General features: G+C 39.9%; 1 protein-coding gene across 4 annotated transcripts; it reads right to left on the bottom strand.

The window, feature by feature from the left end:
• Positions 1-17,455: 17,455 nt before the first annotated feature.
• Positions 17,456-45,568, bottom strand: CNR1 (cannabinoid receptor 1). Of its 4 annotated transcripts, none has more exons than XM_089332917.1 (2): positions 45,452-45,568; positions 17,456-22,993 (listed from the first exon to the last, which is right to left on the bottom strand). In XM_089332917.1, exon 2 carries the CDS (start codon positions 22,928-22,930, stop codon positions 21,512-21,514), a length of 1,419 nt encoding a protein of 472 aa, XP_089189043.1. In that variant the 5' UTR covers positions 22,931-22,993; positions 45,452-45,568; the 3' UTR covers positions 17,456-21,511. The 4 variants fall into 4 exon arrangements, with proteins under 4 accessions (XP_089189043.1, XP_051710441.1, XP_008261420.1 ...); XM_051854481.3 differs by lacking the exon at positions 45,452-45,568 and adding an exon at positions 44,655-44,996; XM_008263198.5 differs by lacking the exon at positions 45,452-45,568 and adding an exon at positions 43,288-43,869.
• Positions 45,569-72,089: the final 26,521 nt, after the last annotated feature.

Genomic DNA, 72,089 nt, shown 5'->3' with positions numbered 1-72,089 from the left:
TACTACTACACAGAATCCCAGAAAAGCAAATGCTTCTATGTAGAGCTCCCTTGCTTACACTGACCTAAGGTAAGAAGGTGACAAAGGCTGACTCATTAGTGTATGTTTGAAGTTATTACTCAGGAATGCCCATGCTTCTGATTTCCATTTGTAAGTATTTTCATTTTTCACTATAATGAAATGTGAAACTAACAAGAATTTTTTATTAGGTTTAAGAGGATATTTTTTGAAGAGCGTGAAAGAACAGGATTTCCCTCAACCTTGTGTGAAGAGAACATGTTTGCTATAGGATTTCTGTATACTATTGCAATATCTATATTTATTATATCAGTGTTTCATCAACGTTCAAGGGCCAAAAGAATTTGATCTCCCTTCGTATATGGAAGACTTGATCTCCCTTAATATAGAGAGCATTTTGGAGTCCAACTAACAGAGTTCTCACTAAAGGTGAAAACAAGTCTAAAGGGATTGTAGTCAGAACCAAGGAAAATAGTTGGAAGCAACTCACTAAATCCAGAAAAATGTCCAATTGAAAAGAAATCAAATCGTAAAGCCAAATGTTTCACAAACTAAGGATATACAATGAAAGAGAAGATTTGAAGTAGAGGAAGGAAATAGGTGAATTCTCTGAGTTGGGATTCTGATCCTTACTCTTGCTCTTTTAGGGTATCCATGGTCCCTGGGCTGGATGTATTGGAAGGGGCCAATTCCATGTAGACCACACCACTCTCTTCCCTATGAGGGGCTTGTTATTTTTGCATGGCATCCAGACATCTCAGAGCCCAACTGCATTGGGAGAAAGTTTCATCCCATGGAAAACCTAGAGTAAAATAATGTCAGTCAACAAAGACAGAAAAGATGCATAATTTATATGGTGGACATATAATTCTTCAGTAGACCCACAGGGCTTTAAATTATTATCTTGAAGTTTAAAGCCTGTTTTGATAGTCTGAATGCATTCCCTAAATTCAGGTACTGGAAACTCGATTCATGTTGGTAGTTGAGGGTGTGGCCTTATGATAGGTCTTAGATCATCCAGGAGTTGAGTCCTTCTCTTCTGCTCTTCTACCATGCATAGAATTTCCCTCTCTCTTGCTCTTCTGCTTCTTCCAGGTGAGGATGCAGTAAAAGGAAGGCCCACAGATGCAGGTACCCCAAGTCCAGACTTCCCAACCTTCAGAACTGTGAGAAAATAAATTCCTGTCTCCCTAAATTACCCAGTCTGTAGTATTGTTATTATAGCAAAAAAACAGATTAAGACTATTCTTTCTAATAGCCTTTAGTCACTAGGTGGGGGATGGGAATGGCAAGAATACTCAAAAGAATGGAGCTGAAACACAGAAGTGTAGTGTGGTGCTCACCCACTGTGATTAGGCAAAGGGGAATGCTTCCTATAGACAAAAAGTCTTGGGTAAATTCATGAAGCTTGATAGACAACTGAGAAGATAGTTGGTGGAAAAGATAGCTTTAGTATAGTTGAGAATGGTATGTATTCACCTAAAATATCAAGAGAGAGGATACAGAGGTGCAGAGTAAACCTTATTCCAAAAGAATAAACCTAGGTCTAGAGCCCACAAAGAGCAAGGAGGGGGCTGGCACTGTGACGTAGCAGATAAAGCAGCCAACTGCAGTGCCAGCATCCCATAAGGACAACAGTTCGAGTTCTGGCTGCTCCACTTCCAATCCAGCTCTCTGCTATGGCACGGGAAAGCAGTAGAAGATGGCTCAAGTCATTGGGCCCCTGCACCTGTGTGGGAGACCTGGAAGAATCTCCTGGCTCCTGGCTTCAGATCAGCACAGTTTCAGCTATTGAGGCCATCTGGGGAGTGAACCAATGGATGGAAAACTTCTCTCTCTCTCTGTGACTCTGCCTTTCAAATAAATAAATAAATCTTTAAAAAAAGAGCAAGGTGGTTGTCTTATTTTTAGGACTATCTGCCCAAGAGCCACTTTGCCTTAACTAGGTATTAGTTGAATCCATGGGCATCAGTTTGTACAGCATTAGGCTAAATTAGAAGACCTGAGTTTTTAAGATTGACTAGGCAATTTTTCAGAGTCCTTAGGTAAGCCACTTCAACTATTTGAACCTACAGTTACCTAAGGTAAAAGGACCTACTACCTGGCTAACCTTATGAGTTATTAGGCAGATCACATGAGAAAGCATATGAAAGTACCACAAAAATTTTAAGTGGGACTCCCATCAACATGGCTGACTGAGAAGACCAGGCCCTCACACTGTTATAAATGCAAATGCTGGTAAAGTAATTCTTCACCAACGACTTAGTATTTAGCGTCATCCAAAAAAAAAAAAAAAAAAAAAAAAAAAAAAGGAAAGGATATCCTAAATGGCAGAAACTGATACAAACCCAAACCAGAGCAGTGAGTGGGAGCTGATATCACCTGCCCCAGTGGGTTTCAGGTTAAACATGTAACAGTGCCCAGAAGCTGTGGACTAGATACATAAACTTGGATCTGTGTGAAGTTCAGAGGTTGAAAAATAATTCTGTGTATAGAGTTCTGAACCATAAAAGTCTGCAGTATTTGTGAAAGGAGATTTACAAAAATTCTTGCAGGTCCAATGTTGTAGCATAGCAAGTTAAACCACAGTCTGCAGCACTGGTACTCTACATGGGCACCGGTTCAGGTCCTGGCTGTTCCACTTCTGATCCAACCCCCTTCTAATGTGCCTGAGAAAGCAGATGATGATAGCCCAAGTCTCTGGGCTCCTGCACCTATATGGGAGACCTGGAAAAAGCTTGACTCTGGCTCATGGTTTCAGCCTGGCCTAGCCCTGGTCGTGGTGGTCATTTGGGGAGTGAACAAGCAGATTGGAGATCTCTATTTCCATCTCTCCTTCTCTCTCTATAACTCTGCCTTTCAAATAAACAAATCTTAAAAAAACAAAACAAACAAAAAAACTTTCCCTACCAACTCAGAAAAACAAACAAAGCTTCCTATCTGTCTAAGGCCTTGGGGAAAGAAGAAGGGAGAGTTGCTTTTGAGAAATTTAAAACCATATGTGGGTTACAACAAATGTAGATGTAGAGTCTGAATTTATTCTACTAGGGTGGTACTGAAAATTTAAGCCATGAAATTAGCATTAGAAGCGGTTTGCATTATCAAATGACCTGAAAGTCCCAGTGGAAGCATATCTGAAACAACTGAAAACTGTTTTTTTGTTGTCATTGCCTCACACTTTCAGAGCTATCAGGATCTCTAGGGAAAAATAGGCCTTGCAGAAGATGAGTTTACAAATTAAAAAATTACAAACCATACGAGGAAATGAATCACCATGAAGGGGAGCTGAGACATAAAAACATGAAAATTAGCTACTCAAATCCTGAACATAATAATTTGAGACTAGTTAGACTTGAACTTCTGAAAATGAAGTAAATTGAGATTAAAATCTTTACAATGTAGAATACAAATTTTAATGTGATTAGAGGTTACATATATGATGGGATTTTTAATTTTATGTCGTAATGACAAATATTTTAGAATAATGGAATTTTATGTAATATTTATTAATGCCTCACTCTGAAGATCTATATTAATTTCTGAAGATCCCAAAATCAACTAAAACCTTCCCAGTCTCTGAACTTGTAGAGTTCTTACTCTAGAATATACCAACAATAGTGCAAAAAAAAAAAAAAAGGAATAAAATGGTACAGATTGAGAGGGAACAATGAAAGTGTAAATGAGGAAGATCAAGTCCTGTACTAGGGTTGGGCAGAGCAGAGGACAGTCTAAAGGCTTTATAGAGTTGGTGATAGGTGATATGAGCCTTGAAAGTGGTCAACTGTTTTCTAGACCTATGAAGAGGGAAAGATATTAGAATAGAAGTGCATGCTAAAACAAGATGGTGTGTCTGGCCGTTGAGCGTGAGAATGAAGGAAAGAGTAGACAGAGAGGCAGGGACTGATTATGAAGAGCACACGGTAATTTTTATAGGGATGTAGAAGGGAAGCACAATAGTACAGAACTTAAGATCTTGGAGTCAGACGGCCTAGCTTAAATTTTGGTTCTGTAAAGAAACTTGCCTCAAGTTACTGAATCTCCTTGTATCTTAATATCTTACATTATAAAAAAGAGAAAATTGATACAAAATCTTCAGAAGTGAGTGTTTAGCCTAGTGGTTAAGGCACCTGCTTCCCACATAGGAGTACCTGGATTCAATTCCTGGCTTTGGCTTCTGACTTTAACTCTCCCTCAATGCAGAGACTCTGGGAGGTTGCAGGGTTTGATCTAGTAATTGGGTCCTTGCCCCCTACATGGGAGACCTGGTTTATGCTCCTGGCTCCCAGTCTCAGTCCCGTCTGCAGACCAATATATATGTTGTGGGCATTTGGGGAGTAAATCAGCGGATGGGAGCTGTCTCTCTGTCTCTCACATAAATAAAAACTTTAACAATGAGATGGTGCATTTCAACACTTGGCACAGTTTCTAGTATATGTTAAGCACTTGATGATCCTTAGTCCCTGCAATTATAACAATTAGTCTTATTAAGATGAAGAGGATTTTGAGAGAGATGGAAGCAGAGAGCAAAATAATAAACATCAAAGGATTTATTCATTCAACAAATACTTGAGACATTATACAAAGAAGTGGGGCTATTTTCATGAACAAGATGGACTCTGTTCCTGCCCTCAGGAAAATCATATTTACCTGGAAGTGGAAGACAAATATTCAATGACCAATTACCATCATAATTATAATTGTAATAAAAGTTGCCTTAAAAAAGGCAGGGGTGGTGCAGGGAATGCATTTTCTTCAGCGGCAGCACCTGGGAACTTCTTTAGACGTGCTGGTTCTAAGTTCCTATCCCAGATCTGCTGAACTGAAAACTCAGGGTGGGGTCTTAGCCATCTAAGGTCCAACAAATTCTCCAGATGATTCTAATGCATATTAATACTTGAGAATCACTGCACTAGGCTTTAATTTATTTAAGTTTAATGGAAAGAACTCTTCATTGTAGTTGAAACACTTCAACAGTACCTGGAATGGAATTATTGAAAATTACTTGGCCCCAGGTACTCTAGCATGCCTTCAGTTTTGCCTGGGTTTTCCTGAGGACTAATTTAAGTTTAAAAGACTAGCTTCTTAAATTGCATTTTGGTAAAATCTTAAGAAACAAATCAATAGCTAATTATAGTCTGTTTGATTTCCCCTCTTCACAACCCTCATGGAAATAGATTATGGGCCTGCTGTCCCTAGAATGGGGCTCCACAATCACCCAAAGGCCAAGAGAATCAAGAGTGAGGGCCAGCCACAGTACAGGCCAACTCTGCCAAAATACATCCCATGGATGTACCCTATCACATTCATGTTATTGAAGACACCTAAGTAATCAGTCATAGAATACCTCCTAAGAGAGTAGATCTGGTCAATTTCAGGACTGGGTGCACAATTGTGGGCAATACTACAGAAAGGCCTTCCTTTCTGAGTCTCCTCCAGAGTAAAATTCAACTTTTATTATAAATATATGTTAAAGAATTATTTGATGAAAGTCCATTCCAAAGTATGCCAAATGATCAGCCTGCCCAGGGCTACCATGGGTCCAGTTCAGGCCAGAGCAAATGTACAGTCCTATGTCATAGCTGATTGAAAAACTGGTGGTGTATTCTCTCGGTCCACTCTCTGGGACTTCCCACCTCAAAGGAGGGAGGGTCAAGCTGTTGATTCACTGAAGTTTAATTTCTTTGAAGATTAAGCTAATCTACAGGTACTTTTCATTCCCAAAGTTGTTGCAAGGTGGTTTTGAAGGAAGTTTTCTTAACATCTTGTTATCCATGGTCATTAGTTAATCAGGTCAACTCATACTGTGCTGGATGAATATCATCAATAATTCCTGCTTTAACTAGACATTATCACAATATAGAAAGGACAAGGAGAAATGCATTGGACAGAAGTAATATATCCCTCTCCCCTGATGATTGGGTGATCAGAAGCAGCATTTGTGACTCAGCATTGGGCTGAGAGAAGGGTAAGGTAGGAAAAAGGAAGATGGATTACTTCAATAAGGGTGCAGTGTTCTACCTTTCTGAATCTGTAGAGTGGACAAACATGCTTGATAACAAATAGAAGATCCATCTTAGTGTTCTGTACTGGAGACTGCATCCATTTTTACAGTTGGGTGTAAGTAGATGGGTGGGATGGACTCCAGAAAGTTATTGACACATGGAAAACTTGGTATGTATGTGTGGCTAGAATATGTACCAATACAAGATGCCTAATATTCTAATGTGAATTCTTAAACACTCTTGAAGTCTGTTTTAGAACCCAGCCATGATGAAAGTACCCCTAATGAAACTTTGCCATGAGAACAGGATACCATAAGTCCAAGGAATTTCGCCTGGGTATTGGCCCAAGGTCAGAGTATGTGTTGGGGGAAACACAGGTAGCGGTAGATTGCCATGGAATCAAGGAATACCCCATGACACAAGCGGAAGGTGCTCACCTAAACAGACCTTTCTGTAGAGGAACTGGTTAATTGGAAAGTAGGCATTTGAGATAGTATGGAAAAAGATGAGATTTAATTTAGAAGAATTCTATTGAAATATTTCTCTCCCCACTGTTCTTCACACACTTTTCTGACCCATCATCACAGTGTTGTTTACAGAGGATATTACAGTAGCTAGAACATTTTAATTCCCAGAACTACTATGTATTTGCACATGACCTTAAAGCTAAGAAATTCTCAGGTGGTTCTAGTATCTGCATTTGTAAATGGCAGTATCTACAGCTGTAAATGGCAGGTAATTGCTATTGTTTGATGGGTTTTTTAAAAAGCAATTTGTTTGTAAATGACTTTTGGCTTCTTGGGTCAAAGAATTATAGCAATTAAAACAGAAATGAAAAGTTCTGCTACAGCCCCCTGTTATTACTGGGAAGTAGAAGAACCTGCCTACAATAAGAATTGTAGATATCAAAGGGCAAATGCATTCAATTGAGTGAAACAAATACATTATTGGGGAACACTTTTCCAGTAGAAAAAATTCCATAGATATGAATAACAACATTATTACTAATTTTTTTGCTTCTAATTAACATGTTTTTTTTTAACTTTTATTTAATGAATATAAATTTCCAAAGTACGGCTTATGGATTACAATGGCTTCCCCCCCATATCGTCTCTCCCACCTGCATCCCTCCCCTTTCCCACTCCCTGTCCCCTTCCATTCACATGAGGATTCATTTTCGATTCTCTTTATATACAGAAGATCAGTTTAGCATACATTAAGTAAAGATTTCAACAGTTTCCTCCCACACAGAAACATAAAGTGAAAAATAATAGATGATTTTTTAAATGATGATGAAATCAGATCATACCTATTGTCATGTTTAATCCCAGTGAGAGTCAAGTTGGGAATTGATAATTTCTTCTTCTTTTTTTTTTTACAGAAGATCAGTTTAGTATACATTAAGTAAAGATTTCAACAGTTTGCACCCCCATAGAAACACAAAGTGAAATATACTGTTTGAGTACTCATTATAGCATTAAGAATGTACAGCACATTAAGGACAGAGATCCTACATGAGGAGTAAGTGCACAGTGACTCCTGTTGTTGACTTTCAGAATTTCTCACAATGTAGCCCATCAAAACCATCTTTAACCATAATTACCTGAAAAAAAATGACTTATTATAGTACTTTATTTAGGAACTGAGTTTGCAGAAGAAGTATCTATTTCACTGACAGAATTGGAAGGACAAAAGGCATCCGAATGAAGTGGTGAAAGCAACCTGCAGACTGGCTCAGAAATGAGATCGGTTTGTGCACAGGAGCATTACCAGAAGAGCCCGCTCCTGATCTGAAGGCAAGGCTAACAATAGTTCAGGACTTACATAGCAGACTCATATGATTTAAACACAGAGTATACATACATACATACACACACACACACACACATATACCACAACACAGATTATAGATTTTCTCCTAAATACTAGAACTATATTGCTTTTGGATCTGCCTAATGACATGCTTGTAGCTGATGAAGAAAAATCTTGTTTCATACCCAGACAGATTAAGACTTCTGCTACTTCCAACTCCTACCCAGATATGCTTCATTCTCCAAAACTTCCTATCCCATGCAATTGACAATATGCAATTGTCAAATATAATATAGTTTGATATACTAAATTGATCTTCTGTATATAAAGGTAAGTGAAAATGAATCTTGATGTGAATGGAATGGGAGAGGGAGCAGGAGATGGGAGGGGTGCGGATGGGAGGGAAGTTATGGGGGGGGAAGCCATTGTAATCCATAAACTGTACTTTGGAAAATTATATTTACTAAATAAAAGTTTAAAAAAATTAAAAAAGTAAAAAAAATGCATACAATTGGAACTATTATTAAAAAGAATTTACACTAAGATATTAATGACTGATACATTAATGTGCCATGAGAGTGCTTGTAGCCTGGTAGAGAATTGTGCTAATCCGAATTAATATCTTAGTGGATAAATCATAGCCTCTCTTCTCCTAGTAGCTACCCATGCCCTTCATTATGCGGTCAACTCTTGCCCACCTTGTGAACTAGTCCCATAAGGCATAAAATGCACAGATCAATAGTGTTTCACAGCAGAAAGTCCCATGTCATCTATATCTCTCTATCCTAACACTTTTACAAGTGGTTTAGTAAAAATAGGCATTTTTGGAGCAAGAAGTGAGAATTGGCAAGAACCATAATAGATATTCAAAATCAGAGAAGTACAGTTCCATGACTACAGAGGGCCACTTATGTACTATAAATTATCATATAATCATATAATCTCTGTGGGACCTTGAGTGGTTTTTCCCTGCATGAGTCATAGATTTGCACAGCAAATGTTTGTTGCATGAATAAATAAAAAAATTCTGGCTGACTCATGCCAACAATCATCAAGGGATACAGTAAAATAACCTTGTCTTTGCACAATGCTTGGTAAAAATTCATGGATAATGTAGCAATAAACAATTTCACCAAAATATCATAACATGATATTTGAGAGTTGGGAATCATTGTACAATCATGTTCTTTTTGAATAATCAAATGTACAAGCTAAGATTTTTCATCTATATTGTATTGATTTTCAAAATTAGACATTAAATCAGGATGGGAATAGAGGTTCCAGTTACATGAAGGAGTTTCCGGGCTGGTGCTGTGGCATAGTGAGTAAAGCCGCCATCTGCAATGACCCCAATTCCATATGGGAGCCGGTTCAAGTCCCAGCTGCTCCACTTTCGATCCAACTCTGTTATGACCCGGGAAAGCAGTAAAAGATGTCCTAAATCCTTGGCCCCTGCACCCATTTGGGAGACCTGGAAGAAGCTTTTGGCTCCTGGCTTCAGATAGGCCCAGCTCCAGCCATTGTGGCCGTTTGGGGAATGAACCAGTGGATGGAAGACCTCTCTCTCTCTCACCCTCTCTTTCTCTCTCTCACCCTCTCTTTCTCTCTCTCTGCCTCTCTATAATTCCACCTTCAAATAAATAAATAAATAAGCCTGAAAAAAAGAAGTTTCTAATATGCCTCTATGTCCATGGGGTGTTAATGTTTTCAATTTTTTTGTATTATATATGATCTTCGGGGAAAAATGATGTGAGTTGCAAAGATTCTGAGGCCATGTGTGGACTCCACACAGAGATTGACTGCTACTGAGTCAGGAAGCTTCAGTGAAAGTGAGGTAGCACTGAATTTGATCCTAACAGAAAGAATCATTTTTTTACAAGACTCCTCCAAGCAATCCAGCTAAGCAGGGGTTCACCACTTTTCTGCTCAAACCCTTTAGGCTGTCAGCATTCGTGCAGGGGAGGGTGAGGGAATACAAACTCCATGGCTGGAGCTTAATAAAGGTAGTGGGCTCTATTAGAGGCTCCTTGGAAGACACAGAATAGTCAACATTACTTGCATTGTTATCTCTTTTTCTAAACCCTACTGAATAAAACCCAACATTAATACAGTACTTTACAGACTCAAAGTGTGGCCCAAGAAGCAATTCCATTTAATCACATAGCTAGCCTGTTGGCCCTGTACAGCAGCCAGGAGAAGGATTACTAGGGCTTTATACAGGAGGTGGGGAAGAACTACAGCCAATATCAAACCCAGCTGCTAGTTTAGGCCTTGAACCGGGGCCTGGCATCCTCTGTGTAGCAGTACAGTAGCTTCACTGAGTCTCTGCAGCTACAGGGAGCCACTGATTAAGGAAGAGCTGGCGATAATTGTCATTCTGGGGAGACCTGGGAGAGGGTCCAACGTTCCAAGCTAGGCTGAGCTAACTAGTCTTCCTGGCATCCAATGGACATGGACAAAAACCTTGCAAAATGGATACAAAATCCCCTCTGGTTTGCATCTGCCTTGCTTATGGTCTTCTTGTTGTTTCAGAGCTAATTATGCAGCCTGCAGAATGTCTGCTCCCAGGCCTGTGCTGCCTGCTCTCTGACCATTTTGCTGCCTGTTGTTTCTGTCAGAAGGCAGGGGTCATTGAGGGGAGGCATTAGACGTTAATCAGCCTCCTCTCCCACTTGTTAGCATCAGTGGCAAAAACTCTGATAAGGACAGAACGTTTCCTACTTGGCTATCAAGCACTTGGGGATCTGGGGATTATTTATGGATTTCATTACTCACTTTATTCCCATCCACTATTATGGTGTATAGCTGAGGTCTGTTTATATCCCTAACACAATTTCAAATTTGTAGAGAGATCCTATGCCCTGGAGAGCTGAGCATGTTCAGTTCATCATATCTATCTGTGTGACAAAGAATTCTTGGTTACAGATTACAAAAAAGATGCAAGAAACAGTTGCATAAGATTAAAGAGCAGAATGCATAGAAAAGCCTCAAACATCAAAGTTTTAAATAATAGAGTTGTTTCTGAAAATAGGTTTTTCTTATAAACTACAGGTATGGATATTTAGCTACATTTTAAATCAAACAAAAGAATTCACAGCTTTAAGGCCACTATGCTCTGAACTCTCTTGTAGATGCAAAGCATTTATGTGAGAAAAGAATACCCTCCACATTTATCTTTCTTATGAATTTTAATATATCAATTTGTCTTAAAACACCTGTATACCCACATCTGCCAAGATGCTTTTCATTGACTATCTGGCAGATGGAAGGATTCACTGTCCCAAGGGAACGCTATAAACTGCTGGCTGTTTCTACTTTCAAGGCTGAGAAGTGCTTATCTTAAATTGGACATAAGGCTTTCAATGGGATACACCTGATTAGGTTTCTACACTTCGTGAACGTGTACTCTTCACATACAGGAGAAAATAAAGTGGACCAGTTCATATAGCCAGGTTTAAAAGCACCTGTTTTATGTAATGTTAAATCTATTCACTATTGTACTGATGTATATTTGGGTAATAAGGGCCTATTTGTTTTTATTTTGTTTCTAAATCTGGTATCTTTGCAAATACTTTAATTACTTATCTACAGAATTTGAATTTAGACCAGAGAGTCAGGATTAGCTCGTTTTTATTTATAAATTTCATTTTCTTTTTTGTTATGTGTCTCATCTTTGCTCTTCTATTCCTAGACAAAAGCTAGTGCTTTTAGCTCCCATTTTCCAGATGATCGCTCAGTCTCTGCTGTCATTTGTGCAGACGGCTCCAGAATTCCAGGACAAACATATAGTGTCATGAAAAATAAGCCAGACTTTAAAAAAAGTAGTTAAAGCATAGTAAATCTGCTTTTGCCTACTGTTTGAGTCTCTCTTGGCCCACTGCCTGACATCCATTAGGTACACTGAATATTCTAGCCCTGGATGAAAAGGAAACAGCTTTTTAGACTGGTTTGTACTATTTACTGTCAGAGACGATAGTCAAAAGAATGATGGAATTCAGTCGTGTTGCCAAATCTCTTGGTTCACAACTCTTCCCTGGCTTTTGGTATTGAAACCGATCTGCTTATCAATATTTCCCATATCAATAAGGGTGTGGGCTTGATATGAGAAATATTGATAAGCAGATAGGTTTCAGCATCATATTTGCATATTTGCATCTAAGATGATTTTGGTTAATGACTACTTCCCTCCTGCATGCCCAATCATCCTTGAAAGCAGATTTTTTTGCAAGCTCTTTTGGTTATCCTTTAACCTTGGGTTAGGCATGTGCCTGAATTGATTAGTAACCTATACAAGAAGGCAGGGGAAGAAAGATTAGAAACTGGTAGCCATGGAAGCTGATCTCTTTGGTGGACACCACTTCATGGTATTCTTTGCTTCTTGCTCAGGAGCACCAAGAGTATCTGTTAATAGGCACACAAAGAAGCTTCCTGTTCTACTTCAGGCATCTCCTGAGGCCACCTTGTTAAAGAATTTACAGTCATAATCACTTTCCAGAAATCAATATTTCTTTTTCCTATTTCCCTCTGCTTAGATATAATGTGATTAGGACAAAGGGTTCTCATGATTTGGGGCTAATCAGAATTGTTGTTAAAGAAAATACTGTGCAACATTCTTTCCTTCATGTATGAACTCTGCTGCTTCCTTCAACTTGGCCATCACAATGTTGGTAGAATTAGGGCCCTTGGGGAGACAAAGCCACATGTGCCCCCATCTGCATGGAGTGTTCTCTGGGAGGGGCACCTTGTGCTAAGATCTCCATTGAACCACATTTGTTGCTACCAACATGTTGTCCCATCATGCACATCTGTCATCTCTCAGGCTGTCTCTGAGAGATAGTGGCATTTTGCAGTAAGTGTAACATATTCCAGGTCAATCCAAGGGATGTTTGGATCTATTTGATCAATAATGATAAAATACACAGGGGGGTCTCCTCCTGTTAATAAATGGAAAGAGTTGTTTTCCAAGACTTTCCATCTCTAATTCCCCAATCAATGGGAAAGGATTAACACTTTAAAATATACACATTGAATGACCAGGTAAGACAAATTGCTCATAATCCCCCAGGTTAGAAAGACTTAGATCTAACAGGACAAGCAATCAGGGGCTGTATTGAATGGTTAAAGGGTCTGTGTCCCTTCCTTGAATAATCAGATTTTCAATACAGCACAAATCAGAAAAAATTGTTTTTAAATACAAGTAATAAAATCTGTTAAAATAATGGCACAGCTCCCTCTCCCTTAAAAGCTTACACAGAGAAATATGTATGATAAAAACTACAAAGACTGAAATATGCAGTTATTGTGAAAAAGAGTTAATGACAGAACATTTTAAAGCTTAACTCTGCTACCTATAGCGTAATTCAAAGATACCTTCAGGTTTCCTCCTCCCTTTGTGAACTCAAACTCCTAATTGAAAAGCAGTCTGTGTTATCCAATATGATTGAAATAATTACACTTGGGTCAGGTGTAGGGTTCGGTTGCTTTGGATAGTTTCAAAAGATTCTCCCCCTTAGTCCTTATCTATTTGTCCCCTTAAGGATTTCTATTTCCCTTCAGGCAAACTAGGCAGCAGCAGCAGCAGCAATAATCTTATTTACAAAGGGCCAGGAGGGCAGAGGTTTGGAAGCCCCAAGGGCTGGCATTCAATAAGGTCCCTGTCATCCTGAGATCAGGGGGTCTGCCCCAGCCCAGGTGAATAATGACCAAGAACACTTTGTGACTGATGACTGCTCTGTTTGGGAAGCTAATTGATGTCCCTCTGTTCCAAGTTGAATAATGCCCTTTCTTGCAGTGACAGTAATGCCATCAAGAGGGAAAATATATGGCCGGTTAACAAGGAAACAGGATGTGGAGCCCCTACTACCACCCCTGGGTGCATAGCCTACAGGGCTAAGCAGGAAGTGATACTTATACATATGTATATAATGCTTTGTAAAAAAATCCTTTTGGATTAGTGGAACTAGGGAAAAGCCTACCTAGACTTTGACTTTTTTGACTAATATAAATATACTCAGGCCTCTGTAAGTGACAATTACTAGTTGTTTGACTCTGAGCAAGATTCTGTCAATCAAATGGGGATAATAATACTCCACGGAGTAGCTGAGAAAATTAAATGAGATGATGCATCCCCTAATAAATGAGATAAATGCTAACCATTGTTATCAGTGCCAAGTACAAGATAAGTTCTCTGTAAATGTTTGCTAAATTGCATTTTACAATTTCAACAAAGTACATTTCATTGGCCATTCAAGGAATTATTTCCTAGATGTCTTATTCTATGTACAAATTAAAAATAAAATGCAAGTTGAAAACTTTATTGTAGGAAATGGCCTAAAGGAATGGAGAAAAAAAAGAAACTATTACTCTAGATGGACTGGGAATGTAATTGTAGTGCCCAGCTCTGAGAATAAAAGAAATCAAACTTCTCCTTAGCCACTCTTTCATATACCCAATGGGAGTGATGATTCATTCTAGATAAGTAATAAAGAACACAAATTTCATTTATTTGGCATACAGAATGATCTTGATATAGTTCTTGAATTGCAGCTGTCTGGAAAATGAAGGGAAGAAAATGGAAGCATCTGGTTAGAAACATGAACCTCACCATATCCCATGCTCCCTCAATGTGGTGTGATGGGAACATCTATGACTCAGAACCAGAAGATCTGGAATTGAGATCAAGAAATGCAGCTTACTACTATCTATATGAACTGCACAAGACACTTGATTTCTTTGAGCCCAATAACAAGAGTACTTCAAAAAGTTCATGGAGGGGACCAGCATTGTTGTGTAGCAATGCTGGCATCCCATACGGACGCCAGTTTATGTCCTGGCTGCTCCACTTCCAATCCAGCTCTCTGCTGATGGCCTGGGAAAAGTGGCAGAAGTGGTGGTTGAATTACTTCAGTTTCTGCCACATATGTGGGAAACTTGGATTACGTTCCTGGCTCCTGGGTTTGGCCCTGGTAAGCCCTGGTTGTTGTGGTCATTCGGGCTATGAATCAGAGGACGGAATTCTCTCTCTCCTCTCCCCCTCTCTTTCTCTCTCTGTGTCCCTATCTCTCTGCCTGCCCCCAAATTTTAAGTTTCTTTTGGTGTAAAACATTTTGAATCCATGCAAGTGTTCTTCATTAATTTTCACACATTTCCCTGAAGTTCTTGAAGACCCCTTATACATAGAAATGTACTTTAAATATATGAGAAATGGAGCATTATTTTTACTAGGCATCCTGGTAGAGAGAGGTGGAATTTTTCACCTTTAAACCTGCTAGCACATGGGAAAAGTTCCTATAAATACCTGTATTTACTAAATATAGTTTTAAAGGAACAATGGAAGGCAGACAGGCAGGCACTGCTGTTTAATAAAAAATAATATGGGGTTTGAGATCAGAAAGGCCTGGTTTCTAACCTTAGCTATGTGGTCTTTACCTCACTAAGCTTGCCTTGTATCTATAACATGAAGTTAATAATATATGAGGGGACTTTGAAAAGTTTGTGGAAAATGGTTAGTGCGAAAAAAAAATTTAAATCCATGATTAGTTTTTTCTCATAACACACATTTTCAATGAACTTTTGGAAGACTCTTCATATACAGGATTTCTGTGAAGATATATATATATATGTATATATATATGTGTATATATATGTATATATGTATATATATATGTATATATATATATATATGGTGCTGTGACAACGCCTGCCACACAGTAGCGACAACAGAACATAGCTTCTTGACTTCTGATCATTAGCTAAAGAAGTGATGCAGAGATTAATTGAATAAGATAAAGTGAAGAACTGAGTATGAATTAATCTTAACACTTTACATTGATGTAGTCCTCATCAGTTTTCAAAGCTCTTCAGAACATTTTACATCATCTGATGTTACTAACACTTTCAGAGTTGCATTTTTACAGATGAGGAAATTCAATCAGAGGTTATGGTTTGTCCAATTCCAAACGACTAGAAACTAAGTGATCCAGAACTGCATCCTGGGTCGAATAATTCCTCCTCCAGTGAATTTCCCAGCACAGCAGCTGCCTCCGTCCATCAAAGCTGGGCATCTTTGACATTTGTCGTGATTCTGATGTTAGCCAAAAAGACTGTGTTGTGTAAGGAGCAGTTGAACAGTTTCAAATGGATCAGGCTTGCTCAAAGATGTAAAGAATTCTATTATTATTATCATTATCAAAATAAACACTTAAAGTGCTGAATTAGTCCTCTGTTTCTTAGGGTTAAGAGACAAATTAATTGCTCTACAAATATTTGAGCACCCATATTAAGAGAAATGAGCAAGGGGCTACAGTTAATACTTGTGAATCTCACTTTCTCATTTTTTCTCTTACGCTAAGATTGCAACTTTGATTACTCTCCCCACTTGTCAGTTCCTCCCTGTCCTTCCCTTTGACTTTGGATATGCCATGGGGACTATGTGTCCTCTACTCTCACATATTATTTAATTGTACTCAGTCTTCAGAAGTAGCTAACACAGCAGCCCAATGACCTGGACTACTAAGATGTTCTGAGTCCTGCCCATTGCACATATCTCATCACCTCCTAAGATGATCAGACATATAACATTCCAAATCTCCCTTATCAGCATTCCAGGCACAGGGAGTTGGGGAACAATAATGATGTGTGTTGTTCACTTTCTATAGTCCCATATGGAGTCAAGGACTTCCCTTGCAGTACCTTTGATCCAGGAAAATGCTTCTCACAGAATATTCTAGAGCTGAGGGAGGGATTTTCTAGTTGGAACCAGTATGGGAGACAGAGTGGGGCATCTGGGAGTCTCAGCTTGTTGTCTGCTTCCACATAATTCTAAATGTATATTGCAATATATGTGGTCACACATATTGATTGGGAATCACTTTAGAGATTTTAAGATGCTCCTTGAAGGTATTAAAATTAAGTACTTTTCTCCCATGAAGTCTGAGTATAAAATTTAAGAGCTAAGAATAGATACAATTTACTTTTTGTTAAAAGCAGTCAATTTATGCACTTAGCCACAGTGTTTACTAAAAAAAAGGCAGAATTATCCATTTTGATTACAGGTATTAAAAACAAAGATAACCTATTTTCAAATATTCATCAATTCATTATTTTAAAAATTGACTACAGATACACTTCATTTCAGACAGTAATATTTAAACCTCATTATAATGCATTTTTAGTTCATTATAAAAATATAGGTAATTTCTCTTATTTTCAAGTAAAAATTATTTGAATTTTTAAAAATTGCTATGAAACACATATCTCTTGTACATGGTTCTGAATATATGTTTATAATTTTTTATATTTATATTTTATCATGGCTAGTAAGTCCCAATTTAATCTATGCATTGTGAATAATACATTTGTTTTAATCCACTGCAAAATTCTTAAAATCTTTAACAAAATAATGCTTTTAAATATATAGCAGCTATTTCTGCTTTATTGTATAAATTATGTTTTGTAAGTTTTTTCCAGTGTTAAAATGAATATATTAACCCAGTATGTCCCCACTTTTCAAATAAAGTCATAAGTGCTTGTTAAGGAACAAATTAGTTGTTCAGCAACCTTTGGAATATAAATACCAAGTGTTTCAGCATCAGACTGTGAAATAAGGCAGAAATCAAAGGCTGTTTATGTTCTTTCTGAAATCTAGAATTTTTATTTGATTCAGGTAACTGGACAACAGACATGATGAGATGTTTTCTCTTTGAATAAATAACAGCTTAATTACATCATTGAAATAAAATATACTATGGGCTTAATACATTGTAAATATTACAGAAGTACTACTTTGTTATAGTAATTTAATGACTGAAGCTACATTTAATAACAATCTTACCAGTACTTGTATACAAAGTATTATACAGATTACCAACGAAGATATTGCAGCAGGTGCAAAGATGTTACCAGCTCAACAAACATCTAACAATACAATATTCTTCTAAGAGGAAAAGTAATAATGTTAGATTTACAGACAATAAAGAGTTGTTGTCCACTTGAAACACTTGAAATAAGAATCCAGATAATCTGGTATCTTGAATCATATTATTACAAGAAAAGGTTTTCTTTCTTGGGGACTCCAATCCCCAGTCAGCCTAGTACAGTAAGTTTACATGAAGATATCGTTTAGGATGCCACAGCAATGTCAAGAAACACTCCTATCTGAAAATCACTGATTTGTAGGCCACTGCTTAAACATCTGACTCTTTTTAAAACCTATTTACATACATTCAGCCCAAATCAGTAGATAGAAATGTTTTGAATATATTACAATAGGCATTGTTAAACATTTCATCAGAAGGCCAGTGCAAGACAATTGTTAATAGCCTTGGTCTGGCATTGAGGAGATTTTAAAATATCATACAAATGTACAGGTAGAGTGTGAGAAATTTAGATAAGTGTGTGATGTCGGTGGTCTTTTTTACAGATATGGAATGGCAAAAATTAGTCAACAGGACAGTAACAGAGTGCTACTCATCCAGGGCCTAATTCTCATCTGGGGGCTGGGCCTATTTCCTGCAGAGTCTGTTCAGGCAGCAGAAATTCCTCATCATCTAATAGTAGATAGACCTGACTCCAAGTGACACAGAGGGTTGGAGAGCCACTCCAGTGCAGGCACACATCTGCAACACTTCTCAAGCCCCTATCTCTTCTACAGATATTTCATAGGTAATTTCAAAAGCAGAGATTCTTGGAGACAGCATTACTTGTCTACTTGAAACTGTTAGTCCAGGACTGACTCCTCATTACAGAGACTTGCACAGGTCGGGAATCTGGCCCTTTCTGAAGATGTGTGATGGAGAAAGCAGGGTCACGACAAATATGGCATCCTCAGAGGAACGCACACAACTCTGATGTCAGGCCTGACAAACGCTTAAATTTAAATCATACTTAAATTAATTTGCCTAATTAAAGGACTAATTAATTAATGATACTAATGAATTGTATTCTCCAAGGGTAATACATTGGAGGGAACATTTTACTCACTGGGGTTAGGAAATGATATGAGTGCCAAAGTGAATCCAACTAATTTTAATGTTTTTTAAATGAAGGTAGTATAACACATACATGATATTTCACAGGTATTTCTTAGAATATCAATAAGCACCAAGTTTAGTGCTGTCAGCCCCATTGTCCCTTAATTTATTATATATAATTTAGGTCTTGAAAGCACAACACACTATAAAATCTACATGGCATATGCACAGATACAGTTTCCAAAATGAATTCTGGGATTTTTCTACATAAAAGAAGAATTTTGTCTCCACCAGTTCTTCAGCGCTGAGAGAGGAGAGGAGACACAGCCTGGTGAGCTCTGACACATGTGGATTAATGTTCAGGCTGATGCAGGTCAAAACTCTGGCAATTCTGAAATGAAAACTAGACCCTGGTGAGTTTTTTAGTCAATAATCTTCTCTCCTTCTAAAGAAATCATATTTATCCTCTAGCACCTTGAACCTCATCTGCATATTGCAGAGAGGTAAAGTGAAGGAACAAGCAGGCAGATTCAAAAGGCATGGAAAACGGAAAGGGTCCACACTTGGTCCATAGACCATTTTTCCACCTTAGACTATGAATTGCATGAAAGGAGCTACTCTAGCAGGCTGCTTGGGTATCCCAAGAGTTGGAAATCACCAGATACATGCTTGCTCTCCTAGTTTACTTCATGCTGTGCCAAATCTTAGGGCCCTGGAGGAGTCGTGCTTTTATCTCTATAAGGATATTTCTTGCAAGCAAGCTTTGGGAGGGTCAGGTGGCTTCTTAAGTGATATCATTCCTTACTGGAAAAGGGCCCAATTCTGAGCGTCAATGACACCATTTAGAGTATGAGAATGGGGCTTAAGAAGAAAGCAAACCCCGCTCCTCATTATGCCTTAGCATATATTGCTAACCATGAGCAGAAGAGGAAGCAGCCCAAAGTCACCCAGAGAAACCAGGTGCTGAGCTGTCACCAATGCATCTTGGGAAGACGCTCAGATGTCACAATCCCAGGTGTGTAGCTCCGCACTGCCCTTTTCTGTTTACCTCCTGCTTATTCTGGCCTCGTTAACCATCTGGGCCAAGCCTGGTAGTCCTCCTTTAGTTCAACACATGCACAGGGCCACTTAATCCAGAACCCACAGGCACAGTTGAAAGCTGTTACCATTAGAGATCTTTAAAACCATCTTCCTTTTAATAACTTACATATCCATAGCCTAAATCAAAACACTCTCATTTCTTGACAATACCACTGTAAATAAAAACCTCCTTTTCTGAATATCTGTCATTACTTATTCCTTGCTAAACACAAGTCTTACGTAATACCTGAAGAGAATTTTGTTACTACTTGACTCAATCTCTTAAGGGATGTGTGTGTGTGTGTGTGTGTGTGTGTGTGTGCGCGTGCGTGTGTTGGGGGTTTGGTGGTTCTGTATGGTTGTGGTCAATATTGTTTATCAACAAGTTTCTGGAAGAACTCAATTTTAGAAACTGAATTCATGTGCAAGAGTGCAGCAAGTGGTAGGATTTACACTTGGTCACAGTTTTCTCACTTTATGACATTACTATAATGGTTACAGTAGAGAAACACACATACACACAGTTATATTCACATTCACACACAGTATAATTTTACTGATCCAGACAATGCTTCTTTTCAGTTAAAAAAATGAAGACTGTTGTTTGGCCACCCAGGCATGAAATCTACTTAAACCTGGGAGATAAGAATGCAATACTTGTCAAGTAAACAGCAACTGCACAGTGACAACAATATACATTAAGATTGACACATGCTGTCTTAAGAGGTCCAGTAAAAAGCTAAAGACTAAAGAAAGTTAGAAACGTCAGCCCAAAAAGTCAATATGCTTTCTCTCTTCCATTCTGATTATAACCCAGTACTTGACAGAACACTATAGTCCAGCATATAATAAATGTCCTTCTAGGAAAATGAAAGGCTAATAAAATATTAAGTGTAAATGAATTCTGGTCAATACTTTGAATAGTCTTCAAATTCTTCCTGTTATAACAGTAAAATCAACCTTTACTGTTATTTCAACATCAAATTTAAATAGAGATATTTTAAGAAGTAGTAGGATTTCTAAAGTCATATCATGGGCAATAATACAAAAAAGGGGGTACCATGGGTATATTTCTATGGCACGCATTCCATTGTTCTCATGAAAGTTGACCTGTCAGTTTTTCAGAACAAGACAAATATAAACAACACACAGTAAACACTGACACACAACTCACAGGACACAACACAGTTTATAAAATGCCTCTACTTTAGTACTATAACTTGTAAAAATGGACACCACTGATACTACAGATACACTTCACATTATAATGAAAGTTGCAGTGACAAAGGCATTACTCATTTGATAGCATTTTTCTATGGGTACTTAGACTTCAAATTGTGTAGCCAAAGATTTCCCTCCTATTTCCTTAATACTTTGATTGACTGTTCAGTCACACAGGCAACAGCCTTTCTTCACTATAAACAACCTGGTGAGGGAGTCTGAGGACCTACACTACTGAAACGTCAGCAAAAACTAATAAATGAGTGTGGTGGCAATCACCTTTCACTGAGCATGATAGACTTAAAAAAATATAACCGATGAGACCACAGACTCTTCCAGGTTTTGAACTTAAAAAAAAAAAAAAAAGAATTTCTATTCTATTCCTGTACTGCCAGGGAGGCATCAGGCTCACAGAGCCTCGGCAGACGTGTCTGTGGATACAGACATGGTCACCTTGGCAATCTTGACGGTGCTCTTGATGCAGCTCTCCGCAGCCCTGTGAACACTGGCAGCGTTGTTTGCATGTTTGTGCAGGCAGTCCGAGTCCCCCATGCTGTTATCCAGAGGCTGGGCGGTGCCTTCACACGAAGGGAACATGCTCCGGAAAGCATGCCTCAGGTCTTTGCTCCTCAGAGCATAGATGATGGGGTTCACGGTGGAGTTCAGCAGGCAGAGCATACTACAGAAGGCAAACACCGTCTTAATGAGTTTGTTCATCTTCCCAAAGACATCATACACCATGATCGCAAGCAGAGGGCCCCAGCAGATGATCAACACCACCAGGATCAGGACCAGGGTCTTGGCCAGCCTAATGTCCATGCGGGCTTGGTCTGGCCGGGTCACCTGCACCTTGCCATCCTCTGATGTGTGGATGATGATGCTTTTCTGGGTGCCGCGCTGAATCATGCGGACCGCATGGCTGTGAGCCTTCCAGAGAATGTACATGTACGCATACACGATGAACAGCAGCAGCACGCTGGTCACCCCGATCCAGAACATCAAGTAGGTTTCGTCAATGAGCGGGAAAATGTCTGAGCAAACGGACTGCAGTTTCTTGCAGTTCCAGCCCAGGAGAGGCAGCACAGCTATCACAATTGCTATGGTCCACATCAGGCAAAAGGCCACCACAGCCTTGGGCCTGGTGACGATCCTCTTATAGGCCAGGGGCCTGTGAATCGATATGTACCTGTCGATGGCCGTGAGGAACAGGCTGCCCACCGAGGCAGTGAAGGAAGCCGTGACCCCACCCAGTTTGAACAGAAACACGTTGGGGCTGTCTTTGCGGTGGAACACATGGAAGTCGACGAAGCTGTAGACAAAGATGACGCTCCCCAGGAGATCTGCCACTGCCAGGCTGCCAATGAAGTGGTAGGAGGGCCGGCAGCGGAGGCTGCGGGAGTGCAGGATGACACAGAGCACCAGCAGGTTCTCCAGAACCGTGAAGGTGCCCAGCGTGAGGGACAGCACGGCGATGGCCAGCTGCTGGCTGGGGTTCAGGATCATGAAGCATTCCATGTCCATGAAGTTCTCCCCACACTGGATGTTCTCCTCATTCTCCTTGTAGGATGAGAGAGACTTGTTGTAAAACTCTGTCATGTTCAGCGGATCTCCCGGGACCAGCTGGGCGTTGTCTCCCGCAGTCATCTTTTCTTGGAAGGGACTTCCACGAAAGGAAGTTAATGGAAATTTCTGTGGGAAGTAGCCTAACTTGGACGCCATGTCGCCTTTGATGTCTTCGTACTGAATGTCATTCGAGCCCACGTAGAGGAGGTCTGTGGTGATGGTGCGGAACGTGGTGTCTGCGAGGCCATCTAGGATGGACTTCATAACCTCAGTCTTTGATCAGGCCAAGCTCAAAACGACTGAGAAAGAGACCCACAGGAGGGAATCCTAACAGGAGGGAAAAAAACAAGCTGAATGGAGAGAGAAAGCCAGAACAACAGAAGGCAAGCAACACTGAATACACTGCAAACGTGCACCCTCATGGTATTTCTCTGAACACAGGTCACATCTTTGTCAGATTCAGCCAACAAAAGGAGCCAGTCATCAGAGAAAAGCCCCTCCCCCCCAAAAAAGTTAGGGGATGGAGCAGCACACACGAGAGACATATGACTCTTTTATTATTGAAGCAGTCAGATTGAAGTCGCCATGTGAAACCTGTTTGGGTCTCCAGGGTTGAATAAGCCAAGCTAAATCAAATGCTTCTTGGGCACAATGTGCACCTCACAGTCATGTCAGGAAGCATTCAGCACCCGGCTGTTGTTGTCACATACACAAAAGGTCCTATGCCATAAGGGCAGAAAGAGCAACAACATGTCACCTGGTCTCTGCTTTTGAAGACTACAGCTTATCAGACGGGTAAGACTAAGTGTATAAGAAAACCGGAGTCTAACAGAGTAGAGAATCAGGTGTTGAGTTAGATAGTCTTTGTGTTAAGTGTAAAGGAGGAGGAGGCTGTTAAGAACCAGGGTAGCTCAAGGCTATGGTGGGAATATGTGCTCCACTAGGAAAGTTTTCACCCAGGTAAGGGGAGGTTTGGTCTACACCCTGGCTGAGATGAACTGTCTATTCAACTGAGAAAAATAGCCTAAAGGCCAAACTTGCATGGAGGCATAAGGAAGACCAAGATCTCTAATGCTGGGGAGGGATGAGACTGGAGGATGCTTCGTGATAGCACCCCTACTGGGCACTGTGGGGATGTAGCATGCCAGGTGACAGCACACAGGCCTGATGGAGTCCAAGACTTTCCATCTGGATGACGAAGAGGAGGGGACCAAATTTTAACACTCTTCAATTCTAAGCTAAGTGATTTGGTTTTGTTTTGAAATAAATGGCCAGAAATTAGATTTGACGATTTATAAATGTCCATTTAAAATGCAACTATTTGGCATACTGGTTAGGACACCTTGTGGGATGCCTGCATCCTATATCAGAGTGCCTGGGTTCAAGCCCATGCAATGCTTTTGATTCCAGCTTTCTACTAATGTGCACCCTGGGAGGTGGCAGGTGATGGCTCAAATACTTGAATCCCTGCTACCCATGTGAGAGACCTGAATGGGCTCCTAGTTGCAACCTTGTTGAGCCCCAGCTGTTGAAGGTATTTGGAGAGGGAGCCTGCAGATAGAAGATGAATTTCTTTTGCTCACTTTCTCTCCTTCTCTTTCTTTTTATCCTTCTCTCTCTCTTTCTCTTTCTCTCTCTCTCTTTCTGCCTTTCAAATAAATTTTTTAAAGTTTTAAATAAAATATGCCTGTTCATCTCTCTAGTTTATAAAAATATTAGAAGCCTTGAGTGACACAATTAATCATAAAAACAATTTTTATTAATTATTGTCTGTTGTCTTTAAATATAGCACTATATATTGGGAGCTGGAGATAGTTTTTACCTTGGAACAAATGAAAAAGTTCTGAGTCCTCTTGTTCAAATGCAAAGATCCTAACTTTCTAAATTCATAAATCATTCACGAGTGTGTTCATCCAGTCAACAAAGGATGGAGCACCCACTCTGTGCCAGGCACTGTACGAAGTGCTAGTGTCTGGATAGCATCAAGAAAGAGTCCCTGCCCACAGAGTGATGATGGGGACATGCAGGGTACTGTGGGGGCAGACAGTCTAGGGGGCTGAAGGAGGCTTCCCCAAGGAAAGAATGTTTATGCCAAGAACATGTAGCATTCATGTGGGTGGAGACTGGAAACGAAACCAGAGATGAGTTTTAAATTAATACCTCGGTGTCGTGATTTAAAAAAAAAAAAAAAAAAAAAAAAAAAAAAAAAAAAAAACACAATTTGGAGCAGGCATAAAGTGCTAAATGTGACCCATCTTCCTACTGTCACTCCAAATCCAAGGCAGCATCGATGCTCACCAGAATTAGGGCACCTACCTCCTGACCAGTTTTCCTGTTTTTTTCTGGTCCTAGCCCCTTATGATCACTTGTCACACAACTGCAGGAGTGATCTTTGTAAATGTATTGCTGATTACATGACTTTACATTTGCTGTAAAGACCAAATATAAACTCTTTCATGAAATTTCCCTCCCAGGCTCACAGTGCAGCTCTTGTTTCTGCCTTCTATGCTGCAGCCCACCTAAACTCCTTCCAGGTTCTGACCCTCAATCCCTTGCTCTCTATCCTCCTCATTTCCTGTTCTCCCTGAATGGAATAGGTTCTACCTCCCACTTACACACCCACAGGGTGAAGTTCAGTGAAAAGATCCCTGTGATAGAGTTCCTGCCTTTCTCTCCAACTCTCTTGCCACCTTGTTCTCATCACTTGGGCTGTACAAAATGATTTAAATCCCATTAACACATGAAATTAATTACTTTTCAACTTGGTGTCTTTGTGCCCTCTGCCCTGGATACTCCTCTGCCCAGTCACCTCTTCCTTGACAGTTTGCTGTAACCACCTCCTGTTGCTCTCTGCTTCCCATGGTTGCAGAACCCAGAATACCCAAGTAGAGTTCTACCATGGCATTTACTAAATTCCCTAATATTTCCTTTGAAGCTGTTCTACCTCTTCCTCCCACCCACCAGATGGTAAGCTCATTAAGGACCCTTTTGGGAAACTTATTTATCTTAGTATTTACTTGCAGCATTTAGTACAATGCCTGGCACATAAAAAGGGTCTCTAAATAAGTTGGTTAATATATATACATACAACATGTATGTATATAGACTCAAAACAGCTCTTTTATATTCAATGTAGAGGAGAGATTTTCTCAATTGTAATGAGAAATAAATTACATGTAACTCAAATCCAGGTTTCTAGCCTGTGAAACTGCCCAACTCATTTGTGCTAGAAAAAAAAATGTTCTATTTAGGAGAGGCTATTAGCATTTTAAATGAAACTGCCTGTATTCTAAATGTTCATGGACTAAACTCTATGACCTGGGCAACCAGGGCTCAGGAGGCAAATGTGAATATTGGCAAGACAATACTAAATGGTGAGTAGAGCAGGCCAGAGGGTGACCCAGCCCCTCCATGGTCTTAGAGCTCTTTTATAGGAAGGGTTAGGGCCTGAATCTCCCAGGAGTCATTTTTGTTATCAGTCAGAAAATTGAGTGTTTTTCCTTAGTGTGGGTTCTGGAGCCGGTTCCTGTACTGTCATAGAACAAGGCACGTGAGAGCCAACAAGTGCTTTACCAGAGACAGAAGTTCCAGGATGCAAACCACACCAGGGGACCCAGTGTGCAGTGAGAGGCTGCTACGCCAAACCGAATCAGGGCAGGGTCCCAGGGCAAAGGCTAGCTGCTGAAGCTGTCCAGATAAAGGGAGCAGAGACAAAGACCAGAGCCAGCAGGCACACCGTTGCCCATTTTGTCTTGGTTCCTTTTCCCAAAATCTCCCCCTAGTTTCCACCCTCAGCCAGGACCCAACTGTTAGTTCTTAAGATTCCTTAAGTCCCCTGTTTCTCTCTGTCTGGCAACTCTCTCTCAGATCCTCTTCTCTACAGAACTCAATCTGTGTGTCTCACCATTAGGCAGTTTTTCAGGAGGCAAGTCTTGCTCTTTGCAAACTTGTCTGCTAATCAACTCTGTTCACATATGAACATTTCATTCACAATCAAAGGGACACAGAAGACAGTCAGTCACAGGCTGGGAGACAGCTGTTCCTTACATGGTCCTGGCATATTTTCAAACTTAACTTTGGCCTCTCAATCCCTACCCACACTGAAACTCACAGCTCACAGGCTGAGGGAGCTAACTCGCTGCTCTTTGATGAGACCATCACATCCACACACCTTCTCCTTCCACTTGTTCCTGCATACTCATTTCCAAGATGTTAAATTGATCTTGCCAGACCTGTGTTGCTGCTGATTCCACATCTGAGCCCATCGTGACCAAATCTCCCCACCAGCAGCTAATCTTCCCAGCTTAATCCTCATAAAGGCATTTCATCATAATTGCCATGTTCATTTCCTTAGCTGGATGGGGTTTCCAAACACAGAACAGTGACTTTTTTTCTTATGTGATTTACTACCCTGAGCGGAAGGGAGAGGGCTGGGCTCAGACAGCAGCATTCACATGCACCTAATGAGAAAGCAGTTAGATTCTATCAGCTGATACATTAACACAGGGATTTAATTACTTATTTGTCTTTTCTTAAAATGAGAGGAGAGATAAATAATTAACTCAGTGGACTTTCGGCCTGAAAACCAAAGCTTGAGCCCATATTTCTAAGTAGTTGCTGGGAGTCATCTTCCCTCAAGTAACTACCTCTCCCTTCGCACTTCCCAATTAGCAAATAGTATGGAAACTTTGACTATGTATATACTAGATTCATGAGATTTAAAATGCAAAAGGTACTGAACAAAATAGCCTGAGAAATTACTTTCTCATTACATTATTCCAGCCAATCGGTTTTCCTCTCAGATGCAAGAAATAAGTTTTGTGTTGATTTTTCCAGAGATATTCATTGTTAATTCAAGCAAACATACATGATGTCTCAGAGTGTACGGAAAATGAAATTAAGAGATAAGCATGTGGTGCAGTGGATGAGGCCACTGGTTGGGATGTCTGCATCTCATATTGGAGGCCTGCTTCCTCTCCAGCTTCCTGCTGATGCACCTGGGAGGCAGCAAAAGATGGCCAAAGTACTTAAGTTCCTGCCATTCGTGGGAGACCCTGGCAGAGTTCCTGGTTCCTGGATTTGCCTGGCCCAGCCCCAGGTATTGAAGGCTCCTGGGGAGTGAAAAATCCATGAGTGGAAGATCTCTGTGTGTGTGCACAGACGTGTCTGTCACTCTGCCTTTCAAACAAATCTTTTTTAAAAGATAAATCTATTTTGCTGCTGAAAATTTTTGAATTCCAGGCCTAATTTTTTCATAATACACATTTTTCATGAAACTTCTGAAGGCCCTGCTTCTGGATTTCAAAAATTTTTGTAACAAAATCAACTTATCTTTTAACTCCACTTTTCCATGAACTTTCCAAAGTACCCTCATATATAGGCACTATTTATTTTCTTTTTAGCAGTCATATACTGTACAGAGATTGTTCTATACTTTCGTTTTCCACCTAGAAGTACACACTGAAAACAGCTCCATATTAGTAGATAGAACCTCCCTCATTCAGCAGCTGCCTTCAGGAGCTGTTAGGTAAGTGTGACCAGCCTCCTATAGATGGGGGGCCTTAGAGTAGATATCATATTTTGCTATTACAAATGAATCTGCAATGCATTTATTCTAACCACATTGTTTTGTCACATTTCTTACAGTATAATCATCTAAGCTCATGACTTGCACTTTCTGTGACATCTCCTCCTTGGCCTCTACAACAGGTTACCACTAAGTCTTGTGGATGTTTTTTCCCTTTTAAGCACCTTCTGAGAGTTTGAAACCTTAAAATGAGAGCCTTTCACATCTATCAATAATCTTATTTTCACAATGTACCCATGAGGTGGGCAAGTGTTATTATCATCATTTTCAGATGAAAGGCACCAAAAGGGCAAGTAATTTGCCAGTACATGTCTAGTACATAGTATAATCAGGCTACAGATCTCCGCTCCCTTTATCTGGCTACATTTCAAGCACTAGGAGCGAGTGGCCACATGTAGCTAGTGGTCACCACACTGGGCAGTGCAGAGCTGGAGTCCTTGTTCTTAACCTTTATGATGCTTTCCCCCGTAATTCCAACCAAAGCAGTAGTCAATGAGGGGAACACTGCACTGGGATTTAGGAGACCAAGATTAATGTAAAACCGTATTTGGGAAGCACTTCTTTTTTCAAATTCTCAGTACTTCATCTGCAAAATGGGGATGATGATGATGATGATGATACTGAAACCACAAAATTACTCTGCAAGTTATATGAAAATAAATGCGTGTGTAGTGCTTAGCACATCGCCTTGCACAAAAGATGTCAATAAATAGCTTTACTATGACTAAGTACTTATAGCTTCGCTATATGCAAATGTTAGGAAATATAATCCTAATGAGAATATATAGTAATATCTCAAGATACACATTATTTTAATTAAAATGATAGGCTTCTTAATCAATTTTATTTTTGTCACAGCACTTAAAGGATGAAGCAAATAGAAGAAGCATCCATGGGTGAGGGAAGGAGAACATTTAATGAATGTTGTTATGTTTAAGCATTTGTAACACTTTACACATTGTTCTACGATTATATTGTCATGGCAGTCCTGTCTGGTGCTTATCAATCTTCCCCATTTCACAGATGAAAAAATGTAGACTATTAGACATTAAGTAAATGGTCCAGAATATGAAGGATCTGCAGATGAACCAATGTTCTTCAAACTCCAGGGCATCTGTTTTTAGACTTCTATGCTGTATTAAGGATTTAGTAGCCACTAGATTAAAGCTGTTTTGCATCCCTTATTATAGTCAAACCTTCTGAACTCTTAAAGCAAATTAAGGTTGTTTTCCAAAAGTGATTACGACTACTTCCTACTAGATCATTATTTCCTATCCCAACCCAGCTAGGTAAATCTTCCTACTGGCATGATCTCAAGGATTAAGAGTTTAGTTAGTATTTGATTTGCAAGAACTATAAAGCTTTCTCAGTGAAGACAAAGAATCACAGACCTTATTCCAGTACTGCAAAACATATGTTCCTGTGATTTACTGTTTATTAAGGTCACCACATATGTGACCACAATTTCCCATTTTAATGCAACTGAGCATTTTCATTAAAACAAACCAGTTTGTTAAAATCTAGTCAGGGCATGGTGTGGTTATAAGATATACAGTAATTTCTGTTCAATATAAGCCAACTTTAATTAAAGAATACAGTATTTAAAAAAAATAACATGGATTTTGTGCAATTCAAGGATCTTGGTAATAACAAACTACCACTGTGCACAGACTATTTTAACAGTTAATGGGATCATGACAGGAAAACTGTTCTCTGTATTTTGGTAATTTTTTCTTTTATTTCTACATTTGGATTATTACAGTAATTTCCATGTTATTATTTTTTTGCATAGAGAATTTTCTTTGAGAGTTCATTAGTAATATAGATTAGGCTTTGGGGGATGTGGTTGCCATTAATTTTGTTTTTGTTTGCTACTGGGAAAATTATAATTGGAAATTTCTAGCAAGATGCACCTATTAAAGAGGCAGTTGGATTTTATTACAATTATAGTAAAAGAATGATGGAATGACATTTAAAAGATTTTCCTAGAATTCTGCTTTTAAAAATATAAATTCTAACAATGTAAGCTATAAATCATGCTTTTATAGTAATAATAAGATATTTTAATGCATGAATCTATTGTTTTTTAGAAATCACTTTAATTTTTAGAATAGTATCACCTGTTCTTTTTTTCTTCAAATCTTTCCATATACACACCTGCTTTTCCATATCAACCCCTGGAGAAAAACACACATACAGGGTACTTCAAAAAGTCACTGAAAAACAAAATTATCAGATAAGTTTATTTTGGTGCAAATTTCTTTAGGAAATCCATGCATAATTTTTTCATAAATGCACTCCCATGAACTCTTTGAAGATGTCTCACATGTATGCATTTCAAATTGTTTTGCACCAAAATAAACTTACCTGTTAATTCTATTTTCCACGAAGTTTTTGTTAACTTTTGCAGTTCATCAGCTAGCAGGCTATGGTATCATCAAAGAAATGTTGTGGCTATACAGCAGCATATATATATATATATATATATATATATATATATATATATATATGGACCAGCACTGTGGCGTGGTGGGTAAAGTTATCACCTGCAGTGCCAGCTTCCCATATGAGTGCTGGTTCATTTTCTGGCAGCTCCACTTCCGATCCAGCTCCCTGGTATGGCCTGAGAAAGCAGTGGAAGATGGCCCAAGCCTTTGGGCACCTGCACCTGTGTGGGAGACCTGGAAGAAGCTCCTGAGTTCTGGCTTTGGATAGACACAGCTCTGGCTGTTGTGGCCATTTGGGGGCTGAACCAGCGGATGGAAAATCTCTCTCTCTCTCTCTCTCTCTCTCTCTCTCTCTCTCTCTGTGTGTAACTCTTTCAAGTAAAATAAATAAATCTTAAAAAAATCAAAATATATATATCCAGAGTCCAGACCTTTATTTCTATAAGCATTAGAGTATAATATATATATATATATGTTTCTGATTAGACTGAGCATGAAATAATATCTTCAAAATAAGCCTTCAAATAGAATTACAGCCATTTCATATCAGTATGATTTAGTAGCAGGGATTTTAGTCTTCATTGCCCCAGTGAAGACTTTTGTTTTCGAGAGATGTCTCAGTACTTTAGGTACTTAAACTGTTGCATCTGGAGTCAAGTCCATGTAATTCTATTCTGCATAGCCTCTCTGGGGAATACAGAGTAGCTAGGTATTTGCTACCCCCCGTGGTGTCATGTCTGGGAAAGAACACTCTAGAAGCGTCAGAGGGATTGGTGATTCCTGATAGATATGTAGACTGTACAGGCCCTCCAAATTCCTTCTCTAACAAGTGAACTTGAGAAATGCTTGGGAAGACAATGCCACACTGAGTGTCTGATAGGAATCCAGAACATCAAATGCCCTTGCTTAACCCTGCTGTTTTCCCTACTTTGTTATCTCTGTATGGTTCTGCTTGGCTGGCCTCACACAGGAGCCCTGTGAAGGGATCAAGAGAATGAAGGCCCCAGTGGATGTATTTGTTTGTTATTTTCCATTCATTTCTGGGAACAAGTCTGGTTTCTACTAATTTAATCAAGAAAATACCTTGCTAATGTATTTCTCTAAGGTTAGTAGGGAAAATTTTAGTTGACTCTTCTAACTACATTATGTCTAAGTCATGCCCTCAAAATACACAGCACATCTCTTGGGCCAACAACATAACTCGATGAATGATGCCTCTTCTCTGTGGAATGGGCGATGAGTCTTTTCTCAATCTTACCTAAATTAGAGTATTGGAATTATTAAAACAGCTTGGTCATTTTTTCCATCATCTTTTAGGCAAAGTAAAATAACGAATAGACTTAATTATCCTGATAATTCAGGCAAAAATACATAATCCTTCTTCCTTGTATTAATGTCAGCTCCTTTTCCTATATATGAAAGAAAATTCCATTATGCTGGTAATGCTTGGTTGGCTCTCAAAGCTTCAGCTCTTCATATATTTTGTGACATAAAAGGAAAGTTATTAAAAGCACTATTTTCTCTGGTCTATTCTTTACTAACAATATGAGTGTTACATTTTTCATTAAAATATATCCATTTGTATAAATTAAAGACATTAAGACAGTTATAAGGCGATGTTCCTTTTCAAATATAAAGCAAAATATACCTAATTATTTACCACTGAAAGGCTTATTAAAACTTAATTTCAGGTCTCAAGAAAATCATGCCTTGAAATTAGTCTGGTTTGTGCAGTTTTTGGTGATGATGCCATAAGAAAGCTTGTTGCAAAAGTGAATTAATGATACAAATGCAATGATTTGTTGACTTCAATAACAAAGTCCCATTTACCATTGAATTTTGTTCTGCCAGATGTTACCTCCTACTAAGCACTGTGATCTTCTTTTTGAGAAATACCTTGTTTTTTACACAGTCTGTAAATAAAACAATTGTTTAGGCAGCCTTCTCATAGAGAACATGCAACATTTTCAATTCAGTAAAAGCCATGATATATATATATAGATATAGATAAAGATGATATAGATATACACACAAGCACACACACACACTCTATAAGATTGTCCTTATCTTACATATGATATTTGAGCATTAACAGCAGAAAGCAATTTATTCTGGTCTATATTATGTCATACCAAGTAAAGCAGCTCTTGTTTTTATAGTTCAGTATTAAAGACTCCATAGAAATGGTTGGAAGCATGCTGCATGATGGTGGTTGTGCTGCATAGCTTTCAGTTTCTTCTCCTTTCATCTATCAATGAAGGGGTACTTTCTCTTTTAATCAAATTAAGTTCAACTAAAAGCCAAGTCTTATTTTGCCATATCTAAAAAAAAAAAAACTTTGCAGAAAATCCCAATTCCCATTTTAACCTAAGAAAATCTGAATGTCTATCATGTGCCAGGCATCATGTTGAGTGTAAGTTTTATTTTTCTTTAATATTTACAAGAAATAGTTGTCATTATAATGTCTATTCCATACACAAGAAAACTAAGGCTTACAGAGGTAAACGTTCTTTCCCAATGTCCCCAACTAGAAGGGCCACAGCTGGAACTTCAATCCAGATCTGCATAACTCAGAACTCTGCTCTTGAGGCTGTTCAGGAACCATTTAATAAGATACTTTTTCTTTCATTTATAGGGAAAAGGAAGAGTTGGTTTAGGGGAAAAGAAGTCATAGGTAGCATGAGCCAGTTTTATATAACAAACCACTGAAATCTGAAGGAATAATCTGTTGACAACAGAAAGGTTAGCCCTGGCACTGACAAACCATCCTTGCCCTATGGTGGTCAAGTTCAAAGTACAACAGCTAACTATAGGCTAGAAGCCCTGACCTTGGATAGCCTCCTTGTTTATAGTAACTGTTGGCAAATAACAAATGACTTATAAGCCATTTTTGCCACTATCTTGATTTAATTAGTGAGGTATTTTTGTTTTGTTCTGTTTTGCTTCATTACTCAATTATAAGGGCTGTGGATGGTTATGTCACTTTCCCCCATACCCGTGAGACAAGAGGGGGCCTTTTCCAGGCCTGAATGAGATATGATGGTTGTCAGTAAACAAGAGTGTGAGACGTCCATTCCCTACATAAAGAAAAGCAAACTCACTTAGTATCACTCAACTCAAGCAAGATGATTCTCTGTGGCCAGTTCCTAAGCTCTTGGCTAGAATTAATGTGGACAAACTAAGTAAGTGGTATTAGGACTCCAACAAGGAGTGATTGTTTAAGACTCCAGATGCCCAATGGACATCAAGCTATGTTACTACTATTATCACCAACATGGCTGATGGGTGCAGTTATAGGACATCACATGCTTCATTAACACATTTTCATGGGGCACGTACTCTGTGCCTAGCACTCAAGACACATTCCAAGCCCTGAACACTGTCATAAACACCTCTGAAGCATACTCTTGTTTCACATCTGTATAGTGAGCATGGGTTGGGTCAAGGAAGCAAGGGAAATGATTCTCCACTCCCTCAAATAAAGCCAACCATTTGTTCTCCTCTTCCCAAAATGAAAGAAAGGAATAGGATGTGAAAATGTGCAATATAGACATATAACGATACTTCAAAAATCTACAGAAAATAGAAATAAAGGTAAATTTATTTTGGTGCAAAAATTTTTTAAATCTATGCATTAGAGGGTCCTTGAAAAGTTAATGGGAAATGGGCATTATGAAAAATTGCATTATTTCAATTTTTTTCCACCAAAATAAACTTTTTTTTCACTTCCATTTTCCAGGAACTTCTTGAAGCTCCCTCATATATGCTTGAAGCTTTCTCCCAGGGGAAATGATGGGTTATTCTGAGCCATCCTATAGCAGACTTTGTGTATAAACCCTCACATTTATGAAGTATCATATGGCCTTGGAGGTCCTCTACCTGGCACAACGCCTGGCAGAGAGCAGTTATTCTGTTTACTAAAGCAATGTTGCCATGCATTAGCAACACGGCAGATTTCACTTAACAGAATGGCATTTAACCATGGATACCTTTCCTTGGCATAAAGCCAACTGATCATTAAGGGATTAAGTCTACAAACATCCATCTGAAAAAGTGCCCAAATGTAAAAATTACATAAAATGCATCAACAGTGATTTACTCCAGGATCTTGTATCTCTGCATCAAATGGAAAGTATATTGAGGGCAAAGAACAGGTATTTAGTTTTTATTTTTATCCTTGTCCAGCCTGTATGTACATTATGAACTATATGTGTGTACATACACACACACACACACACATCAATGCATTTATGAGAGAGAGGAGAGGGGAGAGACAGAGAACGAAAGAGACAGAGATCTTTGCAACATGAACAACCTTGAATGAACCTAATTATACACTGTTGGTAAGTCTTTAGACACAATATATGAAATTATTATAATAGACATCCTCCTTCTCCTAAATGCATGTTATTCTGCCTTGATCTTTCCCAAATGGGTTTATTCATTTGCCAGTGTTTTCAAAACTTGTCAAGAGAAGTTATGTGAAATTTCAACCACTAGATGGAGTGGCTTTTATCAACCCTCAGGAATAAATCTGTTATTCTACTCAGTGGACACGGTTCTTGCTTTGGTTGAGCAATTTCTCCTCCTGCTACAACATTTTATGAATTTTACAACTGAATTAATTAAAATATAAATAAGAAAATATGTTATGGAGGGTTTAAATGGGTTATTACTATTGCCTACAAAAAGTGAATATCTAATTGCTTTTCTGAGGGAAAAGGGCATTGAGAAAATTTAATATATTGATAAAAATTAATTGTGGATATTTGGAATTCTGCTGGAAGAAAGTAATTAAGAAGTAGTAAAGTAGTTTTACTGGAAACAAATATGTTTATATCAAGAGATGCTAAAAGTAAGAGGAGAGATCTCAGGAGCCCCAAATCAATTCTAATAGCAAACTCAACTCATTTCTATTTCATGAAATATTTGGATTTCCAGTTTCCAAATATGAAATCACCAACATAGATCATAATTCTGTGATAAAAAAGAGTGGAAAAATTATTTTCTATTATTATGAAGAATAAAAATCGGATACTTCAGAAGAGAAATGAATATTGGTTCAAGTACTCATACAAATTGGGGACCCAGTGACTTTCTAAATAGTTCAATTTCCTTCCTATAATTCTCTCATAGGAACAATGTTAAATAAGTTTTTTTATTACTGTAAAGGTACAGGGGCCCCTTTAAACATTATTTTAAAAACTAGGTACTTATCATAGCACCTATTTCTGCTGAAATGGGAAAATCTTCATTGTGTACTAACAATGCAAGAAATAAACAGGAAAATATGCATTCAAGATGTAAATAATTACATACAAACAGAACTGAAAGATCTATGTTTCAAAAGTGATATAAAATGTGCTTTGAAAATATAGATGAGATTAAGAAGTAAGCATGAAAATTGGATGCAAGTACAGAATTTTTATGCCATTGAAACCACAAGGTAGTACTATTATACTCACTCAAGGTCAAATCTTTCCCAGGTTTATGTAATACAATTATGAGATTCTGACAGAGCTGAAGAACTGTAAATGTTCAGAAAAAGTGACATGAAGAGTTAGTGAGCAAGACAGACACAGAAGTGCTGGAAAGACTGGTGTACATCTTAATGAACAACTTAGGTTGCACAGTGGTTTGTCACTGCATGCAGCACTCTTCTGTGGGTCAGTGGCTCTCAAAGGGTCATCTCCCAACAGAAGCCTGGCATCTTCTGAGACCTTAGGAGTCTCCAGCTTAGATCTTTGGAATCAGAAACTTTAGATCTAGGGAGCATCTGTGTTTTTAACAAGACTCCAGGAGATTCTATAACATTCTGAAATTTTAGAAGCATTGTTAAAGATTATGGAGACCTACAGAAAAAGGCTACATGTTGGGGGAGGGGAGAAGATGAAATAGAATTAACCTTTAACAATAAAGGTTAGACAGAAATAAAGAATATTCTATGAGTATAGGTTCTGAGATCATTGAATGGATTGCTAAGGGAACTTGTCCATCATAAAGTGTCCTCCCTCAGAAGATCTCTAAAACCAAGGTATTCCTACTGGGCTGGAATAACGTAGCCTTGCCTGAAAGACAAGCATGAGGAGTGTGGAACTGCTCCAGGTTTTTCAGTCTACAATTTAGGGGTTTTCTGGACTTTTTCGGGAATCTTAGTGTTACGTACTTGATGTAGCAAAGTAATGTGACTTCATGATGTCACACATTCTGATATAGTATGCGGCTATACATTAAGAAGTCCACAGCTCTCCTGATTCCATTTACAAAGTCCATGCCAAGCCTTACTGGATTGCTAAGCCTTCCCTTTAGTATCCTTGCGAAGGAACCTGTGATTACTGAGCGTAACAGAGCAGGAAGAAAGAAAAAGTAATTAACAGCTCAGCTTATTTTTAAGCTACAAAATATTTCTATTTCTGTCCTCCTTTTCCCCAAAACCATATATCACCAGAGATGAACCCAAGAACAAACAAAGCAAAAAAGTAGAAATTATGCAGCAGGCCCAAGTCATACAGGCCCACTGCTTACTATCCTACACAGTTACTCTGGTAATTATACAATTTCTACTACTTAGTCATAGTTGGTCAGCATCTTTCAAAAATATCTAAAAGTTATAAATATATGGAAATGTATCCCAAGCCACTTAAATGTACAACTTTGGGAAAACTGTTCCCTCTCCATTTCTTAAAAAAGAAAATGGGTCACACATTACTCATAGTTACCTTATAAGGATTAAAATTATTCAAAATGCTTGCCCTTTTTTATTTATAAGTTATATGTCTTTTACAAAGGTACCTGTGTCTCTTCTAAAGCCCAATTCCCACATAGGCAGAGATACAAAATTCTTTGGAATATCTTTTGCTTACTTTAGTTATGTGCTAAATTGTCTAGCTTTCTCTCTTACAGATAACACTTTATCACCACAACTTATACAAGCTACAGAAAACATTTACAAATTCAATAATTCTCATTTAAGCAGTCTCAAATTCTGACAACAATGCACTGGAATGAGTTGAAAATTTGGTCTATTTAACCATCTGTGGAATGGACCAAAATACTCAGATCACAGTACCTTCACAGTCTCTCTTATAAGGAATAAATAAATACTTTTTATTTTTAAGTGTATTCTAGTTAAAAGTAAATGCATGTGACAAAAGCATACTACCTAAATAATCATTTTGGGAGATATCAATATTGTTTTGCTTGCTATATTGAAAACATTCCTTTTAGTCTCTTGATCAACAAAAATCAAGTTATATGAAATTACCTGGTATAAATGTCCAAATAAGTAGAAGTTTATTTAAAATAATTTTTTAAAAAGCAGACAAAATTTATCACCTGTTTGCATGTAACATTACTTATAACAACTCAATTTGCAGAATTGATATTGATTCCAATTTTCATTTTTAAAGATATGGCTTAAAATGATGAAGAAATGAGAAAAAGAGGAGAACTGCTACATATAACCATAAACTTTGAGAGATGTGAATTCTTAACTATATTGTATTTCAATTATATTTAAATACACTATGGACATACACAGTTTGTGAAAGCATTTGTCAGTATATTAAACTACCACAACAGATTGCCTGGCACATCTTTGAAAAATGCCTCTGCTTTTCTTTAAAAAGCAAGAGCAAAGAATTTGCTAGTAGGAAAAAAAAGATACTACATTATCATATTTAGGAAATTAAACTGCACCTTATCTCCTGAAGTTCAAAAAAAAAAAGTTGAAATTCTCTTCAGAGTTGATCAAAGTAGTTAAGAAATCAAGCCAAAGTTACCAAATCTCTATTAAATGAATTCAAATTCTAAACAATTATGAATCCAAATAAGAGTGGAAAATAGGACATTAAATGATAAAATATTGTACTCTTAGGGATAAACTATTTGTCATCTATGTTAGAAGAAACAAGAACTTCAATCCTTTCTTGCATTCAAACAATGCACAATCTACTTTAGGAAACTTGTTAAACAATACATACTATAATGGCATAACAGAACAGATTTTTAAAAGAAGAGAGAGAGAGAGTTGGCTAAAAAAACAATGATTCCCATGGGACCAATCTCTACTCACATACCCACAAACTAAAGAAAAGCGAAACTTTGAAATCTTTCCTAAAGTGCAGTGTGAAAACTCCTATAGCTGGGACTAAACAGAACTCAAAGTATTCCCAGAACAACTATGATAACTCTGCCAGGCCCATGGGCATAGGGTTGAGGGGCAAAAAACTCTCCCCTGAAAACTCCACACAGGTAAAACTAGGAACCTCTAGAAGTCCATGGCCATCAAGTTATTAACCTGTCCTAAGGAAATTTTTAAGTTAGAAACTACTCCACTATTCATTAAAAGTTATATGGAAAATACTTCAAATATATGGAGAATATCAACAGAAACTAGATCAGAATAAACCAACTATCCTAGGAAGATGATTTATAATGGAATATATGCACTTTTTCACCATCTAGCACCCTGTTGAGTGAAGAAATATGACTCCAGAAAGCTTTTAGTACATACTTTACGTGAAGAACAAGGGGTAATCACACTGATTACTTTATGTAAAGACACTGACCTATTACTTACTGATATGTTGTAAGCATACCTATTGGCCATGTGGGCAAGTTTCAGGTCCAAGTTCATCTAATGTCAAACAATGTGTGTAGCAGCAAAAGGAGCAACAGGGACTACTGAAAACCCTCCCTATTCCCTTTTATAGATGTCCTCTAGTTTTAACTTATTTGGGACAACATTACAATGCATTGTATATAATAAATGCAAGGACCTTAACATGAATTTTGTGACACAATAATAACCTTGTATATTTTCTTCCAACAGGGATAGCCCTATTCCCAAAAATTATAAGCAAAGAGCAAGATGTGTAAAAAGTGGCCTTAAACTCAACAGTGTTAATGATGAAATTAAAACTGATTGCAGTGATGCTCATCCTGGCTTATCTGCAAGATTCTTAGAACACAGAGCCTGGGGTGGATTTCTACCTATCCTGGAAAACAAGAACAGCCTTGTTTTGATTTCAGGTGGATACTTCCTCTTGCTTTGAGTTTTCAGTGTCCATCTGCACAGCTGCTTTCAACTTGGACATTTAAAAAAAAAACTTGCAGTATTTATGAAAGTGAGGATTATATGTTCACATATATAAAGACAATATGTCTAAATTTTTATTTTGGTCATGGTCTATATCTATGGAAAAGTTTATTCATGCATGTATAGTGTGTTTATACTAGTCATCTAAAGTTATACAAAAGATAGTTTGATACTATATATATATTCTGAATAACATTGTTTTGTTTAGTCTAGAAAGTATTTTGGAGAAATCTGAGATACAGATAAGAGCATCAAATGGTTATCAAAGCATGAAATAGCAATGTAATGGCAAGATGTTGAATGCTCCGAACACTCCCCCCTGACAACATACACACACGCTTGCACACACACACACACACACACACACACACACACACACACACCACACAGTATCCAGGCAGTTACAACACTAAGTTAACATTTTTATAATAAAAGAACCAGGGAAGAACTAGAGATTCAGGAGGGAAAACATGAAGCTAAGATTTTGCAAATACAAAATACCTAAATTGGTTTGATTTCCTCTTATTTTTTAAGTTCTCTACCAATCCTCGGTCAGTAAGAGGAAAAACTAAGCAGAGCTGGCTGTCTCACAAATGACAGATATACAATATGTAAACCTGGCCCTAGCAGTTTTTCAAACAATGTTGGATCCAGGCTGTTTCAGAGTCAAAAGCAGAATTATAAATAATTTAAACTCAAAGGCTGATTCCACTCTAACTATTTGTCAGTTCAATTAGAAAATGATGAATACGAAAATAGAAGAGACAGACTTACACTGGTGGAGACATGGCATCCTTTTTAGCAGAGAATGCAAGCTCTCATCTGTGTTCTTTATGCAACTGAGCTAACATAATTATCCCAAGAATAACAGCCAACAACCTGAAGGACAGGCTCCATCTTACTAACCAAATTCAAGAAACTATAACCAAATCTCTATACTAATTATGTGTCGTTAGGTATTTTACAAATTCAATTTTTTTTTCTCGCAGCATTCCTGGATAGCTAGTTACAGGAAATCAACCCTTTCTTTATTAGAACAACTGTTTTCTGGAAAGAAACATTTGATAAGTGTAGTGAACTCCAAACATCTATTAGCTCCATTTCATAATAATATATTCTTACACAGCAAAGTATCCCAATTGTAATTCATAAGACTAACATGCAAGACAACCAAGGCACCTGTCTAAACTTCGTGCATGGCTAATGCTAATTCTGAGTCAAAGCAAAGGAGAATGTCACAAGACTGTTTTGAAAGAGTTTCTCAGGCTTTGCCTTAGTAATTAATAAGCTGCCACTGCATACTAAACACTTATCAACACAATCAATGGGGCTGCTTCCTTCTTGAGAAAATAGGTAAACTCACTCAAGGAGTTTTCTTTTGGGATAGACTATAATACGCCACAAATATAGTGGTTCTTCTGGAGAATTTCATTCCCAGCAGTCGCATCTTGGTAACATTTAACAATTTCACTATTTTAACATTTTGAAATGCCAAAAAGAACACACTGATCCTGCAGCCAAGCTTATTAGAGAAGAGCAATCTCACAGGCAAGACAGAGAGGAACACAGTCCACTGGGAAAAGGGTAACAGAAAAAGACAGAAAACAGTGCAGAGCAAACAAAGCCAAGCACGACTCCAACGTGAGAGCTGCTTCTCTCCAGAATGTAAAACTTCACACACTCAATTAAATCACATCACCTACCGCTTGTTTAAGGTTGTAGTCATAACATTCTTTTTACATACACATAGACTGATCCTCCTGAAATTCGGGGACCTGAGTATCTCCTTTGCCTTCCTAACAAGGAGCATGCAAGCATTGCAATTTTATTTTTGAAAGCCCAGAAGGGAGCCCTTCCACCCCTGGCACTGGTTCACCCCCAAGTAGACTTGGCAGCACAAGGAGCTCTCTCTCCAGCAGACACTTCATACATACCTCAGTCAAGGGTGCCCCTTGCCTGCAGTGGGAGACATCTTTGAAACAAAAAAGAGTCTGTTTACAGTAAGTTCTCCTGATAACCCAAATGGATTAGTTTGTAAAAAACCATGTCCACCATTAAGCCTCTCACCCAACTGTGGTCACTGCTTCTGTGCCTACAAATCACCATTGGCAGCACACAATGTTGAAAATGCTGGAGGTGCATGTATTCTGTTCATGTAAGGATATAGTCAGAAAATAATTTGCTCGTTTGAGAAACTATACACAGCCTTTATTTTGATAAAATTGCTCCTAAAGGAGTTAAAGGGAGCGGGGGAGGGGGAAGGAGTGAGGAAGGAGGAGCTGGGAATGAACAGGAAAAAAATCAATCAGTGTATCTTCCCTTGCAAACTGTCAGAAGAGTGGGATTAGAAAAGCAACACTCTAAATCAGATAAAATCCTATGGGAACCTTAAAGGTTGGTTGCACTGAGCTTCTCAAGATTCTGCAAAACAGACTGATGTCAATAGTGACCCCACTAATACCCGATGGCCACTGAGTTTCCACTAACGAATTCCATTTCCTCCATTGTTCAAAAGACGTTAACTTGGCAATAAAGATGAGAAGTTAGTTATTTGACCCATAGAGATACCTTTCAGCACCTTTAAACCAGTAAATCTGCTGTAATCTTATTGGCTTAAATGCCCAAGAAGGATTAATGTATCAAGAAATCAACAACAAAGGCCATAGTTACACTTATTCGGAGGAAGATTAGGAAAGAAAAAAAAAAAAGATGGGAGACAAAATGGTTAATTCTCTTAGGTTACTAAATAGGTGGTTCTTCTCATCAGTTCAACTTAAAACCTTCCAGAAATAAATAATCTATCAAAATTAGAAACATGCACGTAGCTGTTAAACTTTCAAATGATCAAACGACAGCTTCTTACGTCTATCACAGAAGCACATTTGCATTCGGGTGGTGATCCATCTGTGATTTGCGAAGCTTAATAAGAAAGGTCTTCTTAAAATGCAACATCAACTTTATTCACCTAATGGTCAGTTCTGAGTTCAATGGTTGCATCAACATTCACAATTAGGTATTAGCTAAATGCACATTTGTTTTTCTTCTGAGGGAAGTGGTGCCTGTAGCTATCTTTTCCTATAACAAAACTTTATTATCTGACATGCGTTTCTTTATCTGACATTTCATGTTTTAGTCTATTTCTAGGTTTGGTGCAGAGATCGATGGATTTCTCTGCGAAGACTCAGTTGCTGACATAGTCTATAGACATTAAGCGCCGATTCTAGCGCCTGTTTTTCAAACATGCACAATTACACATTTCCTACAGACTGACAATGCATACAGAGAGCCAGGTGCACACACATTCAATAAATACTAAACGGTAGAAACCTCCAGAAGTAGCACAGAGCTAAGTAAACACGAACACACGATTCGCTCCCAGGACTGAGAACTCCACGAAGGACACTTGGGGACCACACTGGTCAGTACCCGAGGGGGCGGGAGGCGGAAAAAAAAAAGTCTTTCCAAACGCAACTCTGCCAGGTCTTACCCTTCGCATCCCCCGGTCCGCGGGGCAGAAGCTCCCTCTGCACCTTGCGCCCAGCTCAGGGGCTGGTTCTCCGCTAGAATGCAATGTGCCCCCAGACTCTACGGAGAGCTCCGCAGGGAGCCGAGCCGCCCCGCCCGGGCCAGGGGAAAGCACCGGCGCCGCGGGAGCCCAGAAGAGGCGGAGGCGGAAAAGAAGTGGAGAAGGAAGGGGTGGCAGAGGGAGTGGCGGGGGAAGGCGGCGCCGGGGCGGGGTGGGGGAGCGGGGTGCGCCGCCGGCGGTCGGTCAGTAAGTCAGTCGGTCCGCGTGCCGGCGGTCCCTGCCTCCAGCGCCCGCCGGCGACAGCGACAGCGACAGCGACGGGGACCGGCGCGCCCTCGGCTCCGGCTGTCAGCGGGCCTCGCCCCCTTGCAGGGCTCTGCACCGGCTCCTTCCGCTCGCCCCGCCTGGCCCGGCGTGGGGCCGCCCGTCTCCGCTGGCCTGAGCGCCCGTCGCCTCGCCCCGCTCGCGCGGTCCCTGCCTCTCCCTCCGCTCGCGCTCTGTCTCTGGCTCCCTCTCGCTCCGGTCCCATTTATGAAGCGCGGTCCCATCACGTGTTAATGAGCCTTTGTCCTGCCCTGGCAGCGGCGGCGGCACAGACCCCGCCGAGGGGACTGCGCGGGGAGGGACCTGCGCGCGGCGCCCGCGGCTCCAAACTTTGCTGGCGCGGGGCACCCGCAGCGCCGCCCGCCGGGGGCACGAGGGGACTACCCTCTCCGGCCCGCGTCACCTTCGTCACCGCCACCGTCGCCGCCGCCCGCTCCCGGGGGACCCCGCTGCCATGACCCCGCTCTCCTCCCGGATACCCTCACACACTGGCCGGGCCAAGACGGGGCTCGTGCCTGCGCCGCCCCCGACCCCGGGGCCATTAATCACGCGCGCCCCGGCTCGCTCAGCGCCAACACCTTGCGCGGGGGTCACGTCTGGGCCACCTGGCTGAGCCAGAAAGGGTAGGGGAGCGGGAGCGGAGAGGCTGAGCCGCGCCGGGCAGGGGTTGGGGTGCGGCCTCGGGTCCCGATCGCCTTACCCCAGGCAGCCCCCGCGGCCGCCAACCGCGAGCCCGGCCCGGTAGCGGGCGAAACCCGAGGCACGCGCCACTTAGTCCCAGAGCCATTTGCTACCTGGCTGCGGCCAAGCGGCCACCTGTGCTCCGCCCTCGGGGCGCCGCTGGGCGCCTTCTCTGGCCTCCGCCGCCCCCACCCAGCGAGACCACTCGGGCGCGCCCCACCCGCCAGTCCCCTGCTGCAAACAGTTGGGCTCCGTAGGCGGCTGGCTCCGCGCCTCGGCCGGCGCGCCCCCTCCCCAGCCACCCAAAGTCCCCCTCCTCGCACCTTCGCGCTGGAGGACGCCCCCCTGCCGGACCGGGGGGTGGGTCTCAGGGCTCGGGGGCGGGCGCCTGGGGAATCCGCTGTGCGTTCGGCGGCCGCGGCAGGAATTAGGGGACATGCTCATTAATTGGTTCCACTATCAGCAGCCGTCTGCCTCCCGTGTGCGCGGATCAAACCTTAATTGGTCTTTACATTTATCATGGTGAATTGGGAACCTACAAACAAGCCCCAGCCGCGGCCTCAGCCGAGAGGGCGCGCCCGCCCCCGCCGGGCCGGCGGGTGGCGGCGGCGCGCAGGGTGATTTCGACGTCTCAGCTGCTCCGGAGCGGGATCGGGAGGCTGCTGCACGGCCTCCACCTGACGGCACGCATCCTCTCCGCTCCAGCCCTCCGCTGGGGGCCGCCTTCGCGTTCATTTCGTGACCCCTCGCCCGAACCCGCCAGTCTGTCCCGGACGGCGCCCCCCCCCCCCTCCTGGGCCTGGAGCCCGACGGCCACCCGCAGGATCTGGGCTCCGTATTTGCACTACGTGGCGAGCACTCAGAAAAGCGAGCCTCTCCAAAAGGGCAGACATGAAGCTGCGGATGGGTGGGTCCGAAGTCCCGGAGGAGGGAAGGCTGTAAATCCCGTTTTGGGGAACCTCAGGCCAAATCCTGGAAAGGCTTTTTGCAAAGCGTCAATTGAGCCTTGGAAAATCCCCTTACATCGCTTTGGGTGAGGAAAAGTATCCCCCCATTTCACCATTGGGGAGATGGCCCCTTCAGGATAGAGTACACCGCTGGCAGATCAAGTTATACTCACTAGGCAGATGGAATAGGTATAAACAGAGATCGCATGGCCCCATCGAGAGGTGGAGGAAGATGGAGGCTGGCGAGATGTGGGACTAGGCTGGACCTTATGCGTGCCGTCCAGGGAGGGCTCGCCTTAATCATCTTTAGCTGAGATGGCACGCTGAAGGTTTAAAAGGCTGGGGGCGGGGAGCGGAGGGCTTTGAAATACATGGCCTCTTTTCTTTCGGGGGTCTTGGTTGCTAGCTTTCACCCTCACCTCACACCTTTAGCAGGGGATAAAGTTTACAAAATGTTGCCTTCCGGGGCTCTTAACAAATAATATTCATGTCCCCCCCAGTGCCTGGTTGCACAGGTTCAAATGCTTCCTACCCTTCAAAAGGAAAGATCCAGGGCGAGCCGTTCTTCCTCTTCCTAGGATGAGGACCTCGTTCGGTCACAAGCTGGGGGAGTTTGGCCCCTAGAATGCTTCCGGGCGCCAGGATTTGCTCCTGGGATGCCACCTCCCTGGTAGGCGGCCCCGTATGCTCTTGGGGTGGCACAGCTGTTTGGGGTCCCTCACACAGCCCTGATGCACCTTGGTGAGGCAGCTTACAGGATATCCTCCCACACATGGATCCACCCTCCTGGTGGTCAGTATCAGATCAGAAGGTGGGAACAGTTTACAACCTGTGGACTTACTCCATGGAAGTCTCATATCAGCCACACCAAATTTTGCTTTGTCATAAAGTGGGAGCTATCTAATGATCATTTGTGTCTAATACATCCCAGATCTCTCTGGATTGATGGATTCTTCGCTGAATCCTATGAAATTCCAAACAGAAACCTGGGATCTGAGTGGGTGGAAGTCTGTTTGTTGACTGACTGGCTGAAGTGCCCCACGGACTGAGCCAGTCATTAAGGACCTAATCAAGTACTGACACTGGCAGCTATAACCGCTTAGCCTGGGATTCTCTTTGTTGTTCAGGTGGGGGAGAAAGCTGGAGCTTGACAGCTGGTGAATTGTACTGACTTTCCATTTAGAACTCATGGATAATGCTCAGTAATGGAGTCAAAATTTGACTTGTGACCTGGCATTTTATTACTGCAAGTGAATGCTTTGTTGAAATTGAGAGTTATTATGTTGTTTGGAAAATGCTGTTGTTGTGAGTATGTAGGTACATCTTTAAAATGTGTCTGTCCCAGGCTCCTCAGGGTATTGTATTAGACTGATAGTCAAAGAGCTGTGGTACTTTTCCGACTGAAGGGGGCCAGGTAGATGACGGCGTGAAGGCAGGATGCTCTTTAGAGCCTTGGTGTTCACATTTTGCAAGAATCAACTTTATATGGGATGAAAAGATTCAGGATCCACATGTGCTGGCCATCTAGGGTACTCCTGAGAGAGTCAGTGAGAATAACAAGTACAAGCTGTCAGGTCCATAGCAGGCACATTTTGTTGAAGACACATATAAATTTAACACAAAAATGCGGAGTGGTCCTTGATCACTACAAACCTAGGCTGAATTTGAGCCCGTGACCTTTGGGAGAAAGACCCTGGCACCTCCCTCACAGGCTTCACTAGTTCCTTCAGTGTTAGGCTGTCTGGTGTTTTAGATCTTTATCCTTTTAAAATTAGAACAGGGCGATGATGAGCCAATTTACTGCCGTTCTGTGTAATTTGGATTATTCACTCAATGAAATGGAGAGGATGAGGACACAGTTCAGGCTGCGTAGTTCAACTTCAAAGAAAGATGTCAGTTCATGCCTGCCAATGTGCTAATCGTTACACCGGACATAGAACACGAGAGCAGCACGCCTGCCTCCCTGGAATAGCTGTCGATCCAAAAGGAGCTGCACTTCAGGCTTTCTTTTTTTACTTGTCGTGTGGTTTGTCCTGTGTCTCTCTCATTCCCCAAAGGGTGGTCTGTTGGGAACCATGAGTAATGATTTCCTGACTTGGGAACTGGTGAAGCAAACACATCACTCTCTTTTGGAGTTTTGGGTGTTCGGTCCAAGTTTGGCCCTCATGTTTGATTTGGTATTTTCAATGTGATGCTCACGCCACAGGGCTGGAACGCGCGCTGATTAAAGACATTTTTGGAATGATATTATGACTACATGATTTCATTCTAATTCGGAGCATCGCTTTAGACTTTTGACAGCTGTTATTGGCTCTCCTTTGAAGCATTAAAGCATTTTTGTTTCTCTGTGGCTGTGGCTTGCTGGAAGGAAGCATTTCCTCCTTCCTTCCCAGTCTAAAGGGTGAGTGGCAGTAAGGCTGCAGACTGGACTGGGGCTCTGCCGTCTGCAGCGCAAGGGCCGAAATGCCTGCCCCTGAGCTGCTCCACCGGTGAGGCAAGCAGCCTGCACAACCTCCCGCACCACTTCTGTGTGCTTCTCAAGCACAGCAAGTTGGCGATGAGACGTGAGATGCTTTTCACTCTGCCATCAAAAATGAAACTTCATGAACCCTACTGCAGGTGAACAAGCTGGTTGCCAGGACAGGGAATGAATGGGTGAGGAAGGAAGGATGATGAGCTGCTTTGACCTTGGCGATACTGTGTTATATTCGGCACAAAGAAAATCACTGCCGCTTCTCAGTGATCTTTCCATATAACTAAACACACACTCATTAGGGCTTTTTTTTTCACCTTCTCACCTTCTTTCATTAAACTCCAATCTTTAACGTCCCAGCTGAGCAGCGGCAGAGACGGCTGAGCAATGACAGGAAGGCATTTTTCCTTTGTTCCTATGTTTTGTTTTGTTTTTCATCACCAAGCAGAGGATCAGTAATGAGGAGATGGATCATCTTTTCATTTCAAACCATGAGGGGAGTATGCTGTAACGGAGGATAAACAAGCATATAGTGCAAATAAGGTGGGGAGGAAACCGGTGATGGAAGCTTTTGTTCCCCGTGATTAAACTCTTACAAACTAGACATAAAAACTCTATGATTGAAAAAGCTATGAGTATTATAGGTCTGAATATTTCCCGTTAAAAAATAGGGCAAGCAGCAGTATTATAATATCAAAAATATGACAAATAATAGAAAAATAGTGCTAAGAGATGGATACTCCTTAAATAGTCACTTGGTCTTCCTTCTGAGTAAGCTCTCTTCCTAGAGTTCTCCATAGTTTATTTCAACCTGAGGTGGAAACTTGAAAAAGAAAAGCAAATGACTATCCATCCTGGACCATGAAGAGTGAATAAAACAGTAGACATAAAACCCTAGCCTGGTGACCAGAACTTAGGTGCTCAATAATTGATAGCTGTTTTTATTTCTCCCATGACTTGTGTTTTACTATGGTTACATCTGTATTAAGCGTATGGAGAGGACCACAGTATGGCTGAAGCTCTTTAATTCTCCAGCCGGAGGGCGGGCAGCTGATTTGTAAACAAAGCTCTCACATTTGGAGTTTCTTGGGGCTCAGCTGTGACTTCTCTGCTGTCTATTCCATTCGAAACAGATGCCCTAGATTATCTGCTTTGCACAGTGGTCTGGATGTGCTGATACTTGGAGAAGTCCCCATTACCTACTCCCTGCAGCTCACTAGCTTTTCCTTGAAATGCAGCTGCCAAGAAAGATTGAGGATTGGAAAAAGCCATCGAGGTGTATTATTGGTCTGTGGGTTCATTGCTTTGTCTGCTGCATCTAAAATATTGTTAAAGAAGCAGCTACAGCTCAGGTCGTGTTGAAGAATGGCAAGTATCAGAGCATGTTCTAATTTTTTTTTTTTGCTTAAAGAACTATTTATTTAGACAGAATGTGAGATTTGGGAGCCTAGCACCTGGGGATGGAGCTGTCACCTGCCTCCCTCCCACCTCTCCACCCCCACCAGTTCTAGTGCTGATGGCCCTTGCTATCACTGACCATTTCTGGACCTCATTTTTCTGTGAAGATGAAATGACATTATTCTAACTTCTCTTACACCATTTTTGAGATTGTCTAGTAAGAAAGTACAGGTGGAAATACTTTGGAAAAATTTCAGGAAAAATTCCAATGAAAGATTTTATTACCAGTACCATATTTGATTTAATGGTCCACTGATTTCTTAGTTATATAAAATTACATTGACTGTTCTAGTTATTATGCTCATTTCAAGAAAAAAATTAATAAAATGTGAATATTAGAGTTTTGATGGCAAAGTTTCTATAGCAAAGGCCCGGAGGATAGGATATAAGGTGCTCACAGACAAGTTAAAGACCCAAGCAAGAATCCTTGACGTAAGTAATGATGATGAGCTTGGTAATGGAATTTCAGTGTATAAGATGATGGTGCACCTCTTTAAGCTGGGAAATTGACTGGTCAATGAGTAAATCTTGGCATTCCTCCTAAATTCAAATGTTGAAGCCTAACCCACAGGGTGATGGCAAGAAGAAGTGGGGCTTCTGGCTTAGTGTCTTTATAACATAGGCTGAAGGGTGCTACCCTGACCCTTCTGTCACAAGAGGACTTAAGAGCCTCCAAAAATGTGATAGATACAATTCTATTGTTTATAAATGACCAGTCTAAGGTAGTTTGTCATGCATAGCAGTCTGATCCACCTCTGACTATTGCTACTGCTTACTACACACTAATGTCCACTAGGGGTTACTTTTTCAACTTAAGCATACATAGTTTCCTTATCCATAACAATCCAGGAACATATGATTGATTGTCCTTTAAAGATATCATTTTCCTCAGAACTGTTTGTTGAGTGTTAAGGCTGCATAACTCATACCCTTGTAGTAGGCACAGAGCAAAATGATGGTAACTTCAGCTCTGTGTTTTTTGCGGTTCTCAGGCACCAGAGAACTCTAAGTGTAGAAATCTTATGTGAGAAATTAAATAAGAAGCTATTAACAATTTCCCAGATGTGATCTCAGGTATCAACTCAGCATAACTGTGTAGGAAAAAGATTGTGTGACAATTGTGTGAAATTTATTAAAGAACATCTGGCAGTGTGAACCATTGGTAAATGTCATTTAAAAAATAATCTTTGAGGGTGAGCATTTGACACAGTGGTTAAGACACCGCTTGATGCTCACATCCCACTTTGGAGTGCCTGGTTCGAGGCCCAGCTTCTGACTAATGTGCTTCCTGGGAGGGGGTGGATGCTGGCCCAAGTACCTGAGTCCCTGCCACCCTTGTGGAAGACCCACATGGAGTTGTGGTCTCCTGGCTTTGGCCTGGCCCAGCTCTGGTTGTTACAAGCATCTAGGAGTGAACCAGCAGATGGAGATTTCGCTCTCTCTCTCTTTCCTTTTCAAATATTGCCTTCTACAGGAGGGCTTTGTTTATCTGTCCTCCAGTTCTGTTTCCTTTGATATTGGGTTTTTTGTTAATAAGGAGCCTAGGTGAGGAGGGTGTGTTTGTGGAGATTTAGTAAAGGGAAAATGAACAGAAGGAAAAAAGAAATAGGAGAAAATTTTCAAAAAGTAAGATTTTTCAAGACTATTTCTATCTCTTAGAGTCCTTTAAAAACCACATATGAGAAACTTGAGATGATCTGTGAAATTTGTGACCTGACGCTTTGCCTAATAAGAAGCGATAATGGCGCTCAGCTTTCACAGGGCAGCCCCCAGAGTCTGCCTTTGGAGAATTTCTCTGAGTCTGTGATGGCAGGCCCCTGCTTAAAACATTTTTGCTCCAAAAGACCTCAGAGAAATAGACTGGTACAGAATTACCCCCTGAAAGTGAAAGCACACTGAAACAAAGAGTAGATATTTAATTCTCTTTGATTTTTGAAGTGATTCAAAGATAATATGATGTCAAGATCATATCAATCAGACACATACTGTTAATATGTTGGGGCTAGTATGCTTGATTGATTGAGTCACTAAATAAATGCATGGGTTCAAAACTCAAGCTGGTCATTCCATTTTCATGCCTTTATTCTTTTTGAGTAAAAATAGCACTTAAAAACTGCTTGTAAATATGCAGCAAAATGCAATCATTATAAAAAAAACTATGTAATAGAAAGTTTGAATCAAACTCCCCACCCCTTACTTCATTTCTGTGCTCTTTACCCAGAGAAATTTGCTGTAGTATCATTGTACACACACACACACACACACACACACACACACATTTCCTTTCAAGTGCTGAATGAAAATGTCAGCTGTGTACCAAGCCCTTCAAATAGATTTGATCAACTCATGTAAGCTCAGGGCTGGATTCAAGTGAAAATGCATTTAGCCCCTGCTCTAGGACAGCATTGGACTGCCTCAAAGACATAGAGCAGAGGGCCCCAGGGGCTGAGGAGGTTTGTAGAAGAAGGGATATTCTGTTGTCATCATGATTGGAAGCGTGCAATATGGTTCTGGGATATTAGACATGCAATATTCAGACAGTTCCACAGAATTCAAAATTGTCCTGTGTTAACAAATGTTTTCGTGGGCATTCAAGTTGGTGAAGAAACTGCTTATTATTCTGGGAAGAGTCAGCCTTATTTTATACGTAAGCTTTTTTTATCATGATGCTAATATGAATTTTTTAAGAATATAACCACTAAGTAAGTTGAAACTTAAATGTTTTTGGAACATTTCATTACTGGGGCAGTTAAGCCCTAAGCCAATATGTCAATGTGTATTTACAATTGGTCCATACACAATGATCTTATGTATAAACTGACTATGCTACTACTATATCCAATCTTACACATAGTGATGTAATATTATATAAATTACTTTTCTTTTAATTCATTTTATATTTTATTTACAGCATTATATTGACATTTGAAAACATGCATGGAATAAACTACATTATCTATGATTTTTTATTTCATTTTAGGGTTATACTATAAAAATACTTGTTAAAAAAGATCTGACATTATTGAAACTCACTGTTCTGGAGGACATTCACATTTACCTGTTGAGATGAGCTGTGCCAGCTCACATAGCTTCCAGTTCTGATTCCTCTTGGCTTGCTTTTGAGACCCTCCCGTATCCCTCCATGCCCCAGAACTCACAGGCCAAGAGTTACTCTGGTATTATTTACAGAGAACATGGCCCAAACAGGTCAACTGGGCCCAGTGCCCTCTGAGTCAAAAATGATTTGTCAGCAGAAGAGCTTTTCTTGGTTCCTAAGAGAACACAAGTTAGCCAACTTAGTGAGTATGAAGCACGGAGAAGGGGAGTGATGGCAAGAACATCAGCATTCCCTGCCTGTGCTTCTTTAGCTTTAGGAATGGAAGGAAGTGTGCAAGTACAAGATAAATACGGCTTACCATACAGCATGCTAACAATAGCTCCAGAATCCTCTATCTTCAGAGCAAACTATTGTGTTTAATTATGTAATTAAATATATTTTTGTTTTCTCTTATTCTTCTAAAATGACATACTACTATTGACTGAGTTTCTCTAAAATACTATGTATATTACCGCGAGACTCTGAACTGTTTTTTCAAAAAACTAGGAAATCTATGATCATCACTCAAACTTCAGCTCCACTCACCAGAATGCAGGTCCCATGAATGCAAGGCTCTGAACGTTTTGCTCAGCACTTAGCACCTATACCAATGCCTAACCAATTGTCAATAATGTTGAATTAATGCATTCCATCATTCTGTAAAGAATCCCTACCATGCTTCGGAGGTTGCAAAGATTTAAGAGAGGCTACTTTTGTTTCACCATGCAAGTATGCTTAAATTTCAAAGGCCAGAGACCTTTATGTTCAACCTTTTATATCCCTAATCTGCTAATCCACGCTAATGGTCATGAAGAGCCAGTATTGTTCTGGATAACTGCCACATAGGAATATTACACACATTTTCCTATCATGTATTATATAGGAATCACGAAATCTCAATTGTGGAATTTCATTCTTGACACTCATTTGTTCTCTAGCTTTTTGTTTGCTTGTTTTTCAGTCTTTTTTTTTTAATTTATTTTTTGTTTAGTAAATATAAATTTCCAAAGTACAGTTACTGGATTATAATGGCTTCTCCCCCATAATTTCCCTCCCACTCACACCCCTCGCATCTCCCGCTCCCTCTCCCCTTCCATTCACATCAAGATTCATTTTCAATTATCTTTATATACAGAAGATTGATTTAGTATATATTAAGTAAAGATTTCATCAGTTTGCACCCACACAGAAACACAAAGTGTAAAATACTGTTTCAGTACTAGTTATAGCATTACTTCACATTGGACAACACACTAAGGACAGATCCCACATGAGAAGAAAGTACACAGTGACTCCTGTTGTTGACTTAACAATTTGACACTCTTGTTTATGGCATCAGTAATCTCCCTAGGCTCTGGTCATGAGTTGCCAAGGCTATGGAAGCCTTAACGGGGCCAGTCTTTCTTTTACAAATCAAATCTATTCCCTTATTTCATTTTATTTATTTGTTTATTTAAATTTAGCTGCATTTTCCAGTTTTTAAATATATTTTTACTTATTTATTTGAAATGCAGAGTTACAGAGAGAAGGACAGAGAGAGGGAGTGATGGAGAGAGAAAGAGGGATCTTTTATCCACTGTTTCAGTCCCCAAATGGCTACAACAGCCAAGAATGGACCAGGCCAAAGCCAGGAGCCAGGAGCTTCTTCCAGGTCTCCCACATGGGTGCAGGAACCCAAGAACTAGGGCCATATTCTGCTGCTTTCCTAGGTGCATTAGCAGGGAGCTGAATTAGAAGTAGAGCAGCTGAAACTGGAACCAGTGCCCATATGGGATACTATACTGCAGGCGGCAGCTTAACCCACTACATCACAGAACAGGCCCCCCTATTTCATTTTAAAGTTATGTGAATAATCCAGTGAGGCTCCTGTTTATTGACATACACAAGATAGTATTGTGGTATTTGTGGATATGGTTCCTTAAGCTTAGTCACCTATGCTCAAGGGTGGTGTGCCCTGAAATGGATCAGGCCATCTCCCATAAGTCTGTGCTGTAACTGTTACAATTTTGAAGTTTTAGGTATGGGAAGAGAACACAAGTGGCAGTTTACTGATGGCTTGGCATTGTTCCCAGCATGCTGTATCTCATCAAAGGAACATGTTTGAAAGATTGGTTGGTTCTCCATCCAAATGGTAGGTAACAGGATATGGCAGCCCAATCAAAAAAGGCCTATGGAAAAGTACTAATTGATTCCAAAAGAAACAGCAAAAAAAAGGGCCTCTTTCTGTGTTTCTTCATTTATGTATTTGCTTTTTGGAGACATTTTCTTAAAATTATGCAACCTTCAAATCTTTTAAGCAGTTGCTATCATGATATAACCATCATATTAGGAAATAAGTTAGATGCAAACATAAGGAAGATGAGGATCCTGGCCTTGAAAATTTTAGAGTAGTAGACAGACAGACAGGGATGCAGGAACTGACATGCAATAGGAAATGTCCTTTAATTGGGTAGAGAGTGCTGTGGAAACAGAAAAAGGAGTCATTATTCTTTTAGTGAGAGTTGGAGTGATGGGAGAACATTTAGAAAGGCCTGAGAGGAATAAATGTGATGTTGGCCTTAAAGAATAAAAGGAAGTGCAACAGACATTCCAATCACAGAAAACACCACATGTAAGGCTTAGAAGTACAAATAAGGGTGACATAATAGTGAAGGGAAGGTTTGGAGTGTCCAAATGGATGAGTCTGAGAATGAGGCAGGAGATGAGGTTGAATGTGCACGTTTAGAAACTTTTCTTAAAGTATATTATATGTTGGTCTAATAAATTTGGGCCTAAGGACTTACCAGATTAACTCATAGAAGATGGAGTGGAGAGGACATAAGATGAAGACACGGAGAACACTACAGAGTGCTTTAGGACAACTTAGAAGGAAAGATACCAAGGGCATCAAGCTAGAGCACTGGACTCCTTTAGAACTGAAAACCTCAGTAGCCTTTTTGAGCTCTTCACTACCTTGAATGATCAAAGAGCTTAGTGTTAGACAATGTAGAGGTGGAAAATCCTGGGGAATGAATACAAAGACAAAGTGCCCATAAACGCTCAAATTCAATTTAAAAAGTAACAACAACAGCAATATGTATTTTGCTTTAATAAAACTCACCAGGGAGCAGATTTAATCTGCAGGTATATTTGCTACCCCTTATCAATATAGAATTATTTATTTATTCTCTTTTATGCCCTTTGCTAAGACAGAACTTCCCTGGTCTCCTCCAGTGGACCATACTGGTGGTATTTAGTCATCCTGAATGTCTAGGACTTGGTACTTTCTCAGCTTCTGCTTCTTTGGTTGAAACTAACTTCCTCTTATTCTAACTTCAGTAGAGCTAGAGTTTATTTGTTGTTGTTTCTTCCCTCTTCTTTAGAGGCTTCCACATTCTTTACCTTCTAACTCAAATAATATTTTTTTAAAATCAGTTCAATGCATGACATAACAACAACTAAGGCTTGCATAAGGTTTCACAGTTAAAGTTCCCTTTTATCCTCTTTTATTTTGAGGGGATGAGATGAGGTAGATTTTTTGGATAAGAGAATTGAGACCTCATTTAAGTGACTTGTGCAAGTTATACAACTAGAAGGATGAACGTGGGGCTTGGACTTCTCTCTCACTAGATCAGTTTGCACTTTGCTTGACATCACCATGCATCTCATGGCCTATTTGCAAGTTGGATGACTCATCTGCATATTTGTTCTGTCCAAGTACAGGGGAAAAGTATATTGATTCAGAACTCAGAAAACAATGGCATTTTAATAAAAATGACACTTTAGGACTTAAAAACATCAAATTATTCTGTTCTTTAAACCCTCAATTGTATTGTATTGACAGTATGTTAGGATCATGAATATTTAGAAGTTTGATTTTTTTCTTAATGTGAAAAATTTCTTCCAGTGACTACTTTAAAACATGTTGAACTTTGAACTCATTCATTTGTTCATCCATCCATCAAATTTTCATTGCCAGATACTATGCTAGGAATATAAAGAAGACTAAAACATAGTTTTTGGCAACAACTCAAGCTCCAGGGTCATTTCTGAATTCTTTCATGCTGGACCCAAGGAATGATATCTTCTAAAACTTTTTTCTTTAATCCAGACCCTGATGACCCTTTCAAAGAAGAATTCAGACACATGCTCACACCAATCTTTGATAGAATCCATCACAAGTTTTTCTTAATCATAAGCAAAAACTGGGAGGCATATAACACCCTCTGAATGATGGGGAAGCAGAAAAATCATGTTGCCTGCAAATATATATGTGAAAGATTTACTTTTTATTTATTTGAAAGGCAGAGTTACAGAGAGAGGAGAAGAGACAGAGAGAGTGAGAGCAAGAGCAAACAAATGAGAGAAAGAGAGAATCATCCATCTGCTGGTTCAATCTCCAAATGTCTGCAATGACCAGAGCTGTGCCATGCCAAAACCAGAAGTGTGGAGCTTCTTCTGTGTCTCCTACATGGGGCAAGGGTACAAGCACTTGGGAAAGCTTCCATTGCCTTCCAGGTGCACCAGCAAGGAGCTGGATTGGAAGTAGAGCAGCTGGAACTCGAACTGGCAACCATATGGGATTCTGGCATCAAAGGCAGAGGCTTAACTCGCTGTGTCACAATGCAGCCCCTGAACATGTATTTTTAAACAAAAAAGAAAGATAGGGGAGATCAAACTCAGAGAACAGACATTTTCAGTATATTATTTTGAAAAATAACTGGTTTGTCTTCTCATTAAGATTCAAAAGGGAATTGCATTTATATAACTTGAATTAACAATAATGAAAACTTGAAGTAACCAAGGGTTGCTTGAATTTGAATAACACAACTAACAAATTTAAAACAGAGATGGAAGCAGTCAGTTGAAAGTCAGTATTGAAGAAAATCAATTAGCAGAAGTATAAAAGAATTTCCAAAGCTCTCCCAAGACACAGTTAAAAGAGGGTTATAATGAAAAATATGGACAAAAGATCATGGAGAGGAATATAGAAGGAATGTAGAAGGAACCAAGGAATATAGAATTCTCTAAAGAGAGAACTGAATAGATGAACCAGAATCAAGACCAGAGTGTTAAATGGAAGAAATTTGGCTGATCCAATGACACTCAACCTAAACATATAAACATTAAAAACACAAATATTCCCAGGTAAATGTCATAATAAAATAACAATCCTCAACCATTTGTATTAAGAGAGTATAGGGCCGGCGCCGTGGCTCAATAGGCTAATCCTCCGCCTGCAGCGCCGGCACACCAGGTTCTAGTCCCGGTTGGGGTGCTGGATTCTGTCCAGGTTGCCCCTCTTCCAGGCCAGCTCTCTGCTATGGCCCGGGAGTGCAGTAGAGGATGGCCCAAGTTTGGGCCCTGAATCTGCATGGGAGACCAGGAGAAGCACCTGGCTCCTGCTTCGGATCAGCGCGATGCGCCGGCCGCAGCGCACCGGCCGTGGCAGCCATTGGAGGGAAAACCAATGGCAAAGGAAGACCTTTCTCTCTGTCTCTCTCTCTCTCACTGTCCACTCTGCCTGTCAAAAAAAAAAAAAAAAAAAAAAGAGAGAGAGAGTATAAAACTGCCAGACATTTTCAGGAACAACCTCCCACTCCCACACACAAACAAAACCAACAGCTCATCAAGTTATCTGTTGTTTCAGGTGGGATCCCTACAGAAAGAGACTTTAATGAGGGTACTACTTACAAGAGAATTATAAGTTCAAACAAGAATTGTAAGGCATGGAGCTTAGCAACAATGCAAGCTGGTGATATTTCTTAGGTTGAAGAAACAAGAAGAAAAAATAGAGTTAGCACAGCTCAGTGGGCCTGAACCCTGGAGGAGGGGCCCTTGGTACATTCTAATATCACAAAGGGACACAGCTACTGCCAAAGATGCTGCAGTAGGCAGAAGGTAGTGGGAAAAAGTTAAATTTGACCTTTTCCTCCCCTCCTACCATCTTATCTCCAGCTAGTACATCCCATTGGCTGAAATCTAACCGGGAACCAGCCATCAAGAGTGTCAACAGGGGCAGAAAACATCTATCAGCCTTCTAGTAGCCAGTGCTAGCTAAAGAAACAGAGCAGGCTTGGAGTATGGGATAGGGATTTGGAAAGCGTAATTGGTATAACTACTAAGGAGCAAAGAACTAATTCAATTGAAAAATATCCAATTAGCTTTGAGGAAGAACAAGACTGTAGTGCATGCATTCTATATCCAATTAATTTACTGTTCATGTGTGAATGAAATTTTTAAAAAGGCACACAGTCAAGGATAAACATGGGCCCAGGGACTCCTCTGGAAGCTTCAGTAGGTGTATGACAGAATCAGTCTTTGCTTTCTAAGCTTATAGTCATTTAAAATCAAGTTGCAATAAATAGTGCCATTTGCCAGCAGGAAAAACTTCTGCTCTACTAACTTAGGTTCTACTGGTGGTGGGGGGCAGGGTAGAATGGGGGTCTGTGAACTGGTGAATTATAAGGAAAAAGAAAACTATTATGCAAGCAGGAGTACCCTATGGAGATAGTAGCTCCCAGAACAGTTAAGGGTTTCTATACCAACCAGAAAGTGGAGCAGATGTTAGGCCTCCAAAGGATGGAAAGTTCTGATGAGGTTTATTTACACAATTTGTTTGGATTGCCCTGGTGCCCAAAAGCCAGTGCCTTCCTTAAAGGAGACCTCCTCAAAAGGGGTTTTGCACAGTTGACTCTCATGAAGTTCTGTTCTTGTTAAATAAGTGAAGATCAGGTAAAATTTCTTTCTATATTTTCTGCAGCTCAATGGTTTTCAGTTGAAATAATCCCTATACCATTTTCATGGGTGATTGGTCTCTTCACATGGCTATGAAAGTTAAAGTACAACATGGTATGAGAACACCTTGGAAGGGAACAACCAAGTTCAGCACAACCAGAGATCCTTCAGAAGAAAGTGAGATTTAATTTATTTAATTTGAAGGGCAGACAGACAGAGATCTTCCATCGATTAATTCACTTCCCAAATGTCTGCAGCAGTCAGAGTTGGGCCAGGTTGAAGCTAGGAGTTGGGAATTCAGTTGTTAGTGGCAGAGACCCAGGTATTGAGCCATGACCTGCTGCTGGCCAAAGTATGGGTTAGTGAGAAGCTGGATGGGAAGTGGAGGATTCAGGACTGTAACAAGGCAAGCTGATACAAGATAAGTTATCTCAACCAATGTCTCAACCTCTGCATCAAATGCTTGCTCCCAAGAATGAGTAAATGTTAATCAGGCAAAGCATCTTGGGAGAAATTCAGAAAAGCAACCTGCTGTTTGTACTATCAGGTTGGCATTCACCAGGTATTGAGTAACCATGATACAAGAGTGAATCAAAGTAACCTAATTAAAAGCCCTAAGAAAATGTTCATAGGGAACTGATGTCATACCTACATTCAAGAATACTGTTTATAAGGAACTGATTTCATACCTGCATTCAGGAATACTGATCATCCATTATGGATCTGACACTTGAAACACAAAAGCAAGCAAAGCATATTCAGCCCCTTGGCTTTGTCTGAGCATTTCCAGAGGGGAGTAAGCAAACACTATTAGAGGAACTTTGGATGAGAGCTGTGTGTTCAGAGCACCATAAGTGACAAAAGATACTTCAAAGTATACTCTCATTTGGCAAGAGGTTTGATTTGGTGTGTTGTACTTGACCCTCAATCATCTTGTCCTCAAAACTTTGCTGCTATACTTAGAGGGACTCTAAATAAAGTGTCACTAATTAATTTTACATTAATGTCATTCTTGTTGATGGGAATTGCAGAGGAAAAAGATTTCTCCCTATGGGTAGGTTCATGGCTATAACAAAAGGCAGATTAACAAGAGAAAAGGATACAAATTTATTTAATATATGTGTATATATCTAGGAGTCTTCAGAAATGAAGAACTAAAGAAATAGGGAAAATTGTATTTTTTGCTAAGTTTGATGAAGATAGTTGTCAAGAAGCATGCTTTGAGAAATGGAATACGATCTAATGATGATCATTTGGAGGGAGCTTGGCAAGGCCTGTTTGTTTAGGTTCTACTCTATGTCCCTGTGTCTCCAGAGCTCACATGAGGGTCCTGTGATCTAAGGTCAGAATTTTTTTCCTAGATACAAAAAAATATATTTACTTATTTGAGAGGCAGGAAGATAAAGATGGATGATAGGCCCATCTGCTAGCTCATTCCCCAAATGCCTGGCATGACTGGGGGGTGAAGTGGGGCACCAAGAATTCAATTTAGGTCTTTCACATGGTGGGTGACAGGGACAAGTGTCAAGTCAATTCAGCCAGAACTGACCAGCCTGGATATCTGATTAAATTTGCTTATCCTCCACCATCCCCCAGGTGGAATCTGATCACCTGGCCTGCCTTCCTCAAGAATCTTGTTAGGTCAGTTTAGTGAACAGTTACCCTAACCTCTTATTAATCTACCCATTGATCGTTGATTTCCTAACTCCGCTTGTCAGCTATAAAACCCCACTTTCCTTTGCTGTATTTGGAGTTTACCCCAATTGTCTCCTCTACCGTCAAACCCCATTAAAGCAGTGCCTACACCCATCCTGATAGTCCTGAACAAAGTTTGCCTTACTGTTTTAACAAATATTAAAATAATACTTTTGTAACATGACACACATTTCAGTAGATGTTATTCTTAACAATTCTTCAAGGACATACCAAGAAAAAAAAAGCAAAAACAAGTAAACCCCCAAATGAATGTGGTAAAAAATTACATGTAGCCTGAAATTCAGATCCGTTATTAATTAGAATTGGAAAAGCAAGACTTATTATATTTATAATTAAGGACTCGGTGCATGTCCTGTATAAAGGCATGTTCAGACAGTGTAATTTTAATCAGTTTTCATTATTTCTCAATAAATGTGAGAAAAATGCAGGAGGACCTTGGAGTTCAAAACACAGAATCTTAGCTCTATCAGAGAGTTTGTGGGGGAAATGTAAACTGTTAGATAAGAAATATGGTGATTTTGACTTATTTTCAATTTATGAAAATAATGTGATTTTATATATGTATGTATGGATCTGAAAATAGAATAGTCTTTAATAAAATATATGCATGAAGGGAGCCATTAAGTCATACTCTGTCTTCTTTGTCTAGTCTTGTGATAAAATGTTTCCTACTGTTAAAAAAAAAAGTGCTGTGAATTGAAGAGCTAAGCTCTCTCCATCAAGGGACTAATGATTCTCCCGTTAAAATGTAAATGGAGCAGCCTTGAGTGCTTTAAAATTTGTGAGGAAAGACTATGGAATTATCATTATCATATCATTACTGTGACTCCCCACCGGAGGGGAGTGGTGAACTGAACCTCTAAGTGTTAGGGACGCTTCCTGAGGAGTTGAGACAGTGGGAAGAAGCCAGAGGAGGCTCACGGATTGTGGAGGCAGCAAGTGAGAAAGCAGGGACAGGGAAGAGGTGTAGAAGATAGATGAGAGAGAAAGTGCAGAGTAGGTGCAAGAGGTGCAGAGCTCCACAGCCACCAGCTGAGTGGTGATGTTGGGGAAAGCCCGAATGGATCACTCTGAGGCTGATCTCCAGTTGGAAAGACCTATTCTTCCACTTGCAGAATGGGACATAAAGACTAGGAATTGTCCTTGGCCTGGGAGCTAGAAATGCTGCAAAACAAGGAAGTGGTCCAAGCCTATGAAATCGTGTGCAAAACATTGCGTCTGGGTGATTTCCCAGGCAACAGACCTCAGACTGTCACAGGGGTCAATGAGTCCCATCTTCCCTTGCCTCTCCCCCACAGAACACTAGCAAAATGCCACTGCACTGGGAAGGAAACTTTGCATTTGGGGAATTCTTCGCATCTGCAAATGGAACACCAATGGGGGCCTCTTGAAAGAATGCATTATTTCAGGCTGTTCCTAGAGGACTGACAAACCTAAGAGCATATCTGATTTTTCTCTCCTCAACTCTGTTGTTTACCCCTAAATCAATGCCCTCATACTGTCATGAAATTTAACCAGGCATTTGAAGTGAATCTGGGTTAAATGAAGGATAGAATGATGGTTTGTCTCCTGAGAAGGAATACAACTCTAGAGTTCAAAGTCTGAACCTTCAATCTATCATTCTTGTACCCATTTTGGCCCAAGTGTCCCTCTAGAACCCATCCAGGGTGTGGCAACAACTAGCTTTTTCCTACCCATAGTCCTTTGATGTTTACTTATGAGACTCACTTTCTTTACCTGGGTACCACAGAGGAGGAGAGTGCTGTTCGCACTGTGGCATTTGCCGTCCATGTCAGGGTGAGTTTGCCAGGCATCTGGCAATTGGCCTTTGTGCAAGGTTAGACCTGGTGCAGTTCTTAGCAGCTTTCTCGGGAGGCAGATAGCTTCAGAGGCACATAGAAATGGAAATGGTTGGCACTGAACTTGGTGACTGGGCTCCTTTTACATCAGTTGAGGATTTATTCATCATCTAGCTGGAGGGGAAATGTGTACGTGTTCTCAATAGTTATGAGTTTAATGCCAAAATATAGGCACACATTGCTGGCAGTCCTTTTAATGATAGGATGAAAAGCTTTCAGAGATGAGAAGGTAATGGTGGGGAGCAAGAGACTGTGACAAAAATAGGGCCTTCATAATTTGTCTCTCCTCCACACTCCTGAATTAGAATGTATGGGAAATTGACTCTGGGGTAAAGCTATTTCTGCTCCTCCCTGCTCTCATCCATTTAGTGCAGATGAAAATGCCGGAAAAATTATGAATCCAGAAATTGTAATGTACAGGAGGTAACAGAATATTAGAGAAATTAACAAGAATGTCTGAAAATATTTTACTCATTACAAATCTGATGTAACCAGAAAAAAAGATAAGGCTGGCAATTAACCTATTTGTTACTCTGGAAGCAAAACTACTTAAGGTTAAGGATGTGGTACACAATGTGGAAAAGAAGGCTTTTTCTCTCTCTAGAAATATTTTTTAAATAGTATTCATGTTTTTGAAGAAATTGATACCAGAATTTTATGTACAAATCTTTCGTGTGCTGAGACTTTTAAAAGAGCTCAGGACACAACTTAAATTGTTACCCACCCAAAGATGAGATCATTGGATTATCAAATATAATTAACATTTTTTTTTATTTGACAGGTAGAGTTATAGACAGTGAGAGAGAGAGACAGAGAGAAAGGCCTTCCTTCCGTTGGTTCACCCCACCACCACCACCACCAATGGCCACTATGGCCGGTGCTGCCTATCTGAAGCCAGGAGCCAGGTGCTTCTCCTGGTCTCCCATGGGGTGCAGGGCCCAAGCACTTGGGCCATCCTCCACTGCCTTCCCAGGCCACAGCAAAGAACTGGACTGGAAGAGGAGCAGCCAGGACAGAACCGATGCCCATAATGGGTGCCGGAGCCACAGGCGGAGCATTAACCAAGTGAGCCATGTCGCCGGCCCCATGGATTATCAAATATATTTAATGCTCAAATTGAAACAACTAAATGCATTTTAATTCTGAAGTTCATAATACAAATGGGAGAAACTCATTGGAAAAACACCGCATTGTTCGAATTTGGAGAATACTAGGGAATCAATTCACTATTGTGAAAACTGGTGAATAAACAAAAAGAGTCAAACAGTTGTTCTGATTTCCCAGTATGAACTGTACACAGGATAACAAAATATTTGAAAAAGGAAGTTTATTTTTACATATTCTAGCCAGTAGTTGTAAAAGGAATAGTAAAATTAGAATATTATTTTGCGATCCCCAGTGAAATAATGGATCATGAGCCGCTAACATCACACATAAAAAAGACATCCAGATATGTTTGTCTCCTGACAGAGTGCACTTTACTTGCCATAGAACTGATCCAATCAACATCTAAAGGCAGCAACAAAATTTTAGGAAATACGTAGGATAGATGAATATGTTAAACTATTCCCTGGGGATGCAATCAGAAAATTCCAGAAACTAATGGACAAAAAAATACCAAATCAAAGTTCTTTTCAACAAATACATTTCTATGGGTGAGTCACCTATCAAACGAGAGTGAGGTACTTCAATCAATTGCAGTGCACGAACCTTATTTGATGCTGATTCAAATAATTAAATCATTTAAAATGATAAAGTAAAAATTCAAAAGCTAACAGGAGATTTGATGATCGCAAGCAATTATTGTTCAATTGGTTAGATGTGATAATACTGTCTTAAATTGTTTTTTTTTTTTAAATTTAGAGTTAAATTCTAAAACATTTACAGGTAAAGATTGATTTAAAATAATCCAGGTGAGGCAGACATATGGCTTAAAAGATCTTAAGAGATCCCACCATCCCACATTACAGTACCTACATTTGATACCCAGCTCTAGCTCCCAATTCCATATTCCTGCTAATGTGAGCCATGGGAGGCAACAGCTGAGGGCTCAAGTAATTTGGTTCCTGGCACCTGTATAGGAGAACTAGATTGCCCTCCTGGATCCAGCCTCAGCCTAGCTCCTACCATAGGGACATTTGGAGAGGGAAGCAGCTGATAGGAGCTCTCCGTTTATATCTGTCTTCATCTCAAATAAATTAAAAAATTTTTTTCTAAAAAGGGCAAAACAATTCAGACAGTCAGCACAGAAAGAGGAGATACAAGTAGTGATGTAGAGGAGACAAATTAGGCCAAGATGATTGCTGAAGTTGGGTGTTTGTCCACGAAAATCCACTATTTTTACTGACTCAGGTCTTGTATATGTTTAAATTTTTCCATAAGTAAAATTTCAACAAATATTTTAAAGTTTTCTTAAAAGATTTTTTATTCATTTATTGCAAAATCAGAGGTAGAAATGGAAAGAGGGAGAGAGAGAGAGAGAGAGAGAATCTCTTCTATCTCTTGGCAAGCTCCCTAGTTGGCCACAATAGCCAGTGCTGGGTGAAGTCAAATCCGGGAGCCAAGTGCTGCATTTGGGTCTCCCATGTGGGCATTAGGGGCCCAATCACTTGTGTAATCCTATGCTACCTTTCCAAGGGCATTCATGGGGAGTTAGAATAGAAGCAGAGCATTGGGGACACAAAGCAGTGCCCAAATGGGATGCTGGCATTGCAGGGCCCTACTTTACCACAACACTGGCCCCCGGACGTTTTTCTTAAAAACTATTTTAATATTTTTTCTAACCTATCCATATGTCTTAAATGTTTATTTATTTATTTGAAAGGCAGAGAGACAGAGAGGCAGACAAGCAGAGATCTCACATCCTCTGGTTCACCACCCCCAAATGTCTGCAACAGATAGTGATCTATCAGGTTGAAGTCAGCAGCTGGGAACTCAATCCAGGTGGCAAAGACACACCCACTTAAGCCATCATCTACTGTCTCCCAGGGTTTGCAGTCCCAGAAAGCTAGAATCGGGAGCAGAGCTGGCACTCAAAATTTGGATACGGAATGTGAGCATGTTGAGTGGCATCTTAACTGCTGTGCCAAACATCCACCCCCAAGAATAATTAATGCATTCACACTTACTAAATGCCCACTTATTTAGTCTTCAAAGGGAATTGTAAATATGGAAACTGAACTCAAAATTTCAAAATGTCATAAATAAAAATATTATTTATTCATATACTAACCACAAGTTTATTGTAAGATTCATCATATTGGTAAACAAGATAAAATTTCTATCCTCAAAGAATCCAAAATATTAAAATGAAAAGAATCAATGATTATGAAAAAAAAAATATAAATTTCCAAGTACAGCTTTTGGATTACAATGGCTCCCCCCCCCATAGCTTCCCTCCCACCCGCAACCCTCCCATTTCCCACTCCCTCTCCCATTCCATTCCCATCAAGATTCATTTTCACTTATCTTTATATACAGAAGATCAATTTAGTATATATTAAGTAAAGATTTCAACAGATTTCACCCACACAGAAACACAAAGTGTAAAATACTGTTTGAGTACTAGTTATAGCATTAATTCACATTGTGCAACACATTAAGGACAGAGATTCTACATGGGGAGTAAGTGCACAGTGACTCCTGTTGATTTAACAATTGACACTCTTGTTTATGGTTTCAGTAATCACCCTAGGCTCTTGTCATGAGTTGCCAAGGCTATGGAAGCCTTTTGAGTTTGCCAACTCCAATCTTATTTAGACAAGTCAAAGTCAAAGGGGAAGTTCTCTCCTCCCTTTAGAGAAAGGTACCTCCTTCTTTGATGGCCCGTTCTTTCCACTGGGACCTCACTCACAGAGAGCTTTCATTTAGGTGTGGGGTTTTTTTGTGTGTTTTTTTTTTTTTTTTTTTTTTTTTTTTGCCATAGTGTCTTGGTTTTCCATACCTTAAATACTCTCATGGGCTCTTCAGCTAGATCTGCATGCCTTAAGGGCTGATTCTGAGGCCAAAGTGCTGTTTAGGACATCTGCCATTCTATGAGTCTGCTGTGTATCCCGCTTCCCATGTTGGATCGTTCTTTCCTTTTTAATTCTATCAGTTAGTATTAGCAGACACTAGTCTTGTTTATGTGATCCCTTTGACTCTTAATCCTATCATTAGGATAAGTTGTGAACTGAAACTGATCACTTTGACTAGAGAGATGGCATTGGTACATGCCACCTTGATGGGATTTAATTGGAATCCCCTGGCACGTTTCTAACTCTACCGTTTGGGGCAAGGCTGATTGAGCATGGTTATAATTTATTTTATAAATACTATAATAGTCTGCTTCTTCACTATTTTGCCCTAGCAACCTGCACTATCTTGCACACAAATAATCTAAAGAAATATTTCATGGATGGGTGGATGGATATGAAGGGATGTGGTGGGAGATAAATAGACAGATGAAAGTTGGACCAAGGGCCAGGAACACAAAGATAGAAAACCAAAACTTTTGATTGTAGTTTAGGAGCAAAAAACACTTCATATTTTAGAGTAGTTTTTGGTTCACAGCAAAATTATGATACAGAAGTTTGTCATCTATGCTGTACTCTCACAGGTGGGACAGCCGCCCTCATTGTCAACATCCCCAACCAGAGGGGTATACTTGTTATAGTGGACACCTCATCATCACCCCAAATCATTAGTTTCCATTAGGGTTCACTGTTGGTGTTGTAATTTCTGTAGATTTTGATCAGTTATGACATGAATTCACCCCTATGGTATCTTACAGAATAGTTTTGTTGCCCTAAAATGTCCTCTGTACTCCCTCTTCCTGCTTAATCCCTGACAATCAGTGATTTTTCTACTGTCCCCAAGGATTGTTTTTCCATGATGTCGTGAAGTTGGAATCATACAGTATGTAGCCTTTTCAGATTGGCATTATTTTTAAACATCAATATGTATTTAACTTCTTTAATGTCTTTTCATGGCTTCATAGCTCATTTTCAGTGCTGAATAATATTCCATTGTCCAGACATGCCACCTTTTACTTAGCTATTCCCCTGCTAAAGGATGTCTTGCTTCTTTCTCAATTTTGACTATGATGAATGAAACTGTTATGAAATTAATGTACAGATTTTTGTGTGGATGCAAGTTTTCTTTTTCTTTCTTTAAATTTTTTTAAAATTTATTTGAAAGGCAGAGCAACAGAGAGAAGAGAGACAATAAGAGATCTCCCATCTGCTGGTTCACTCCCCAAACGGCTGGGGCTAGGCCAGGCTGAAGCCAGGGGCCTGGAGCTTCCTCCAGGTCTCCCAGGTGCGTGCATGGGCACAAGGACTCGAGTCATCTTCCACTGCTTTCTCAAGCACATTAGTAGGGAGCTGGATCCGAAATGGAGCAGCCTGGTCGCAAACAGTGCCCATATGGGATGCCGGCATCACAGGTGAGGCTTAATCTGCTATGCCACAACACCAACCCCATGGATGCAAATTTTCAAGTTTTTGAATAATATGAAGGAGTACATTAGCTGGAAGGTACAGTGCAGGTTAGAATATATTTAATTTTGTAAGAAGTTGGCAAACTATCTTCTAGAGACTGTACCCTTCTGCATTCCCACCAACAATGAATAAAAAATCCTATTGCTCCACAGCCTTGCCAGGAATTGGTGGTATCGGTATTTGGGATTGTGGCTACTAATAGGCATATATTGATTGGTACCATGTTGTTTTAATTTGCAATCCCTAATGACACACAATGTTAAGCATCTTTTCTTATGCTTATTTTTCATTTATATATCTTCTTTGGTGATATGTGTATTCAGTCTTTTGCCTATTTTTAAATCCATTTATTCATTTTCTTATTGAGTTGTAAGAGTTCTTTGCATATTTTGGAAAAAAAGTCTTTATCAAATATGGTTTTTGCAAGTATTTTCTTCCAATCTGTGTCTTATCTTCTCATTCTCTTGACGGTATCCTTCACAGAAAGAAGTTGAAATTTTAATGAAGTCCAGCTTATCAATTATTTCTTTCATGGATTATGCTTTTGGTGTTCTATCTAAGTAATTATCGCCATACCCAAAGTCATCTAGATTTTCTCCTATATTATCTTCTAGGAATGTTATAGTGTTATATTTTACATTTAAGTCTATGCTCCATTTTGAGTTAATTTGGAAGAGTGTAAAGTCTGTGTCTAGATTTTTTTTCAAAGTAAATTTCCAGCTGTTCTAAGACATCATTTATTGAAAAGACAGGAGGCGTTTTAACATTTTTAGGGATGAGACAATATCTGCTAAGAAACCAAAGAGAAACTATCAAAAGGTCTTTCATTTGCTGTTCCAAGGTAAAAATATGCTCTATAATAATCAAATAAGGAACTAATTTACTAATGTTGAGTATAAGACAATTAAATTCCCTGGCCCAGGCCTCCCCAGATATTTATTTATATATTCCACTGTCCACAAAACAGAGACAAACCTCACTGTTTTCAATTGCTCTACTGAAATAAAATATATTATTATGAATTTAAAACATATAATTTAGTTAGTGAAGAAAAAAATCACATACAATTTCTAAATTCTCAAAACAAAATGTTTTAGAAACTAAAGAAAAAATATCAATTGATACTTGATTTTTGTTTACAATAACCATTTCAAATGACAAAATGGGATTTTTATTGTGTAATACAAATGTAAGCTACAAAAGACAATTCTCTCTAATAAAGTTATAACTGATGGCATGAATTATTGGTGCCACTTTAAAAACTGCATAAGAAGGAATAACTTTGTTAAAAGAAAAAGACAGACAATACCATTAAATACAATTTCTATGGTGTTTTGTACTCAGATTCTAAAACTGGAAATTTACACTTACAGTGCTTTTAAATGTACTCTAGATAAAGCTAGTTAGTTCATGAGCATGACCCATTCCTTCTGCTAGGATTTTGAAACTAAAATAAAAGCAATATTCCTTCCTTCACTAATATTTATTAAATCCTTACCACAACAAAATAGAAAGATAAACAGTATAATGTTAGGTACAAAGTTACATCTGACAGAGTTTCACTCTCAAGGAGCAAAATTCTATTGGGGTACTCTCTTCCTACTGGAATGACATAGTTAAAACAGAAGTAGATCTGGTACATATCATCGGCCATAGCCCTTCTGTTTAAAGCATGCTTGTTTCTTAAACACCACAGTGTGAAGAGCTGGACCTGGAGTCTGTCCTTGCAACTCACTCTTCTACACTGTTACTTCTCCTTCGTCTCATGGAAGTTCTGTTCCCCTGAGGTTCACACCAGGGGAGGGGAGAGGGGGGTTAAAGGGAGTGGGGAGAGGGGGAGAGGGAGAGAGGGAGAGAGGGGGAGAAGGAGAGGGGGAGAAGGAGAGGGTGAGAGGGTGAGAGGGGGAGAGGGGGAGAGGGAAACAGGGGGAGAGGGGGAGAGGGAGACAGGGGGAGAGGGGGAGAGGGAGTGAGGGAGAGAGGTTGCTGTCAACCAATGGCCTCTGAACATTCCCCTTCAATCACTGATGACCTTGTTTCCTGGAACATCATCCTCTTCACCCTGAACGTTATTCTGCCAAATCCAACATATAGATAGGTCTGACATCATAGCTGTGCAGGGACCAATCCAACAATTTTGTCATCGCTGATTTATGCACATATTTTGAGAGATTCTTGCAGATATGATAAAGCCTCTTGAGGAGGGATGTAATTTTTGAATTTACACAAAGTCACAATCTTGGTTAGTAGTACAATTGCATGTGGATAATTCATTTAATACTATGATCCCTTTGTTCCTTCCCACCAATTACCTTGAACACTAGCCCATTTCAGCTCTATGGTCCTAGAGTCATATCTTGGATATTATCACTCCCGGAAATTAGACCATCTCCAAAACAATGAAATCTAGAAACTACTTTCCTACTTTAGCCTCCTGTATTTCTAACTTACTTCCATAAGCATCTCTTTTTTTTTAACTTTTATTTAATGAATATAAATTTCCAAAGTACGGCTTATGGATTACAATGGCTTCCCCCACATATCGTCTCTCCCACCCGCATCCCTCCCCTTTCCCACTCCCTATCCCCTTCCATTCACATGAGGATTCATTTTCGATTCTCTTTATATACAGAAGATCAGTTTAGCATACATTAAGTAAAGATTTCAACAGTTTGCTCCCACACAAACATAAAGTGAAAAATAACAGATGATTTTTTAAATGATGATGAAATCAGATCAGACCTATTGTCATGTTTAATCCCAGTGAGAGTCAAGTTGGGAATTGATAATTTCTTCTTCTTCTTTTTTTTTTTTTTACAGAAGATCAGTTTAGTATACATTAAGTAAAGATTTCAACAGTTTGCACCCCCATAGAAACACAAAGCGAAATATACTGTTTGAGTACTCATTATAGCATTAAGTCTCAATGTACAGCACATTAAGGACAGAGATCCTACATGAGGAGTAAGTGCACAGTGACTCCTGTTGTTGACTTTACCAATTGACACTCCTGTTTATGGCATCAGTAATCTCCCTATGCACCAGTCATGAGTTTCCAAGGCTATGGAAGCCTTTTGAGTTCACCGACTCTTATCTTGTTTAGACAAGGTCATAGTCAAAGTGGGGGTTCTCTCCTCCCTTCAGAGAAAGGTACCTCCTTCTTTGCAGACCTGTTCTTTCCACTGGGATCTCACTCACAGAGATCTTTCATTTAGGGTTGTTTTTTTTTTTTTTCCAGAGTGTCTTGGCTTTCCATGCCTGAAATACTCTCATGGGCTTTTCAGCCAGATTGGAATGCCTTTAGGGCTGATTCTGAGGCCAGAGTGCTGTTTAGGACATCCACCATTCTATGAGTCTGCTGAGTATCTCGCTTCCCATGTTGGATCACTCTCCCCTTTATTTATTCTATACATTATCCCTCTTAGTAGTTTTTTTTTGTCTATTCTACTTAATATGACTGATTTAATTCTGTAATTAATACACAGTTATTCTTAAGTGTTGAAATTTAACTGAAATGTGATCCCTGTTAAACATAATAGTAGGAATAAGAGAGGGAAGAGATGTACAATTTGGGACATGCTCAAGCTCACTTGCCCCAAATGGTAGAGTTAGAAACATACCAGGGGACTCCAATTTAATCCCATCAAGGTGGCATGTACCAATGCCATCTCACCAGTCCAAGTGATCAATTTCAGTTCACAATTGATCATAATGAAAGGACTAAGAGTCAAAGGAAGCACATAAACAAGTCTAGTACCTCCATAAGCATCTCTTAACCACCACCATATGGTAGTCTTCCATTCCATCTAGTAGTCTTTTAATAGGTCCTACAAAAAACTGAGTTCTTTTGTATTTGAGCATACTCTCTTGGAATGCTTTTCCCTCAATCATGGTTAGCTCTACTGTGGCCTTCATGTCTCAGCTTAGTAATAATTCAGTTTTGTGTTTCCTTACAATGTTTCAGTCAATAATGTACTGCACTCATGATGGTGGTTCCATAAGATTATATCA

The sequence above is a fragment of the Oryctolagus cuniculus genome, chromosome 5 (genome assembly GCF_051225735.1).
Source record: "Oryctolagus cuniculus isolate XC-2025 breed Fujian yellow rabbit chromosome 5, ASM5122573v1, whole genome shotgun sequence".
Taxonomy (NCBI): Eukaryota; Metazoa; Chordata; class Mammalia; order Lagomorpha; family Leporidae; genus Oryctolagus; species Oryctolagus cuniculus.
This window is presented reverse-complemented; position numbering and strand designations above follow the sequence as displayed.

Bases quoted from the DNA above. Each gene is read 5' to 3' on its own strand.
- CNR1 (XM_089332917.1), bottom strand. From the start codon at position 22,930: ATGAAGTCCATCCTAGATGGCCTCGCAGACACCACGTTCCGCACCATC.